Genomic DNA, 71,702 nt, shown 5'->3' with positions numbered 1-71,702 from the left:
CATCCAAATTGTTCGCCACCATTCCGCTGCTCCGCTGATGCCGCCAGTTCTCCCGCTGCATACTCCACGAGGAGGAGGGTGCCCCCTGCCACCTAGGGCAGGTACACATTTTATCTACTTGCATTTTAATGCTTTCGAACTGCTGGGTGGACAGGAGCTGGGACTAGGGCCGGGAGCTCACCCCGGCCGCAGTGGGTCTCGAACAGCCATAGTGGCTGTTCGTTGTTGTTACAGCAGCAAGCGTTTTACTGCTTGCGCCACCGCTCCCAACTTTTGTTCTTGCTACACTTGTCCAAAGTGGGAAGCAGAGAGGAAACTGTCCTATGTTGGGTTCCCCCTCCAGAAAATCCACTAATCAAACTCCTCTTGACCATTGCTCCCTATTGAAAAGGCCTTATTTCAAAATTATATAAAATCTTGAATTCTTTTGATGTCTCTCCATTTTCTTACCAACTGCAATGGCAAAAAGAATGGCCTGCTATTCAAGGGGAAAGTCAATAGAGGTCTATATGGAGCTTTCATAACCTTTCATAACAAAATATCTCCACATTAAACATTTTTCCTTTAAATTAATGTCACATTGGTACTGGACCCCTCTGAAACTTTTTGTTGTTGTTCAGTCGCACAGTTGAGTCAGACTCTTTGTGACCCCATGGACTACATCACACCAGGCCCTCCTGTCTTCCTTCATGCTCCAGAGTTTGCTTAATTTCATGTTAATTGTCTTGATAACACTGTGCAACCATCTCATCCTTTGCCATCCCCTTCTTCTTTGACCTTCAGTCTTTCCCAGCATCAGGGTTTTCTCCAGTGAGTGCTCCCTTCTCCTTTGATGGCCAAAGTATTTGAGCTTCAGCTTCAGTATCTGGCTTTCCAGGGTTGATTTATTTTAGGATTGACTGATTTGATCTCCTTACACAATAATTCAACTCAACCTTTTTGTTGGAAGCAATGCAGGGGGAAAGGTACCTGCTTGCACTGTTGGTGGTATTGAGAGAAAATTAATATCTTTTTTGGGGAAATTCTAACATATATTTTAAGAATAACAGGCTATAGAGTGCTCAAATCAAATCAAATCAAACCTTTAATGGCATACAGAATAAACTAGAGTGGTCCGTCTTCCTGAAGTGGTCATACTAAATTTTTGGGTTGATAAAGATGTTCCAGATATAAGAAAATATTTATTTTTTATTTTTCTAGTTGCTGTGAGATGAAATAGCATAAGGCCCCCCCTGTGATGCCGAATGACAATAGCAGGTGTGATTGGGTTAGGTGTGATATCCAGAGTGGTAGTAGCCGCAATGTTCCCTCTAAGCTATGGAGTCCTGCGAGCAAAAATTCTACTTTGTGAGCTACTGGCGTTAAAGTTAAGAGCAAACGATTTGGATACTGCATAAATTAGCTTGCTCTGGAGGTCATCCTTCCTGAGCTGAGACAAAAATGTGTGATCTGGAGGCTAAAAAACTGTGGGCTAGCCCACACTAACTCAGCTTAGAGGGAACACTGGTAGTAGGCATGGAGAAATCAGCATTGGTAATGAGACAAGAAACCTCGGTCTCTTTAAAGAATAGTTAATAAGAGGGGATTTTTGTAATTTCAAAAAGAATGTTTGTGTGTATTCCTTCATTATAGTGTTTTTCAGATTTAGTATACTAGAAGAAGAGGAGGAGGAGGAAGGAGGAGGAGGAGGAGGAGATGATTGGATTTATACCCCGCCCTTCACTTGGAGTCTCAGAGCGGCTTACAAACTCCTTTCCCTTCCCCTCCCCACAACAGACACCCTGTGTGGTGGGTGGGGCTGAGAGAGCTCTTGACACAAACTGCTCTTTTTCAAGGACAGCTGTGCCAGAGCTTGTGACTGACCCAAGGTCACATCAGCAGGTGCAAGTGGAGGAGTGGGGGAATCAAACCCGGTTCTCCCAGATTAGAGTCCGTGCACTTAACCACTACACCAAACTGGCTACTATACATACTGTATAGCCATTTTTTTTGTTATACACTTTTAGGTCAGCCGCTGAATGTCCCCCACTGGTTTTTGAATGTTGTGGTTTCTAATGTAACACTTATGGTTGCGGTCGCATGCGCCCATTGAAGCGGAAGGAAAGCGAGGCTATTCCCTCCGGAGTAATTTGCCCCACAGTTGCAAGATCACACCTCCCTTCGTAGCTGCAGGCTCAGCCCATCACTCTGTGATCAGACACAACTGCGGGTGAGTTGGGGTTTTTTTTGCCATTTGCTTTCTATGCGCATAAACGAGGAATCACACCTCCGTACCAAGGGGCCCCCCCTATCGGTATGCGATGATGCACATACTGCGAAGGGGGGAAGCTCACCCAGGACTTTCCCCAGAATTTAAAGGGCAAGTGTTAGGGTTTATTTATTTATTTATTTCTCAGACTTATACCCCGCCCTCCCCGCAAGCGGGCTCAGGGCGGCTTCCAATAAAAACATAGAATACATTAACATACATCAGTTCCCAGCAGGGTTTCCCCCACTTTGGGGGGCCTCTGGGATGTCCCAGTGATGTCATCGTGCCAGCAGGTGATGCTCTAGTTTTTAGGCAAACGCTATGGTTTTGAAGGCCAAAAATGATAATGTCACTTCTGCCAGAAGATCCCAGAGAGGAGCCTGGATCTCCCCCGCCAGCAGCCAGGTAGGACCCAGCAACCCTGCCAGAACCCACTGAAATCTCCAGCTGTTGAGCTTCGTCAGGCAAAGGACTGCTTTTTCTCCTACCCAGGAACAGGTAACTGTTGCATATAGGGAAAAGCTGGCCCCTTCACCTATCATGAGAGGTTTCGTAGAGCGGCTTTGTCCAACCACCCATCCCCATTATAGCAGCACTCTGACCACTATGAATCTCTCTCTCAAGCGCAGGGTGCACATTATGCTCCGTGTATAACACTAGGCCCAAAGTTTTGGTGCGTATAGGAAGCATTCCATAGGCAGGCAGCTGAATAAGCAGCCTCCATATCCTGTAATGTGGGGGCACTTCTGCAGGAAGTCACAGCCTGGTGGTTGACCAACGTTCGTGTCAGGAGAAACATACTACATCTTCTAACCCAGAAGTGGTTAGAAACATACTACATCTGCTAACCCAGAAGTCTGTGTCTCCTGGGGTTTCTCCTGAAGGCGATTCAGCTCACACACAAGCTTAGTCCCTGATGGATGGCACAACCAACCCACTTTAGCCATCACCGTAGCTACTGGGAGTCCAAAACCTGAGAGGTGACCACTGGCCTTTGTGAATTCTTCCTTTGAGCTGGAATTGTGGGTCCTGTTTCTCCTTAGAGCCTCATGCAATGAAACTTTATGGAAGTTTTAACTGGGACAACCCTTCTTGTGGACTGATTTCCCCCCCCCTACATGGATGGAGGTGTCAAGTTACACCCCCCTGTACATCTGTAAGTGCCCTCAAGTCGCAACCAACTTCTAGCAACCCCAGCATTCAAGGCAAGCAAGACACCATTTGCCATTGCCTGCCTCTGCTGAGCAACCTGACTTCCTTGGTGGTCTCCTATCCCAGGACTAGCCAGGGCTGAGACTGCTTAGCTTCTGAGATCTGATGAAATCGGGCTAGCCTGGGCCCGCCAAGTCAGGGCGACTCAAGGAGTGCCCTGCCCACCCCCCAATAAATGACAAAGGAAGACAGTTTTCAGCACAGCCTAGAAATAGTCGCTTCATCTGAGCCTGAGCAATGTGTAATTGCAAAGAATTGAATGTCTCCTTTTCTTCCCAACGCAATTAGGGAGAAATGACCTGCATGTTCAGGAATTTCAACCACAACCGAAGCTCCAGCCCTTCAATTGCCGGAGGTGCCCGTTGGGCTTCTCTGGCTGAAGACCGACTCTTGCCAGTTTCTATTCTACGTCCGTGTCTCCTGGGGTTTCTCCTGAAGGTGATTCAGCTCTCACACAAGCTTAGTCCCTGATGGATGGCACAACCAACCCACTTTAGCCATCACCGTAGCTACTGGGAGTCCAAAACCTGAGAGGTGACCACTGGCCTTTGTGAATTCTTCCTTTGAGCTGGAATTGTGGGTCCTGTTTCTCCTTAGAGCCTCATGCAATGAAACTTTATGGAAGTTTTAACTGGGACAACCCTTCTTGTGGACTGATTTCCCCCCCCCTACATGGATGGAGGTGTCAAGTTACACCCCCCTGTACATCTGTAAGTGCCCTCAAGTCGCAACCAACTTCTAGCAACCTCAGCATTCAAGGCAAGCAAGACACCATTTGCCATTGCCTGCCTCTGCTGAGAAACCTGACTGCCTCGGTGGTCTCCTATCCCAGGACTAATAAACAGGGGCGAGACTGCTTCGCTTCTGAGAGCTGATGGAATCGGGCTAGCCTGGGCCCGTAGCCTGGGGCCCGCCAAGTCAGGGCGACTCAAGGAGTGCCCTCCCCCCCCCAATAAAAGACAAAGGAAGGCAGTTTTCAGCACGGCCTAGAAATAGTCGCTTCATCTGAGCCTGAGCAATGTGTAATTGCAAAGAATTGAATGTCTCCTTTTCTTCCCAACGCAATTAGGGAGAAATGACCTGCATGTTCAGGAATTTCAACCACAACCGAAGCTCCAGCCCTTCAATTGCCGGAGGTGCCCGTTGGGCTTCTCTGGCTGAAGACTGACTCTTGCCAGTTTCTATTATGGGAAAGTTTTCTAGCCAATACCCTTCCCCATTCAGTACTCCTAAATGACTTGCCAAAATCAGTCGGGGCACATGGCGTGCAGCACAGTTTTGGAAGAGGGAGCAAAGTTATGCATCTCTCTCTCTCTCTCTCTCTCTCTCTCGCTCTCGCTCTCGCTCTCGCTCTCTCTCGCAAGCAGTCGAAGCCGGCCAAGCTCCTGGGGAGAGATTTTATTAAACAAACCTGCAGCCTCATACTGATTTTCACTGCCGGTGGCTGACACGCCAGCCTTCAAAAGCCCAGGGCACCTCGATACAGAGAGTTCTGCGACAGAACAGTCGTTTCAATTGTTGGCTTCTCCCAAAAGCACACGGACAGGGAGGAAGCCAGCACAATGAGAGGAAGAAAAGGGAGAGGCTTACGATTTTATTTAAAATAAACTTTTTTTGTGGGGGTGCACAGGCACGATTACAGCTCCTTCTCCCAGCCATCAGCAGAAGCAGCAATTTCTTTAGCACTGGTATTGGAAAAGAGGGACATTCCTAAAGGCCGTGGGCTGGGTTGGGAATCACAGTCACTCAGAGAAGTGGCCCAGAAGTGGGTCGGGAAGCCTCTGAATGTGGGGCGTGGGCCAGCCCTTCCTCATGGCCGCCCCTGCCCTTTCCAGTGCTCTCTCTTGCGCTTTGGAAACCAAGATCTGACCCTGGAAACAGTTCCTTCCATGTCACATATCAGTCGGTATTTTTTCTACACTGCAGGTACACGTTGGTCAAGTAAAACGTGTCCTGGATGGTTACTAGAGTCAGTTCCTTAGAATCTTAGGGAGTATTGGAGAGGGAGAGGATGGCCATAGGCTGGAATTTAACTTCCGTATCTAAAGGCCATATATGTCAGAATGCCACTTGCTTGGGGCTCACAGTGGGGGCAGCAGTGTGCGCCCTTTGGGCAGTGTTTGTTGGTTTCTCCAAAACATCTGCTTAGCGACTGTAGAAAATTGAATGCTGAGCTAGCTGGGTGCCCAGGTCAGAGTTTGCTCAGGGTGCCAAAAAACCTCGGCCCAGCCTTGGATAGGTCACCATAGGAAGTAAATTTGGGCTTGTGGGTCACCGTACAGAAAAGTTGGGGAACGCACAACTTAGAGAAAAGCTGAATGGTTAAAATGACCATGCAGGAGGACAGCCAGCTTCATGTTTCGCTGCAATCACCTTGTGCCTCTAAAAAGTCCTTTTTTAAAAAAATAATAAAGTCAAACACTTTTTGACGACATGTGGTTTCCCCTCCACTGGAATTTGCACAAGTTTGACTGTAAAAATGCATGCACACACTCATGCTCCTTTACTTATGCACATAAAGGTAAAGGTTCCCTTGCTCAAAAGCCAGTCGAATCCGACTCTAAGGTTGCGGTGCTCATCTCCGTTTCAAAGCCGAAGAGCCAGCGCTGTCCAAAGACGTTTCCATGGTCATGTGGCCCGCATGACTAAACACCGAGGCGCACAGAACGCTGTTACCTTCCCACCGAAGTGGTACTTAATTATCTACTTGCAGTTTCTTCCTTTTGAACTGCTAGGTTGGCAGGAGCTGGAACTAGAGACGGGAGCTCACTCCGTCATGTGGCACACTCGGGTCTCGAACTGCTGAACTACCGACCTTCCACAGCCTGCAGTTCAGCGTCTTAACCACTTGAGCCACCGCAGCTCCGCTTATGCACGTACACCTGGGACAAAAGCCAGCAAAATGGCCATGGTGATGGGAAACCTTCTCATAAGGCCCTTGTCGAGCCAGATGTGGAGGGAAGGCAGAATGCTGTAGCCTGATCTTCTCAGATCTCTGAAGCTAAGTAGGGTCAGTACTCAGATGGGAGACCACCAAGGAAGACTCAGCAGAGGCAGGCAATGGGAAACCACCTCTGAACGTCTCTTGATTTGAAAACCCTATGGGGTCACCATAAATTGGCTGTTAGTTGGTGTAGTGCTTAAGAGCGGCAGGCTCTAAACTGGAGAATCGGGTTTGATCTCCCACTCCTCCACATGAAGCCTGCTGGGTGATCTTGGGCCAGTCACAGTTCTCTCAGAACTCTCAGTCCCACTTGCCTCACAAGGTGCCTGTTGTGGGGAGAGGAAGGGAAGGCGACTGTAAGCCACTTCAAGACTCCTTTGGGTAGTGAAAAGCAGGGTATAAAAACTAACTCTTCCTCCTCTCTCCTCTCCTCCTCCTCCTCTTCCAACTGCCTTTGCTAGAATCACCATGCGACCAAACTTGACTGGCTGCAGAGCACTGTGACATCATTCCATTCAGTGTATGGTCCTCAGTTGGAGGGGGCTCACCCAACACCTGTGGGCAGGTGGGAGGACACCCAAAAGCCAGCATCCAATCTTTGTTACTCCAGACCAGTAAAGAGAAACAACAACAAATAGGTTGAGAAACAGTGAGTACCTGAGAGAAACTCTCATGCCCGCTGATATCGTTAGTTCTGACTGGAAGCATCAAAAGCACACTCCTAATGGACAGATGACATAACCTGTTTGGGTCATTCCTTAGAACAGTGAGGGGCCCCCCCCCCCAACACTGCAGATTTTGGAATATGCTGGTTCTTCCTCAGGAAGGGGCTGGGAAGTTTTAAGTGGCGCAGGAACAAGCCAAGCTGTGCTCACAGGGGTGAAAGAAAGTAAGCCACAGCGCAGGAACAAGCCAAGCTGTGCTCACAGCAGGGGTGAAAGAAAGTAAGCCACGATGAGCCAGGGAGTCAGTGCTGGCGAGAAAGTGGCCAGCATGACATCTGCCATTTTCTAATTCATGTCCTCTGAGGAGGAGGAGGAGATTGGTGCTGTACCCCACCCTTCGCTACCCGAAGAAGTCTTGGAGTAGTTTACAATCACCTTCCCTTCCTCTCCCCACAACAGGCACCCTGTGAGGTAAGTGGGGCTGAGATAGGGTTGCCAAGTCCCTTCATACTCACCGGTGGGGGAGGCTCTGACAGCTCTGGGTGACGTGCGATGTCACTCACGTTGGGGGCGTGGCCCAGATCGGGGGGGGGACCATATGGTTTTCCTCCCAATGATCTGGGCCACGCCCCCAATGTGAGCGACGGGGCTAGCTTTGGGGGCCGGAGTTCCCCCCGGGGCCCGATTCCACCGCGGCGGAAATCGGGCCTCCAAAGCAGGGGTTTCCCCGCCCCCATTTGGCAGCCCTAGGCTGAGAGAGCTCTTTTGCCATTTGGCTCTTTTGCCATTTTTCAGAGCTGCTCTTGAGACAGCAGCTCTGAAAAAACTTGTGACTGACAAAAAGTCACACCAGCAGCTGCATTTGGGGCTGTGTTTCTTTTAGGGTTGCCAGCTGAGGATATTATGGGGGGGGGGACTTGGGAAGCTTCATCGTGACATCACTTCCAGCTAAGTACTTGAAAGTGGCATCGCAACACTCAAGGAATTCCTCAGTCCCTGTGGTAAAACCATTATGATTTGGGGAATTCCTAAAGCATTGTGCCATCACTTCTAGGTACAATTGGAAGTGACATTGCAACTTTGCAGCCCAAAGATGACTTTCCCATGCTTTTCTCATCGCCCTAAACCCCCTGCATTTCAGCACACCTTTCTTCAAATGCAGCAGCCAGCGAAATGGGTGATAATCAAATATATAAAAGCTTGTGATGTACATAAAGTCGGAACTAGAGAACCTCGGGGAACTGACCTGTTCATGATCAGGGTCTCCCCAGGCCTCTGTGCCCCCTTTGCAGCATGATTTGCTGCAACTCTTTCTAGTGATTCCCCCAATCTCTATGGTAAGATGATGTCACTTACAATGGTGATGTCACTTCCAGTCGCCACAACTGTGGCACTCTAGAAATTTCCCCAAGCTCTATAGTAAGACCGTAGAGATTGGGGAAAGTCCTAGAGTGTCATGGCTGTGGTGACTGGAAGTGACATCGCCAAGTCTGCAATGTCACCCCTCTCCCATGTTCTTCCTTCATTCAATTGCTGGAGAATGGGTGGGGGTAGATGGGGCAGGAAGCAGCAGGTTAAGTGTCATCCTTAAGCGTAGCCCAGTCCCTGATCCGAAAGGACATTACTGTGTAGCAGCAAAACAAAACAGGCGTCCAGGGACTAACAAAAGGCAGCCCACCAAAGTCAGAGATCTTTAGATCCGAAGGCGCCCCCGGACTCCTGTTTTATTTTCCCCAGTAAGAATCCTGCTTCATCTTATGTGCTGTTTGTACAACACGACTTCATAGGCATGGAGCGATTTCCCAAATTAACAGCTGGGAGTCCCAGCCGAGGAAATCTACCTATATTACTTGAAGCCGTAAATTAATATTCATGATGGGAGATTGTATTTTTTTCAGGCTTAATTGGCACTTGTTTCCCTGCAATTGAAGAGAAAGGTTGGGAAATTAGTCTGACTCCAATTATAATTTCAATTTGTTATGTGTTGGGCGGATATGAATCCCTTAGCGGCTGATGCTTTCCAGAGACGAAGACTGGGAAATACAAAGAGAAAGGCCCGAGTGATTGCTGGTGCTTATCTCTCCCCCCCACCCCCCCACTTCTGCAATGCAGATGCAAGGAGGGAAAGATGAGAAGGAGAAAGAAAGTGGCGTAATGATCAGGGGCAACTACTTGGGACTTCCTTCTCAGAGTATACTGAAGGGGTGGGCAGTAACACTTTCACTTAGGGATGACGGCTATGCCTTGAGAAGTGCCAGGAGATTTTGAGGACCCTGCCCAGTGTGGGTGGAGTTCAGTGAGGTTGTGGCAGGAATTTCCCCTAATCTCTATGGTAAAACAAAAAAAATATATTATTTTTGCAGTATATTGCTTAAGTAGGGTTGCCAGGTCTGTCAAAAATGCGAGCGGGGGGAAGGGAGGGATGTTTTAGGAGCAGGAAGTGACATCGCACAACATGCCTATGTCACCTGGAAATGATGCAGGCACGTCGGCGACACTGGGGGCGACGCTTTTGGGCAAAACTCTATGGTAAAATCATCCTCAAGCCATACAGTTCTGCCCAAAAAACAGAGTGTCGCCCCCGGACGTCACCAATGTGCTTACATTGGTCTTTATAAGGACAATAGAGGATGGGCATTTACAGAGGATCCCTGCCGGCTAGAGAGGAGGAGCTACAGGCAGTGGGGGTTTCAGGGAAGCTAGGAGAATACTGCCTTCGTTTTGCAATATGAACCATTCCTTTTACTTTGGTGTCTCCCTCATATGACTGAACCCTAGTGTCACATGGAACTAGAAAAGAGATGCCAACAGACATTTGAAGCAGGAGTAAGGGCTGAGGTTGCTGTTATGTATTGTTACTGTGCCTGAGCTTTGTGCCAAGCTGCGTCGTCTGCAAGGATCCTGAGATCTTCCTTTTGGTTGGCTGTTAGAGTGTAGCAGGCCAATCAGGAGATGACACAGTTTTGGAGGGAAGTACTGTTATTGGTTGGTTCCCAATATGAAGAGGTATTTGTATTGAATGCAGCTAATGCCTGAGCCTTGTGTTAGATACCATTGCTTGCTAGGATTATGTAGCACCTGCTCTGATCGGCCACCTAAGTTGGCGGACCAATCAGGGAAGACTAGATTGAATGCAGGGAATGCAAATAAGGTATTCTGTAGTGTTCATTATGACTGGTTATTACTGTTTTAGGAGGGGTGGTTTTGACTGCTCTTGACTGTATATAAGTGGGGTGTGCTGGGAGGCTGGTGGTCTAAGCTGAATAGAAGAAATCACTGTTTTGAGAAAGGCCTGCCTCAATCCCAGTTTATATTAGTTGCCAACAGGGGTCATTTCCTGCAAGAGCGCACAGGAGCAGAGCTCCGGCAGTAAAGAGCCCAGGGGGCGGGCACGTGCAACAAGCCCCGCCCCCTGCTCCCAGCAGCCCTCAGTCGGGCCACGAGGAGCAAGAAGCAGCCAGGTAAGTTGCAGAACCCCCCCCCCAGCTCCCCGGCCCAAAACAGTCCAGTGGCACCTTTAAGACCAAGTTTTATTCAGGTACAAGATCTCCCTCCTCTGCGAGGACAGATCTGCACGTCCCCCCCCAAAAGAAGCTAGCAATCCAAAACAGTCCAGTGGAGCCTGAGCAGTGGGTGTTGCCTTCTGACACACTTCCGGTGATGTCAGGGGGTGTGGCATATGCAAATGAGTTATGCTAATGAGTTATACTAATGAGCTCCGACACCTCTTTTTCTATGAAATGACCCCTGGTTGCCAACACTGTTTTGGGAAATTTCTGGAGATTTTGGGGCAATGTCTGTGGGAGGTGGCGTCTGGGGAGGGGAAGGACCTCATCAGGAATATGATGCCGTGAAGTCCACCCTGCAAAGCAGACACTCCCTCCAGGGGAACTGATCCCTGTAGCCTGAAGATTGGTTGCAACTGAGGGAGAAATCCAGGCCCCACCCGAAGGTTGGCAACCGTAGCAGGGGCAAGCAGAGCTCCACCAAAGGATTCAAGGCCTGGCTGCAAAGGAGCGACAGAAAGGTAATGGGAAACCTTTACCTCTACCTTTTAGTGTTCTAAAGCACTGTGTACAAACCACAGCTTCTACCTGCGTGGAGCAGGGTGGGACCGAGGGTGGCCAGGGTTAGGAAATACCTGGAGACTTTGGGAGTGGAGCCTGCGGAGGGTGGGGTTAGGGGAGAGGAGGGATATCAGTGGGGTATAATGCCATTGGGTGCTTTCACACACACTAAATAACACACTTTTTATTTTATTTTTTGGTATTTTTCATATGTGCGTGTGTGTGTGTGTACACGCATGTGCGCTCCTGGAAGTCATGCTGACCTCTGGTGACTGAACCCTCCTGGGGGCCTGGAGGATATTCAGAGAGGCGGCTGAGTAAAGCCTGCCCCCACCTCCCAACTTTGGTATTCCAAGGAGGTCTCCCTTCCAAGTACTTGCCAGAGTTGACCCTGCTTAGCTTCAGAGATCTGACGAGATCGGGCTCGCCTGGGCGATCCAGGTCAGGGCTTGTTTTTTCAGGTTTAGATGCCGGGTTCCTCCACAATCAGCACAGAAGTGTCTGTCAGGAAAAAGAATAATCCCCCACTTTGGTACCCTGTGCAAAGAAAACTGAAGGCGCCAATCTCACATTAAATCCAGGTTTTATTCACTCTTCCTTCCTCCAAGAGCCTTGTGATTACCCCTCTTCCTGTTAGCCTGGACAACATTCAAAGTAGACCAGTTTCAAGAGAGAGAAACTGGCTCAAGGTTACTGAGTGAGTTTCATGATAGAGCAGGGATATGAACCCTGGTCTTCCTGGGCTGACAGTGCCCTCCATGGCAGAACGACACCCTTCTAAGTCTCTCACCTTTAAAGCCCTAAATGGTCCAGGACCTTCATAACTATAGGAATACGGAAACTGATACACACAAGCCATCACCCGCTTTGTGGGCAGTATTGGTGGGAAATCCATCCTCATACCTGCTTTGGCCCTCAAATTCACTTTAGAAGAACAATTGTCTTTAAGGGGGGGGGGGAAGGCTGTCATTTGTCAATTTTCCATAACGACTCCTCTTAATGCTACTTGCCTGTACTTGATGTAAACGCTTCAGTATCCAAATAGTAACTGCCTGGCAAAGGTATTGGAGAGATTTATTAGTACCGGGCTCTGCATAGCTCCATTTGACCTCCATGACCCCACCCCATTACTCTGACACCTTCTAGCTCAAGGGTTTCCTTCACCCACTACTCTCAGAAGTAATCCCACCAAATCCTTTACACTATGACGCCCCCCTGTGGCCATTATATTTTCTTAATCATTTTGTTTGGGAACCCTTGATGGGTTGATTTTGCCATGTCGCATGACCCGTAGGGTTTCAAAAGCAAGAGACGTTCAGAGGCGCTTTGCCATTGCCCACCTCTGCTGAGCAACCCTGGACTTCCTTGGTGGTCTCCCACCCAAGTTCTAACCAGGGCTGACGCTGTTGGCTTCTGAGATCTGATCCCTCTAAGCTGTAGAGTCTTGTGAGCAAAAATCCTACTTTGTGAGCTACCGGCATTAAAGTTGTGAGCGAGCAGTTTGGCTACCGCATGAATTAGTTTGCTCTGGAGCCCTCCTTCCTGAGCTAAGACAAAACTGTGTGAGCCGGAGGCTAAAAAACTGTGAGCTAGCTCACACTAACTCAGCTTAGAGGGAACACTGGTCCTGGGCAGGGCAGGGGCAGGAACCCTTTATAGATCGATAAAGAGAACTTCAAAGATAGAGAGAAATTCCCTGGAGCCCCCTTTTCATGCACTGAGTTTCTGACGCGGCTTTCATGCATACCGGGAAAGGGTGCTCTGTGCAGTCCTCCCCCCGTACACATGGCAGCCATTTTGTCTGAAAAGGGCAACATGTGACTTTTGCAGCTTCAGTATGGATCAGCTGAAAATCGCTTTTCCCCGTAGTATGCATTCTCACGTACTGAAGATGCAAAGTATTCACATTGCCCTTCAGACAAAGCAGTGATTACGCCTGCTGAGGTGGCTACCCGTTAACACACTGCCTCGTTGTGTGCCATAGGAGTGCCAAAGCATAACACCCTACGGGCTTTTGACTGCAATCGTTTTTCAGATTTAGAGAAATATACTTCATATCACTGTACAGTACAGGCAAACCTGATAATCTAACACAGATTAACTATCAGACAGGGATTGAAATGTGGCATTCACTGCCAGAGGATATAGTGATGGCCACAGGAATAAACAGTTTTAAAAGAGGATTAGATAGATTCATGGAGGATAAGACTATCAGTGGCCACTAGCCATGGCGACTGAGTGGACCCTCCGCATTCAGAGGCACTAAGCCTCTGAATCCCAGAGCCAGGAGGCTACATCAAGGGAAGGCCTCGGCCTCTTATGTCCTGTTGTTGGCTCTCCAGAGGAACTGGTTGTCCACTGTGTGAGACAGGATGCTGGACTAGATGGACCACTGGTCTGATCCAGCAGGGCTCTTACCCCTCAGTGACTTAAAAGTGACTTAAAATTCTTACCAATACTTCCTTTCTCCCATGGAGAGGCTCAGAGCAGTAGAAATCGGTGGCACTTTATTACTCATCATCCGTACCAGTTTATATCCACTCCTGTTTTTACTGTCCCTTCTCCCATGTGCAGTAAACATCTTCTGTGCCAGGAATGCTTTTACAGGCTACAGTTTAAGTGGCCAGCTGTTCAAAGACACAGACAAACCAGTGTTTTTGTTTTGTTCTTTTAAAAAGTGTCGACAGTACTATTTGCATAGAAAATGGTTGAATAGGAAATAGTTTGAGCTTTCCCCTTTCAGTGAGTGACAACAGTTAGAGACATTAAAACCATCCTGCGAGCCATTTTAGACTAGGGTGACAGCTATTCTGAGCTAATGCAGAGCAAGAGAGGGTGGATATTTAGCAAGCTGAATCCAGTAAAAAACAGATAACACTGAATAATGGTCTAAGGTTGATAGGGTGTCTAATGCACAATACTCCGCTCAGCCATGGATGGGTGGTTTTATTTACATTCCGCTGCTGTTGAAGGCTGGAATTTTGAAAAAAAAAATCACATAATAGTTTCAAGGGCTCTCCCTAGAAGCTAAAATGACTAAACCGAGGTTGTTGTACTTTGGTCACATTATGAAAAGACAAGAGTCACTGGAAAAGACAGCCGTGCCAGGGAAAGTTAAAGGCAGCAGGAAAAGAGGAAGACCGAACATAAGATGGATTGACCCCCATCAAGGAAACCACAGCCCGCAGTTTGCGAGACCTGCGCAAGGCTATTAACGATAGGATATCTTGAAGGACATTCATTCATAGGGTTGCTATTCATAATTCGTACAGAGCCAGTTTGGTGTGGTGATGAGCGACAGACTGTAATCGGGAGAACCAAGTTTGATTCCGCGGTCTTCCACATGAAGCCAGCTGGGTGACCTTGGGTCAGTCACAGCTTTTTCAGAGGGCTCTCAGCCCCCCAAAAAAATAAGTCTAGCTCACCACCTAGTGGTGCATGACGTTAATGAGCTAGAACTTAAGCCTGCCAGACAATCATCGGATCTCCTGGCTATACTGCAGACAATGCCATACAAGAATTATTACTTATTATTATAGGGTTGCTATAGTTCAGACAGGAGGGCCTGGCGGGAGCTGGTCCATGGGGTCGCAAAGAGTCGGACTCGATTGTGCGACTGGACAACAACAACATAGTTCAGAAGTGAAATGATGGCATTTTAACACACACACACACACAGAGTTTCAAGGATGGAATGGAGGGGACATCCATCCTACCCAATTCTTTCAAAGGGTGAGCCCGCCCTACCGAGTTATCCTAGGGGCTTTTTTCATTTTTTTACTCGTGGTAGGTTAACAGAAAACAGATATCTAAAAAGATTAGCCCCTTTTTACATTTTGATTTTAAACTGAAAAATGCTATGCCTGTGGCACATTATAAAAAAAACGTAAGAACCCTGCTGGATCAGACCAGTGGTCCATCTAGTCCCACAACCTCTTTCACACAGCAGCCAAGCAGTTGCCCTAGAAAGTCAATAGGTCGTTGAGGTCAAGTACAAGCTCCCTGAGGCTGCCTCTTTGCCCTGGCACTCCGAGAGTGGTTGCCTATATGGATAGGGATTATTTCCGAGGGTAGCCATATTGGTCTAAAGTAGAACAGTTAGATTTTGAATCCAGCAGCACCTTAAGAGACCAACAAGGGTTTCGGGGTATCAGCTTTCGAGAGTAAAAGTTCCCTTCATCAGAGATTCCCTTTAACCACCATGGGTGGTGGCCCCTGATGGACCTCTCCTCCATGAACCTACTTCCCTCTGTGCTTACGGCCGTCACTACACCCACTGGCAGTAAGGTAAAGGTAAAGGTTCCCTTGCTCGAAAGCCAGCGGAATCCGACTCTAGGGTTGCGGTGCTCATCTCTGTTTCCAAGCCGAAGAGCCAGCGCTGTCCGAAGACGTTTCCATGGTCATGTGGCCGGCATGACTAAACACCAAGGCGCACGGAACGCTGTTACCTTCCCCCCTAAGTGGTGCCTATTGATCTACTTGCAATTTCTTGCTTTCGAACTGCTAGGTTGGCAGGAGCTGGAACTAGAGACGGGAGCTCACTCCGTCATGCGGCAACCTGGGTCTCGAACTGCTGAACTATCGACCTTCCACAGCCTGCAGTTCAGCGTCTTAACCACTTGAGCCACCACAGCTTCTACTGGCAGTAAACTGCACCATTAAACTGCTCACTGAGTAAACCAGTGTCTCCTTTTGTCTGTCCTGAATCCCATCAACCTCATTGGATGCCCCCAAAGTTCTAGTATCACGGAAGAGGGAGAAAAAGGTTCTCTCTGCCCGCTTTTCAAAAGCCCATGCACAGTTCTGTGAACCTCCACCATCCCTCCCCCAGTCATCTGTTTTCTAACCTGGAAAGTCCCAGACTCTTCCGCCTTTCCTCATAGGAAAGGTGGTCCAATCCCTTCTGTTACCTTGGTTGCCCTCTTCTTCACTTTCTCCAGCTCTGCAGTATCCTTTTTGAGTGACATGGACAGCAGAGCCCTCATCCTCTATGCGGGCCTACCTTCCTGAGGAGACAGGCACGCCACCCCGAAGGAATTCTTAGAATAACCTTTTGGGGGAGGGCGCATCCAGGATAAATGCACAATGAAGGAAAGCGTACAGACAGCCAAGGAGAGCAACGATGGGTCATTACTGCCCCCAAGTGGTTCAAGCGTGAACAAATGCCTGGGAGATCACAAAGGAGTAGCCGTGCTACGTCTGCTAGCCTGGAGCAAAACAAAAACCCAGCAGCAAAGACTAACGTTTAGTTCAGTACGAGTTTTCATGAGTCACCGTTCGCTTCAACAGCAGTGTATAAAGATACTTCTAGACCTAAAATCCACATATGGCTGGAAGCTGTGGCTGTATTCGCCGTTTTGCATTGAATGGGATTGCAGATGTAAAGGCACACTCCCCGGCAAAAGAGTTTCCACAAAGGGTGTCTTCTGTGCACTTTCTTCTGCCGGCTGCCAGTTTGCCTTGCATTCTTTCACCCATCACATCATGGGATGGTGTTTTAGATCAGTACAGGATTGCTATGTAGCCAAAGCAGTCTGTTAATTACTGGTTTGCTTACAGTGCCCTCTGGTGGTGCAACAGAGAAAAACAGCAACCCCCAAGGATCTGCCAGGAGGAAAAGGGTGCTGATTTGGGCAGGACCGTTGAGAATGCGCACCCCATCCAGATGGCACAAATGACACAATGCTGATGCCCTTCGACTGCACTCTTCCCAACAAAATTTCAGCAAAGATTTCAGGTAGCATCATGCGGATGCTCTTCACCGAAAGTTGCTCCAGTTTGGATGTCACGGTGTGGCATTTCCCCGGGGATTTCAGGACAGTGCCTGGGGAAGGTAACGTTCGCAAAGGGATGGCGTCCAGCAGGAGTGTGATGGCCACAGAGTCCTCCCTCCAAAGCCGCCATTCCCTCCAAGGGAGCTGATCTCTGTAGGGTGGAGATCACTGCAGCAGCACAGTGTCACTAAAAGAGTTATTGTGTTAGCCACAGGCCGTAACAAAGTTACAGAGCATTCGAATACGACAATAAAATAATACAGTAAAATACATAAGGAATAAAGCCTAAAGTCACATATGTAAGATGTTAGGTTATACAGGGCTGTTTTGGGGCAGGAACGCACAGGAACAGAGTTCCGGCTGGCTATGATACCATAGAGTTTTTGGGGCGACTGCTAGAGTGTCGCCCGGTGACGCCCCCGGTGTGATGGCGTCACTTCCGGGTGGTGTCATCACACTGGGGACGTGGGCCTGATCCAGCCGTTTCAGGGGTGGGGTTCCCCCGGCGGCCTGATCCCCGCCGGCGGATTGGGGGCCATTTTGGCAAGCCTTGGCAAGCCTAGAGGTGGCCTATCAGAGTCTGTTCCTGCTTCAGATCATGATGCAAGCTGCTGGGAGAGTAAGTCAATTTTATCTTCAATTTTCTTTATTCTGTTAAAAATAAAGTTGACGGTTTTGGCCGTTAGTTGCATGGAGTCACTTAGCATGCTGTTGGCATTTCTAATACTAAGAAATTCCAAGTCGTTCTCCGACTTCTTGCTGCCGAGATGATAAATCCCCCCTCTCCTCCACACAATTAGTGTTCTCTTCGAGGTTCTCAAGGGGAGTGAAGTGGTTAGAGGTTTTGAGGTCCAAGGACGACTCAGGTAAGCTTGGTGCAAAAAAGTTATCTACTTTGATCTGTTTGCAGGCCCGTGGAGAAAATAATTCGCCTGCGCCATGGGCTCTTTTGCCCACGCCCATTGCCGAGGACCAGAATACCAGACTCCTAAAGTCAAATTGACTTAAAACCTGCAAGAGCTCCAAACCAGACACAAAATTTATAATTCCTGAAAAGCAGTGGCCTTCAAGGTTCCCAGCCCTGCCTGCCCAGGCTGGCCTCCTCGGGCAGCCGGCAAGGCAAAGTAAACATGCCAGAGAAATAAAGTGATAAAAAGAGTCCACTGCGAACTCCTCCAGGAGCAGAAAAGTTCAACTTGGCTACAGCTTGTCAGATTCAGAGCTTGTAAATAGAATACTTATCTTAAAACCAAGGTCTAGGCAGGAGCGGCACGGTTGGTGAGTCTGCTCCAGACGCCATCTTGCCCCAGAGACTGCAGCACAGTGAGAAAGATGTTCTCGGGTGGAGATCAGATGTGAGTCTAGGACTCCAGGTCTTTCCCAGAAAGCAGGTTGCAAAGGTAGAAGACATGGGAGAAAAAGCCTGTAGAAAAAAGACTGGAAATGAGGAGCACATTAGACGTCATAACCGATGTCCATGGAGTGAAGCCTTCAGTGATCTGTTTTCCCCCCAAACTGGAAGCAGAGTTTGGAACTGAGGTGCTTTCTTTTTTCCCTTCCCTACTCAAGACAACCCTGCCAAAGAGAGCATTGGGAACAGTTCAAACAGCCCTGGAACAAGCCGAGCTGAGTGGCAAACCAGCACTGTCACTGATGTTACAAGCACCCAGGGGTCATTTTGTAGAAAAAGAGGTGCAGGAGCTCATTAGCATAGCTCATTAGCATAACTCATTTGCATATGCCACACCCCCTGACATCACCGGAAGCGTGTCAGAAGGCAACACCCACCGCTCAGACTCCACTGGACTGTTTTGGATTGCTAGCTATTGGGGGGGGGGAACGTGCAGATCTGTCCTCGCAGAGGAGGGAGAGCTTGTACCTGAATAAAACTTGGTCTTAAAGATGCCACTGGACTGTTTTCGACCAGGGGGGGGGCGCGTGGAGCTCTGCAACTTACCTGGCTGCTTCTTGCGCTGACTGAGGGCTGCTGGGAGCAGGGGGCAGGGCTTGTTGCATGTGCCCGCCCCCTGGGCTCTTTACTGCCGGAGCTCCGCTCCTGTGCGCTCATGCAGGAAATGACCCCTGCAAGCACCAGCCAGGTGTATTATCTTGCCCATTGCTTCCTCCCACAACCTGCTGGCAGTGCAAAAGGAAGCAACTGTTAGGGTGACGCTGCTTATCATTGTTGAGGGATCTGGAGCAAGTGGCCCTTGAAACACTGGCAGAGTGCCTGGGGCTTGCCTCGGCTTGCTCCTGGCCACTAATGGCCCCCTAGAGCACTGGCCACCTGGGGAATTTCCCTGTAAGTTCCATGACCAGTCCACTCCTAATTCCACTGTCATTTCTGCCCGTCTTGGGGCTCCAGAAGTGTCTTTATTATTGTGCTATGTACCTGGGTACTGGGGGCTGGAATCGCAAAAGGTAGTTTTGAGCAGAACAGAGTTATCAGGGCAGCTTTTTCGAACCGCTTCTCATTTAAAAAGCAGTGCCATTGAGGTTTCTTTATTCACATATTGGGCTTTTGCTGTGTGGTTCCTCACTTGATCAGAAATGGTCTCAGGGTTACCCAGCCAACCTCTCCAAGCACCTGAAGTCTCCCAAGTCAAGAGTGGCGCAAGCACACTTTTGCAATATACGCTCTGCGTGGCAGATGGAAAGACATGCCACCCCAAACCGGATTGTGGCAGATGGAAAGACATGCCACCCCAAACTGGACTGCACCTGGATAGCCCCGGCAAGCCCCATCTCGTCAGACCTCGGGAGCCAAGCAGGGCCGACCCTGGCAGGTACTTGGAAGGGAGACCTCCAAGGAATACCAGGGCCAGGACGCAGAGGCAGGCAATATCAAGCCACCTCTCTGAAACGTCCGAGCCCCACTAGGGGTTGCCAGAAGACAACCATGACTTCCAAGCACACACACAAAACCAAAAAAAATAGATTGCACCAGCTAGAATGGCTGTTGGATTGTGGTAAGATTGTAGATGGAAACATGAGGATTGTTACGTGGCAAGAGGATTGGTTGGATTTCAGGCATGAAGCTTCGTTTCTTTACTTGCCTAGAATGTTGCATTCCTGGGGTGGATTTCTATTATCAACTGGATGTGACAGATGTGAGGATACCCAAGTCTACTCTCTCCTAAAACACTGGGGGAGGAAGTCTTGGTCGCTGGTCTGGTGGAAACTGTGCCATGACCACATCACACCGTAAGTGAGGGAGAGGGAAACATCCTTCAGCCTGCTGTCACTTGCAGTTCCAGCCGAAATTCAGAGCACGGGACAGGAAACTGACACAGCCCTGTCCTGAGACAGCCTTCCTTTTAATTCTTTTTTGATATGCTGAAATTACTGACGTTTTCCAGCAACGCATTATACCAATGAGCCACCATTAGCCAGTCAGTTCGAAATCGTGAGAGCCTGGGCAAAATACTGGAATTCCAGGGGAGGGGAAACAGGGGGAAATTATATATAGTCATCTGTGTTGCTGAGCATCTTGTGTAGCAAACTCTTCAACAAATGGCATCTAGGACCACGCATCAGGCTTTGTGCTTGGAACAGCGGCACCAGGTTAGAACTGAACACTGAAACCAGTAGTTGAGGCTTCCTCTTTGGGTTCCACCGCAAACTCTGCAGGGGAGAAGGGTCCCACAACAACCCGTGTGAGGGGCGCCTATTGCAGCGCATATTCCACAAATCCTTCAGAGCTTCCTGAATCTCAGCCATCTTCTCCTGGCTCTGGATCAACTACTGGGAAGGTCTCGGGAAGGACCTTGCATTGGAGAATGCACCCTGGAGCTCCTCCATCTCGCTGGGAGCTCGCTCCGCTCTTTCCTGGAGAGCAACACGGACAGCCCCGGAACACTGGCCAGGAGGTTTTGGCAGATGCCTTGCAGCTTCTGGGATGCCATCTGCTAGAGGGACTAGATGAGTTAGGGCCTAGCCTGCCAGCCAGTGGAGCCTGCATATGGAGCCTGGGAGAGGACTTGTTCAGGCCTGCTCCATTTCCCTCCCCAGAACTCCACTGTACGCATGCTTTAATACAGACAAGTGGAAGCTTCTTTATCTGATCAGCCAGCTCTTGAATTACGGTGGGGGGCTTTTCTTCTGTCTGCTCCAAGAGCTGACTGTGACGCTCGCCTGCTGCTGAGATTTTTTTAGTAAGGTATTCAGCAGCACTGGCACTGTCTTGGACTTTGCTCACTTGCCCCAGCACAGGTTTCTCGATTGATTCTTCACGGAAACGCTCAGAAAAACCACGTTTCTGCTTCAGAACATAAGATAAGTGGGGAATCCTGGGGCTCTGCGAGCTGACCCTGTCTGCTGTGCAACAGTTGAAGGAGCCATTGAGTTAGCGCACGAGAGGAGCAGCCCGTCATTGGCTGTGTATTAAAAGGGGGGGAGGGAAGGGGGAACGAGGTGCAAGGGAGAGTAATTCATTTGACCTTTTAGATCCCAATGCATTTTGCAATGAGCTTCAGCAGAAACTTTTCTAACTCTCAAATTGGACAAGTATCTCTGGCAAAGTTTCTGAAGCTCATCATGAAACATGTCGGGGTCTGAAAGGTCAAATAAACTACTCTCCCTTGTATCTTGTATCTTCCTCCCTTTTTTCCTCCTACTTACCGCTGTAGCCTTCTTTTCTTCCCCATTGTGCATTAAAAGGCACATCGTCCTTACATGGCCCTCGCATACACAGTCTTCCTAATGCAGAATAGAACCTACAACAGCCTTGCCACAGTTCTCGACTCACTCCGAACTGGAGCCGACTCTCGGAACAGAGCTGGTTCAAAACATTTTATCTTTACTTGCTTTAACCTTACATACGGAATACTTAACTGCAGTCTCCTTTCCATACACTTACTTGAAGAGCAGGTTGCTTCTAGGTGAAAACTCGGATTTCAAAGCAGAGAGGAGGTGACCCCACAACTAATTTCCTCTAAGAAGAAAACTTCTACTTCGGACTTACCCTGCTCTCCCTCTTTCGGCCAACCTCCAGACGCTTTAAGGATTAAAAAAAACATACCAAGCATACAAAACCCATTTTAAATGTTGGTTTTGATGCTTGATCAAGTTTCTAAAAGCTCTTTCCTGCCCCTGAATTTCCCAGCCCTAGAAACTCCATCTGCAGCAGCCGCCAGACGACTTGCCCATTCATAATGGGCTGGAATTGGAAGGCGTCTATAGAGATGTATTTAATCTGCATTCAAGAGTGAAGCTTCTTGGAAGAAATCAGAGAGTTCAATTAAGAGCTATCCTAGATTCTCTGCATGTCTCTGTACAGCGGCAATCAGTGACAAGGCAGAGAGAGAGAGACAGACAGACCATTTGGGAAAAGGAGTACTTCTGAAACTCTTTAATTCCGTTTGAGTACGGGGAAGGGAGAGCATAATGGATGTTTGGAGGACAGCCATAAAGAAGTCCTCCAACTGGCTAGGTGGCCAGCTTCCATTAGGAGAGAGGAATGAAACAACAGCAATGGAACAGAGGGCCCAGCCTGAAGCAAACCCAGTTTTCATGGTACCCAAGCAGTCACTTGTACAGAGAACCAGCCCCAGCTAACATTCTTCCAGCATCATGTCCCAAGGTTCCTCTCTCCCTTCCTAGGTGTGCCATCTCTGGCCTGGGAAACATCTGGAGACTTGGGGTGTGTGCCTGGGGAGAGGAGGGAACTCAGCTAGAATGTGATGCCGTAGAGTTCTGCCCTCCGAAGGTGCCATTTTCTTGGGGGGACAGGACTGATCTCTGTAGTCCCAACTGCAGACTTAACAGGCTTTATAAACAGGCAAGGGGTTTGTTGTAGTGGTTAAGTTTGGTGTAGTGTAGTTAAGTCTTATGTGTGTTCTCTGAGAAGATACAATTTTCCTGGGACTGCAACCCTACTTGTTAGCAAAACGCCTCCTGGGAATTCAAGGATTTCAGCCTGAATTCCTTGCTCCCTTGAAATGAAGCTTGCAATCCTACACGTGCGATCATTACGAGGGCCGTTACAATCACTGGCGTTTTAAAGAAAGATCGACATCATTCCAGGCTGCGCGTGCTTCACTGGGAGGACCGGCTATTGAACTGAAAGCAAGGCGATGAAGAGTTATGTTCGCACCAGTGCCAATCTCTAATTTGAGAAATTCATATTGCCAGTTGTTTAAACATTTTTGAGGGGGGAAGACCTTCTTGTGACAAGAGGACAGCTGACCTATTGTGAAGCACTGAAACACTTCACTCCCAGGGGACAAACGAGCAGAAAGGTCAAGAGAATGACGACTGGAATCCATTAGCTGCTTTTGAATGACGGTAGGAATTCATTGAGGTGTCTGAATGGCCATTAATAGTAATCAACTGCCGTCAAGTCGCAACCGACTTACAGCAAACCCTCATGGGGTTTTCAAGCCAAGAGAGAAGAAGAAGAAGAAGAAGAGATTGGATTTATACCCCGCCCTTCACTTGGAGTCTCAGAGCAGCTTACAAACTCCTTCCCCTCCCCACAACAGACACCCTGTGAGGTGGGTGGGGCTGAGAGAACTCTGACACAAACTGCTCTTTTTCAAGGACAGCTGTGCCAGAGCTTGTGACTGACCCAAGGTCACATCAGCAGGTGCAAGTGGAGGAGTGGGGGAATCAAACCCGGTTCTCCCAGATTAGAGTCCGCACACTTAACCACTGCACCAGACAGAGGTGGTTTGCCGTTGCCTTCCTTTGCATAACAACTCTTCTTCCTTGGTGGTCTCCCTCCCAAGTATTAACCATGGCCGACCCTGCTTAGCTTCCAACTTCTAACTAACTAACTTGAGCTAGTCTGGACTATCCAGGCTGCCAGGACAGCTGATTGGTTGCTTATATGGTGACCCTTAAGGATTGCACCAGTAGCAGACCATAATGCCATGGTGTTCCACCCAACCCCCATCAAGACAGATATACACACAACATAATCACTGCAGTGCGACATAACTGAAACATCATAGTGAAGACTATGACACACAAAAAAGTGTTTCCTGTTAACAACATCCTGAATATTTGAGATATGTTCGGCGAATGACAAAAAAAAAAAATCAACGCGTAACCTAAAATGAAAACGTGTCATTAAATAAAGGTGAATACATGAATAACTGATTGGAGAATAATGATGAATAGTAATTAAGATGCAAATGATTAGGACGCTAATTAAATGCAAGGCCCATGGGGGAGGAGAGCGACGGCACTGCTTCCTCCTCTTCCCGCTGCCTGTGTCTCCTGCACAGATATTATCGGCGGTGTTCTGCTCTTCAGACTTGGAAAAGGGAATGCTACAGGCCCTTTCCTCTTTCAGCTGCCAGTGGACAGATGGAGTCCTGGCTGCAGCTTCTCTCGGCAGCAGGAATTCACAAACAAGACAGTAGAAAATCCAGAGATCGAGAGTCAGAAAATGTGTTTCCTCACCCCAGTGGATTTCTTCCCTCTGTCTAACAGAAACAAGTTATTAGCCCTGCCATAAACAGATATCCACGTCTGTCACAACTTATTCTTTTGGATCAGAATCACTCCATTATACGTATGGGCTTTGTTCTTTGGTCCGTATCCCAGGGCAACGTGCCAGTGTTCTTCAGTGGTGTGATACACAAACGAATAATAGTTCTTTCCTGCCTTCTTTTCGTCCTGTTTAAACCACCAACATCGGTATGCACAAAGGTATTTTTGTAACAGCCGGTCACCTTTCCATAAACTGCATTTGAATTGCAAAGGGTTCTCACAAGCCAGTCAGAAGGCCTTTATTTCAGATGCATTCCAAATATACGTACCCTCGGCTTTTGGAAGTGGGGCACTTTTGATATATAGCGGCAGTAATGGCGACACCACCGCCATGTGTGGTCACGGCACATTGCTTCTGATAACAGAGTCTTGACGCAGTTTTGGATGGGAAGGACAAAGCTTTCAAAAGATGCCTGCGGTTAGATTAAGGCCCTTTCCGCACTCTCCTTTTAATCCATGTTCACCGTGGTGTCCTCCAAGCAATTCTGCACTAAAATGGAATTCAACCTTCTTCTTAATCCAGGTTTCCACCCCCCCCCTTCTGCACTAAAATGGAATTCAATGTTCCTTTTATTCCAGCCCCACCCCCCATTCTGCACTAAAATTGAATTCAATGTTCTTTTTATTGCAGTCTCTCCTCCCCCCCCATTCTGCATTACATTCCCTCCCTTCAGTGGTCAGCCCGGTTTCAGCGTGCCCTTGCCCCAGGTTATTTGGATACTGTTTTGCTGAGGACTTAAATTGCCTCAACTGAACTCAGCTGAACTTCTTCCCACCAACACTACTTACTCTTCTTGGCTTTTCTTCTAGCTCTCTACTGTACACACTGTACAAAAATCTTCTAATCTAGTCTTCACACTTGCCTTACTGATAGAGGTAGCATAATTACCAGCACTCCTTACCTTTTCTTATTGGCTGACAAATGTTCAAATAGTTACAATAGTTTTTACTGTTACATAACAGGCTTTTGATCTGACTTGATCCTTATCTGTTGTTGCTTGTTTAATGCTTTTGATGTACATTGTTGTTAATGATGATTTTAAAACATATTAAAAAAACATTGCGGACACTGAGAAGATCCGGAGTGGCAGGCAAATGCGGAAAGGACGGAAGTTGAGCCTCCCCCACCTTGTGAGGCTTCACAGGAGTCCTACATACAAAACAGCAGCAAGGTACAGAGCCCTGTGGAGGGAAGGCAGCATTGTATAGCCCGATCCCAGAAACTAAACAGGGTCAGTACTTGGGTGGGAGACCACCACCAAGGAAGGCAAGAGGAACCCACCTTTGCTTCTCATTCGGCTCGAAAGCCCCTTGCTGGGGTTGCCATAAGCGGGCTGCGACTTGACGGCACGTACGTACATACGGACCAAAGACTACAGGAGGAACATCACTGCAAGCAATCCGTAGCAGGTATTACTTGGTGATCTTCATCACACGCTCCTCTAGTAACAGCCACTCTGGAGACCAGAGGGCATGTGAGTCGTAGTACATTCACTTTGCATGCAAAGGGGCCCGGGTTCAGTCCCAGATATCTGGAGAGGAAGGCTGCCGAGGACCCCTTTCCAAGATCTTGAGAAGCTGCCGCTCATCAGTTCTAAGACTTCACAGAAGAACAATCCCACTGAGTGTATGGTAGTTCCGTGTGATTCCTGAGGGCGTGTGGTGATGTGGTCTCGAGGAATCTGGTTTCGATTCCCCCACGCCAAAATAACATCCATATAATATGCCCATCATTTTGGTTTCCTGAATGCTGAGAGGCTGGGATTGTTCAGGAGGGTGTAGAGGAGCTGCCATCTTATCTTGGCTTTCTTCGACACCCTAAAATCTGAAACGAAATAAGGACATCAGCATTTAATGCCAACATAGTGGAAATCCCTTTCCTTTCATGCTTATAGAAAGCAAGTGGTACGTCTTATTGAGGGGGTACTGTTTCCAAAGAGGTTGCCATTTAAGGACACCCCATCTACTGGCTCCTAGATGAATCAAGCATAATCACCACTATTTATTTAGGGGGGAAATGCCATTTCTAGTGACCGGCTCGAGGCAGCATACAAGGAAGACAATAAGCCCCTGGTTAAAAGCCTGGAGGGACAATTTTTTTTTAAAGCTTATTGCTAAAAGCAAAGTAGATGCAAGGTAGGCCTCAAGGGGGAATGCTTTCCAAAGGGGAGGTACCATCACTGAAAAGGTCCTTTCTCTGGTCACCATCTGCCTTACCTTTGCACGTGAGGTCACAGAGAGCCGGTCTACAAATAGGGTTCCCATTCCCCCGAAGGAGCAGGGGGTTTACCCACTTTTGCAGCCTCCAATCCGCTGCCCCTGATCGGGCCAGTGGGGGAACCCCGCCCCCCAAGAGCCTCGTGTGTGCCAACATATGCCCAGCATGATGATTCACTCCAAACAACTCCTCCCACTCCCAGTCATCCTCCAATCACAACACACTTGTCTCTCTCAATCACTCTACTAACACTGCACTCCAACCAAACATTTAAAGGAACACACACACTAACACAGAGTTTTTCCTTAAATGATAGAGCGTCCCCTGCAACGTGCCCTTCGCGATGACGTCACTTCCAGGTGATGTCATCACAGCACACGTGCAAAGCGTGCATGCCAAAGATCTCCAGGACTGGGACCGTCCCCCAGCCCCCCACTGCAAGCCAGGTAAGATCTGGCAACCCTATCTACAGAAGAGGATCTTAACTGGCAGGCTGGACAGTATAAGAGGAGGTGGTCTTTCGAGTACCCTGGCCCCAAGCTATTTAGGACTCTACAGGCAAGAACCAGCCCTTTGAATTGTGCCCAGAAACTAATGGACCTCTTTCAGCACAATGGTGATACAATCCCTGTATCTGGCTCCTGACAATAACCTGGCTGCCACATTGTGGACCAACTGAAACTGCTGAACAGTTTTCAAAGGCGGCCCCACAGAAAGCACATTACAGTAGTCTAAACTGGATGTGATCAGAGTAGGTATCAGTGTGGCCAAATCACTGCCATTACCTCATATCTGCATAGCTTTGGATATGCGATATATATCTAGCCCATCCATTTGATAGACGGAAGGTGCCTTGGTTAACGCTGATAGCGCAGATGACATTTGATAATATCCCAGAGGCATTTAGCTAGCCTTGAGATTTACCAGTAAGCATCAGGATTTTCTGGCATTTCCTACTGCCATGCTAAAACATAAACCATTATTGATAAAATGTCAATCTGAAATTTTGTGTGTCTGACATTTACCGATAGATAGACAGACAGACAGCGTCTACCTGTGTCATTACTGAAGCAGTGGTAACTTGTGGTTCTCTGCTGATGTCTCACTCTGCTTTGGGCCACAAGGATATGGCAAAAACAGACAAGGGTGGGATTTGTGTGGTAGTGATCCATCAGGAGCATTCCAATCCAGGTCCTGAATCCTGCAATGAAACAATAGTAATTCTTCTTGACAGGCAAAGGACAACTAGACATGACAAACACTCTCTATTTCTGCTTTGAGGAGGTACCAATGTTTCCTACGGACAGCCAGCAAGATTAGACATACTCTGTACTGGAGTTGTATTTCTGAGCTCTGAAAGAGGCAAGTAGGGAAATGCAGTGGCCTCGAATAAAAGCTTTAGAGGCTTCCCAGATTGTATGTGCCGAAACTCATGGTGCTCACTGGCTCTGGGTCATTCCGTTAGTCTCGGCTGTAACGCCTTGGAGAAAGCACAACATAAAAAGGGTTGGCCTCCGATGCCATGGCCAAGGAAAGGGTGGGAGGTCAGGGCTTCTCCTCTTCCTGCCGCCCTGGCTGGAGCCTTTGGAGACCCAGCCAGCCGTTCCCTTCTCCAAGTCAGTCAAAGCCCAGTAAGCAGAAAACATCTGGAGCAGAGGAGAAGCAGCTGGATCCCCAAATAGTCTGGTTGGAAATTTATGGGCCAGAGATGATGAATCCACCCTGTTTCTCGGTAGCTCTACAGAACAAAGCGTACAGACTCATAGCAGAGGTGCCCCCCCCCCCGCAGCCCCAGATAATGTTGATGGTTGGTCAAGAACTAAAAAATGCCTCTTCCTGTCTCCCAGGATTGACCCTGATCACTTGGTGGTCACCCGGTGGGATGGACATGGACTGTCAACCAATGCAGGATTTTTTAGATGATTAATCGATGGCCTTTCAAGCAGTGCATTGATTGATTCATTCATTCATTTAGTTCTCTTTTCCATGGTGCTCACTGGCTCTGGGTCATTCCATTAGTCTCGGCTGTAACTCCTCTTTTCCCCCATTAATTTGTTGACTCCCATAAAAGTTTCTTCCAGATGCTAGAACCAAAGCTGCCTCCAAACACAGACAAGTCTATCATCAACTCGTAGCTCCAGTCATTGAAATTCACTCCTACCATTTTGTCAACCGAGGTTTTAGTTGATTTTAAGACCTATTAAACCAATCCGAGCTTACAGCATCGAGAGAGAGGGGTTGTTAGTTTGTTAATCTGGAGTATTTGCAAAGCTTCCAGACCAGGGCCGCTAGAGCAGACCAGGGCCGGGGTCTTACCCATATCGGCTGCTTCATACCCTCTGGGCATGATCGTCCTGTCAATGCGAGCAATCAGCCAGGCTCCCACGACCACACTGCACAACAGCCTGAACAGGCAGGCGCTCAGGCCCAGTAAGACGTTGTAGAAGAAAAAGAAGTAGTTGAAATTGTGGAATGCTTTCCTAAAAATACAACACGGGAGAAATTCACATGGCTATAAGGGCTTCTTCAACATGCACAGCTTCACTGCTAAAGGCCCCTTTCTGTCGGAGAACTTACACTGAATAACACGGAAGAACATCTCTCTCAGGTACAAATGCCAATTATTTTTCTAGCCGGGCTCCTCTGACTTTCACATCTGCACAACAGGGAAAGACTGAACTTTTTTTTTAATGACCTCGGAGTGCTTCATCTGCCTGTTAGGCAGAGATTAAAGATGCACAAATCCTGCCAGAGAAATGTCACCCAGCTTTCTGACAGTTACTAAGAATGAGAGAATGTTCCGTGTTCCGTTCCTTTCTGTTCTATAATGTCACTCTGCCCCATAATCCTGGTTTTCCTGGATTCTGATTTAACGAGGAGAATTTCTAACATTAGTTCTGGCATCGAAGCAGGCACAGTTTGCGATAGATTTCAGTTCTTTCAGCTCATTTGCATCTCCCACCCAATGCTCCCTCTGAGCTGCGGAGTCTTGTGAGCAAAAATTCTACTCTGTGAGCTACTGGCATCAAAGTTGTGAGCAAGCAATTTGGTTACTGCATAAATTAGTTTGCTCTGGAGCCATCCTTCCTGAGCTAAAATGAAAATGTGCGAGCCAGAGGCTAACGAACTGTGAGCTAGCTCACACTAACTCAGCTTAGAGGGAACACTGCTCCCATCCCCTTTGCTTTACCGATGGGCATTTTGATATTGATGTAAAACACTGCAAAAAAGTAATCCTAACACGGTCATATTACGATAGTGTCAAGATTTGTTTTGTACAGTCGTTTTTTTCAGACACACAGAAGCATACTTGTGCCTTAATAATAAAACACTGCACAAAAAAAGACAAATATTGGTGGCTTTATGTTGCTACTCCCAGATGAATAGGATCATAGAATCACTGAGGTGGAAGGGGCCATACAGGCCATCCAGTCCAACCCCCTGCTCAATGCAAGAGCAGCCTAGAGCATCCCTGACGAGTGTTCGTCCAGCCGCTGCTTAAAGACTGCCGGTGAGGGGGAGCTCACCACCTCCCTAGGCAGCTGATTCCACTGTTGCACAACTCTTCCTGTAAAAAGGTTTTCCCTAAGATCCAGCTGGTACCTTCCTGCCCTTAATTTAAACCAGGGCTCTTTTCGTAGAAAAAGCCCAGCAGGAACTCATTAGCATAATAGGCCACACCCCTGACAGCACAGCTCATTAGCACATTAGGCCGCACCCCCATGTTACCAGAAGTGTGGTTATCCAGCCTCACCCACCTTTTGCTTCTTATTCTGTTTACCTTGTTTGTTGTCAAAACCCAGGGCCTTTTTTTGTAGCAGGAACTCCTTTGCATGTTAGGCCACACACCCCTAATGTAGCCAATCCGAATGAGTTTCTGCTGTTGGGTGTGGCCTATTATGCTAATGAGTTCCTGCTGGGCGTGGCCAACTCAGGAGCCAGCCGGAACTCCGTCCCTGTGCGTTCCTGCCCAAAAATAGCCCTGATTTAAACCCATTCTTGCGAGTCCTCTCCTCTGCTGCCAACAGGAACAGCTCCCTGCCCTCCTCTAAGTGACAGCCCTCCGAATACTTCAAGAGAGCAATCATGTCCCCCCTCAACTCCCTCTTCTCCAGACTGAACATTCCCAGGTCCCTCAAGCCTTTCCTCACGGGGCTTGCTTTCCAGGACCCCCCAACCATCCTTGTCCCTCACCTCCAATCACATCCTTTTGTGGGGTGTTTCATCAGTGCACATGTGTGCAGGAAACATCAATGAATTGAGGGGAACTGCAAATATCTGTAAGCCGCCCTGAGCCTGCCTTGGCGGGGAGGGAAGGGTATAATTTAAACAAATAAATGTGGGATCGGGTACCCAACTCCCAACTCTGGACAATGTCCCTTTAACAACAGCACCAGCAGTGAAGAGTTTGGGTGTGATTCTGGATGCCCCCCTTTCAGTGGAGGCCCAGATCACAAATGTGGCCAGGCTGGCATTCTCCTATCGACGCCAAGTCCGGCAATTGGCACCCTTCCTCTCTCGCCCCGACCGAACCACAGTGATCCATGCAATGTTCACCTCTAGGCTAGATTACTATAACTCGCTCTGGGTTGGGCTACCCTTGAGATTGACCCGAAAACTACAACTGGTCCAGAATGCGGTGGTGTGGGTCCTTACAGGAACCCCCTGCAACAGCACATATTCAAGCAGTGCTCCACCAGTTGCACTGGCTCCAGATTGAATACCGGATCAAGTTCAAGGTGTTGGTTTTAACCTTTAAAGCCCTTCATGGTCTGGGACCAACGTATCTTCTGGACCGCCTTTCCTGGCATACTCACAAAGAGTATTACGTTCCTTGAACAACAACAACACACTGACAACCCTGGGACCAAGGAATATTCGCCTGGCTTCAACTGGAGCCAGAGCCTTTTTGGCGGTGGCTCCAGCTTGGTGGAATGTGCTTCCAAAAGCAATCTGGACCCTGTGGGACCCTTGATACAGTTCTACAGGGCCTGTAAAATGGAAATGTACCACCAAGCATATGGGTAAGGTCGGGAGAATTTCCACCGCACAGATTCTCCTACTTCTTCCTTCGCCTTCTCTTCCCCTGGGCATGTTATAGTATTTATTAGGTATCGTCTGATAAATTGTAAATATCTGGAAATTATTGTAAACTGGTATGATTTTAAGTTTATTATAATTTGCTCGTTGTGAGCCCCACGATAGTGGGGGGCAGCGGCATATGGGTAAGGTCGGGAGAATTTCCACCGCACAGATTCTCCTACTTCTTCCTTCGCCTTCTCTTCCCCTGGGCATGTTATAGTATTTATTAGGTATCGTCTGATAAATTGTAAATATCTGGAAAATTGTTGTAAACTGGTATGATTTTAAGTTTATTGTAATTTGCTCGTTGTATGTTGTGACCCAGTCTGAGCCCCACGATAGTGGGGGGCAGTAGGCTATAAATCGAAGAAATAAAATAAATAAATGTGATGCGCACTGGGAACAATAATGGGATAATGCACAAGACCTGAATACGTCGAGATTAGATTACTGCAATGCACTCTGCATAGGGCTGCCCTTGAGAAACATTCAGAAACTTCAACTTATGCAAAACGCTGCCGTGAGGATGTTGACTGGAGTTAGTCACAAGGACCGTATCACTCCTGAGCTGGCCCACCTACACTGGCTCCCTCCCAATTCGTTTCCAGGCACAATTCTTAGGGTGCCAACTCTGGATTGGGAAATTCCTGGGGGTGGACCTTGTGGAAGGTGGGGTTTGGGAAGGGGAGGGATCTTAGGTGGGTATGATGCCATAGAGTCCACCCTCCAACACAGCCATTCTCTCCAGGGAAACTGATCTTGGTAGTTGGGAGATTAGTTGACATTCTGGGAGATTTCCAAGCCCCACCTGCAGGCTGGCAACCCTAGAATTCAAGGTGTTGATGTTGACCTTTACAGCCTTATACGGTTTGGGACCAATGTACTTGCAGAACTGCCTGCTCCCTTAGGGACCCACCTGGGCATTATGGTCATCTTTGGAGGCCCCGCTTAGGGTGCCCCCACCTTCTGAGATTAGGCAGGTGGCAACTTGGGAAAGGGCCTTCTTGGTCATGGCACCAAAGCTCTGGAACTTTCTCCCTAGGAAAGCCAGTGTGGCGTAATGGTTAAGAGTGGCAGCCTCTGATCTGGAGAACTGGGTTTGCTTCCCCACTCCTCCACATGAAGCCTGCTGGGTGACCTTTGGGCAGCCACAGTTCTCTCAGAACTCTCTCAGCCCCATCTGCCTCACAAGGTGCCTGCTGTGGGGAGATGAAGGGAAGACGATTGCTAGCTGTTTTGAGACTCCTTAAAGGTAGGCAAAGGTAGGGTATAAAAACCTCTTAACTGTTGTTCTTACATCTTTGCATTTTAGCTCTGTTTTTAATTATCTGTGTTGGGGGGGGGTTAATGGTTTTAAAAATGTGATCTTATTATGTACGTTTTAATTTGTTACCTGCCATGGTGGTCCTTCTGCATAGAATGATGGGATATGAATTAAAATAACATAAATTAAATACATAAATGAAGGAGAATTCTGAATGCAATCTGGAAATGAGATCATTTGGCACGGTGGAAAATGTTGGAAGCATCTGTAAGAGTTACCTGTTGTCAAGAGCCAACGGCTTTTCCTTGTCATCCAGTAAAATCTTTGGCTGAAGAAAGAACCTTGTGGCCATCGCAACCTGCAGCACCATGAGGCCTACCATAATGCCAACTGTGAGGCTGAAGCAAAAAAAGAGAGAGAGAGTTTTGGTTTGAAAAGATGATCATCAAATGAAAAGGAGTTGGAGTCAAAGAGAGCCCTGGGTCAAAAGGACCTCATAGGCATAAAAGCCAGTTCCTGAGTCCTGGCTTCCTCTGTAGCAGAATCAGCAGCAGCAACAGCAGAAGAGTGGGTTTGTATGTCCCGCTTTTCTCTACCTAAAGGAGTCTCAGAGCATCTTACAAATCGCCTTCTGTTCCTCTCCCATGACAGGCACCTTGTGAGGTAGCCCACTTAACTGAGTTCCGAGAGAACTGTGACTGGCCCAAGGTCTCCCAGCAGGCTTCATGTGGAGGAGTGGGGAATCAAACCCAGTTCTCCAGATTAGAGTCTGCGGCTCTTGACCAGGCTGGCTCTCGGGTGGGGCCTGGAAATTCCCAGAATTACAGCTGATCTCCAGACTATGGAGCTCCCCCTGGAGGAAACCGGCTGCTTTGAACAACGGACTTAAATGTGGCATTATATCCCTTCCTCAGGCTCCACCCCTAAAAATCACCAGGGACTTCCTAACCCAGAGTTGGCACCCTAAGGTGGAACTCAGGTGGGAGAATGCTGAGGTAATGGGAGGGACTGCACCAATTCAAATCACAGGGGGGAAGTCTATGTTAAACTCCCACCAAGTAGAAAACCAGTACAGTACGGAAAAAGAGGTGATTAGAGGAGGAGAAGAGAAGGAGGAAATTGGATTTATACCCTGTCCTTCACCACCCAAAAGAGTCTCAGAGTGATTTACAATCTCCTTCCCCTTCCCCTCCCCACAACAGGCACCCTGTGAGGTAGGTGGGGCTGAGAGAGCTCTTTCGAGGACTGCCCCTAAGAGAACAGCTCTGAAAGAACTTATGACTGACCCAAGGTCACACCAGCAGCTGCATGTGGAGGAGTGGGGAATCAAACCTGGTTCTCCCAGATCAGAGTCCGCGCTCCTAACCACTACACCAAACTGGCTCTCAGGCATACCGCAGAGGGGGAAGCCTACATTAAACTCCCACCAAGTGGAAAAACAATACAGTCAGGAAAGAGAGGGGATTAGGGTTGCCAACTCTGGCAGCCCCTACAACAACTCTGTGAGGTGGGTCATCATCATTACTTTCATATTGTTAACGGAGGAAGGAGCTGAGTGATAAAGGTGGGCCAAAGGCAACCAGGTGAATTTATAGCAGGTGCAATATTTGAACCAGGGACTCCCCAGTTCCCCCTTCTGCCTTTTAGTCACTTGCCCGTACTAGCCAAATGCACTTACATCCCAGTTCCCAAGCCTTTCACAATTTCTAACACTTGGCCGTGTTTTATGAGCAAAACAAAACTGTACACAAGGATCACTCCAAAGACGGTGGACACAATGTGGATGATCAGGTACCCTGAAAAAGAGAAGCCAAGTTGTTTATTAAAAAGAGAGAGAAAACGGTAGCCCCAAGAATTCGCCCCAAACGCTTGCCCCGGCACAGACCTTCACGTACCCCATAAAAGGTATGCGATTTGCCAGCCCGAGTATCTTGCTATTGCTGCCTGCAGGTGTTAAAACGGAGAAAGAAAACAGATTCATCAGCCCTATTCACCCCATCTTGTTCAGCAGACTGTAGTTTATAGCTGAGAAGCCTATTAACATACAGATGCCTCTTTTGGGAGGGTTGGGGATGGGATATAATTTTTTTAATGAAAAGTTAATAAAACATCAAAGTGGAGTGATTATTTAATACTGCCACATTTGGGGGGGTGGATAGACAGACAGATAGATATGCCAGTTGTCGACATTCTGTCACACCCTGGTGTGACCAACAATGAGATCCCCCTGAATGGGGCAATGCACAGAAGCACATTGGTTTCATAATATCAAAAGGCTGAGGGTGGGGATTTAACCCTGACCTGGATAGCCAAGAACTTGGGAGCCAGCTGGAACTCCGTTCCTGTGCGTTCCTGCCCAAAAATAGCCCTGGCCCTGGTTAGTATTTGGATGGGAGACCCTCAAAGGAAGTCCAGGGTCATGACGCAGAGGCAGGCAGAGGCACAACCACCTCTGAATGTCTCCTGCCCTGAAAACCCCACAGGGTCACCATGAGTCAGCTGTGACTTGACAGCAAAAACCCCAACCTTATGTTCTCTCCATTTGTACCTTTTTACTGTCTCCTCTGTAAATGAACGTTTGCAGTTCACTCCGATAAGGGAAGTGCTAGTGACTCATAGTCTTCAGCATATCAAATCTCAAGGTACCTTCCAAACTTACTTAGCATCAGGGTTTGACTAGGGATGTTGCTCCGTTGAAGAATTTGGGGGGGGGGGTTTTGTGCAAAAAAAACCCATACATTTTGGTCAAAACCTGGAGTGTTCCCCCCAATGTTGGAAACACAATGACATCACTTCTGGTGACATCATCGTGGCACACACGCCAGAAGATCTTCAAGGACGAACCAGGAGCCCCCCCCCCACTGGCAGCCAGGTAGGACCTTGGCAACCCTGTTCATTGAGCCCATGTGGTGTACCACCAACACCTCAGCCTGACTGCCTTCTCACTAGAAGATAGAACAAACACCGCCGTTTGGTCCTTTAAAAACAACAAGCAAGTTCTCTTTTGCTCTCAGCCCCATCAATTAACAACATCCTAATTAGCTTTTATGAAGCTGCAGTGGCTCAAGTGGTTAAGACGCTGAACCCCCCCCCACTGGCAGCCAGGTAGGACCTTGGCAACCCTGTTCATTGAGCCCATGTGGCGTATCACCAACACCTCAGCCTGACTGCCTTCTCACTAGAAGATAGAACAAACACCGCCGTTTGGTCCTTTAAAAACAACAAGCAAGTTCTCTTTTGCTCTCAGCCCCATCAATTAACAACATCCTAATTAGCTTTTACCTTGTCTAGAGTGCTTTGATATTAAGCATGAAAGTGAGGTCCAAGAACTGACAGTGAGAGGTCTGGGGTGGGGGTGGGGGGAGGATGAGGTGGTGTCAGAATAGGCAGGATGACGTAAGTGTGAGTTTAAGGTAGGGTTCGCCATAGACATGGGTCTTGAGTAGGAGCTAGAGTTGCCAACCCCTAGGTGGGGCCTGGAGATCTCCTGGAATGACAACTGATTTGCAGACACCCCTGTTCCCCTGGAGAAAACGGCTGCTTTGGAGGGTGGAGTCTATTATGCCCTCCCTAGGCTCCGCCCGCAAATTTTCAGGAATTTACCAACCCAGAGTGGCCACCCCTAGAAGGGACTCAAAGGGATGGAGAGTGAAGCAGCCGGAAAATAAGACCAGAAACTTACCACACTGTGAGAAAGTTTGTAAGAACTCAACGGAAGGAATTGCTTCTCCCCTGCCCACAGTCGCTTCATGTGTTTTCTAGAGAAATTCATTTATTTATTTTTAAATATCAGTTTCAACATTCTTAAAAAAAAAAAAAGCTGGGAACATGCAAGGACTTGCTGGGGTCTATTCAATTCCCCCTCCCCTACTTTTTCCTTTCCCTTTCCTGAAAGCCCCCATAGCCTCTCCTCTTTTCCTGCTTCCTTCTCTCTTTCTAGGTTTGCCGACCTGGAGATCTCCCTCCAAAGCAGCCATTTTCTCCAGGGGAACTGATCTGTCATTCAGAGTTCAGTTGTAATTCTGCATGGTCGCCAGCCCCCACCTGGAGGTTGGCAACCTTAGTTCCCCTGTAGAATATGGCTACTTTGGAGGGTGTGATCTGAGATTCCTCCCCTCCTCAAACCTCACCCTCTCCAATCATGACCCCTCAAAATCTCTAGGAATTTCCTAACCTCGAGCTGACAACCCTATATCCTTCCTACCCAACAGCCAACCTAACTTTCTCTGCCCCTCTGCCTCAAACTCTACCTAGGAAAACTGTGGCCCAGTTGCATGGTGCCGGCCACTGGGCCAGGCCCACTTGCATGGAAGGAACCCTCAAGGCCTCGTGGGGTGGCACCTCACTTTCTCTGTATCCCCCTCCCCACACTTTTTCCTCTTTCTCTTTTCACTGTTTCCCTCCCCCAGTAACCCTCGCGCCCTCTCCTGTTCCCCTACCTCATCCTCTTTCTCAGCCTTTCAGTAGCCTACCTTTTATCTACCTCCCATCTTCAGCTATATTTATTATTAATTTACTTCATTTTTATCCCATTTTTTTCTCCACAGTGGGGACCAAAACAGCTTACATTATCCTCCTCCCCTCCTTTTTATCTAACAACCCTGTGAGGTAGGTTAGGCTGAAAGTATGTGACTGGTCCAAAATCACCCAGTGAGCTTCCACTACAGCCTCCAGGTCCAGACAGGGGTTCCCCTGATTCTGGGGGCTTCAATCCGCCCCCAGCCAGCTGGCCAGCAGGGGAAGCCCTGCCCCCAAGCCCCGCCCCCAAGAGCAACGACTGATCAGGCCACCCCTCCTGCCTGATTTAAACGGCTTCAGCTGATCCACGGGGACCACGTGGCCTGCCGACCAGCTGGAGGGCCCTTTAAGTCTAGCAGGAGGGAGGTAGAGGGGCGGTCGCAGGCGGGGTGGGGGCCACAGCATACGGGACTGATTTTCCCCAGTGAGATATATAGATGATAAGTAAAGAGCTAGGCCTCAAGACTGTAAAGCAAAGCCTGTTCAGCCATGTCAGGTGAGCTAAGGAAAACCAGCGTATGTGAGTACGAAGATGCCCAGACTGTCTCTCCATCCTTCCTTGTGCTTCTGGCAAACTGTCAGGGATAAAGTACAGCCGTACCTGTAGCAAGCCAAGATGTGGAACACGTAGCTGACGCTGGTGAGGCAGGTGGTGAAGGTAGTGACAATCCAGACCTCTGGGGGACAAGCAAGCACCATCTTTGTTTTACTTATTTACTTAGGGAGCTCCTATCACAACTTTGCCATTCAAGAATACCCAAAATAGTTTTCAAGTAATGAAAAGACACCAGCCCTCCCAAAAAAGAATAACGCCTAAAGCTAATCACATAAATGAGAGGAAAAAAATCACTCCTGAGAACATCGATCAAAACAACAATGGAATCAGGAGCATTCTACCAAAAGGACAGAGAAAATCACAGGGGAGATCCATCAGCGAATTACATTTAAAGGCCTTTTTGAACAAATGTATCCTCATATTATGATGGGCAGCAAAAGGGTTGGGGTTAGAGTTGCCAGCTCTGGGTTGGGAAATACCAGGAGATTTGGGGGATGGAGCCTGAGGACAGTGTGGTTTGGGGGAGAAGAGGGACCTCAGTGGGGCATCGTGCCATAAAGTCCATCTTCCAAAGCAGCCATTTTTTTCCAGATGAACTCATCTCTGTCGCCGAGAGATCATTTGTAATCCCCAGGATATCTCCAGCCCCTACCTGGAGGTTGGCAAAACTAGGTAGGATGCCGCTATGCTTTCAAAGTTGTGGAAACTAGAGAATAATGTAGTTCCTGGATCTGTCCCTGGGTCCATTTGGGTCCTGTCAAGCAGACACATACTGAGAGTTCCTGATTCTTAGATTCAGAGGCTTCTGAGGGCCTAATTCAGACTGGAGGCGTGGCACACAGGAAAAGGGGACTTAATTCTTGGCCCCCATCTGGGGTTGCCAGACCTTCCAGTTGAGGCGGGGGTCCCTTGCCACCAGGCCCCACCACCCTACCACCGATCAGCTGGCCTGTGGTGGGGGACTTACCCTGAAAAAGAGCAAGGCCCAGTCGACGTTGCAACAATGTGTCTATGTCACTTCCGACGTGACCTGGAAGTGATGTCATCATGTCGTTGATGTTGGGTCGATGTTCTAGTATATGGGCAAAAACTCTATGGTAGAATATTTGCCCAAATACCAGAGTGTTGCCTGCAGTCACTGCATGATGACATCACTTCTGGGTCACGTCAGAAGTGACAAAGACACGTCACTGCAGTGTCAGCTTGGCCTTCCCTTCTGCTCCCAATAAGTCCCCCACCAGTTGCCAGGAGGGACCTGGCAACAAATGTTCCCTCTAAGCTGAGTTACTGTGAGCTACCTCACCGTTTTTTAGCCTCCAGCTCACACATTTTGTGTCTTAGCTCAGGAAGGATGGCTCCAGAGCAAACTAATTGATGCAGCAGCCAAATGGCTTGCTCACAACTTTAATGCCAGTAGCTCACAAAGTAGAATTTTTGCTCACAAGACTCCACAGCTTAGAGGGAGCATTGCTGGCAACCCTACCCCCATCTTTTCCCAGCCCAAAGAAGCTCCAGGAAACTGCGGTTTTCCCTGGTGGAGAAATTTATTTGTAGCCCAGGAGCACCTGTGTAGCTCACCAGGAACCCCGCCTCACCACTACGGTCATCTTCAAAGGCTCTCTGGTGGGCTCATCAGCCTCATACCTGACAGCGTACATTTTCTTAACAGGGCCTTAACTGCCAATCGTGGACAGGCTCACAGAATGGGGATAATCCTTCCTTGTTCTTTGCCTTTCAATTTTATGTTGCCAACCTCTAGGTGGGGCCTGGAGATCTCCCAGAATTACAATTGACTACAAAGACAAGTTCCCCTGGGTAACATGGCTGCTTAGAAGGGCAGATTCTGTGGCATTATATTCTGCTGAGGTCCCTCAACTCCTCAAGCCCCACCCCTTCTCAGGCTCCACCCTCCGCCAGGAATTTCCCCACCTGTAGCTGGCATCCCTACTGCCCACACCACAGTCCCAAAGTAAGCTAACTTCAAAGGTGTAGAAGCAATAACTCCACTAGTAACTGTCATTTTGAAGATGTGCTATTCCACCTAGAGACACAACTGAAGACATGCAAGAGGAAATGTAAGCAAGTCCCCACAAAGAGCTTAATTTACACTCTTCCCAGGGGTCATAATTCCTGTTGCCTCCTAAGCATCAGGATCTGCAAAAGCTTTTGTTTCTTGGCAAATAGGAAAGGAGGAGGAGGAGGAGGAGGAGGAGGAGGAGAAAGATTGGATTTATATCCCGCCCTTCAGTCGGAGTCTCAGAGTGGCTTACAATCAGGGCTCCCAAGTACTTACCTTGATCCAGCGGGGGATATATAGTTCTTCGCGGGACCATTCCCGTGGGGAAAACACAGGCGCTGCACTATTCTGTCACCCAGACATGACGTAGACACGTAAATAGCATCTTTTCATTTTATTAAAAAAAACATTGCCCTTTATTGAACATTCTAAACATAGCTGTTTTGAACATACGTATTCTCACACTGCTTCATGGAAAAGGTGATTCAGGTGTAGAAGAAGGCCTAAGAAAAAACCCATCATACATTAGTAACAGAATCCAAAATAGCAAACATCACTGAATGTGCAATCAACTTGGGCCCATTGCAGTTTAAAGCCTTTCTTTTCCAGTCACTTGGTCAGAAGGCTGTTGCTTCTTTGTAGCTTGCATATTTTGGTTTTGGAAAATAGAACCCCCAGATAGTATTTTCAGACTTTGGTATTAGAAGAAAAGTAGTTTTTAATACCCCGCTTTTCTGTACCCTAAGCAATCTCAAAGTGGCTTACAATCACATTCCTTTCCTCTCCCCACAACAGATGCCTTGTGAGGTAGGTGGGGCTGAGAGAGCTCTGAGAGAACTGTACCTGGCCCAAGGTCACCCAGCAGCTGCATGTGAAGCTGTAGGGAATCAAACCCTTCTAAGGTATAGGAGGAGAGCACTGGGGTTTGCCTTGGTGCAGCAGGAGTCCTTGGAAGAAACCTGAGCCCAGAAGGAAGAGAGATGAGGGCACGTCTGAGGAGACTCCCAACTTAAGCCTAGCAGCAGCAATAGAGGTTTGCCTGTCCTTCTCCAAGACAATCCCCCAGCAACAATCAATCTGAAGAAGAATTTGGAACTGGGGAGAAGGCGGCAAGGGCTACAGGCCATTCTTCCCACCCCCCATTCCATCCCTCTGAAATGCCACACAACACTGGCATCTGAGCACTATGTTTTCACACATCACACTTAATGTTCCAACAAGCCTCTTGAATTTTCTTGAGGGCACAGGTGAACCAACACCTGGTGGATTGAGAATAAATGTTTAAGTGAATGAACATTTCAGTCACTGTCAGTTTTGTGTTTGAATTACAGATGGGGAAAGGCAAAAACCAACATCATGTCAGTTGTACCTTAGGTCTACGCCAAATGTTTAGAAAGCAACATGAAACACAGATGGGAAAATGCCCTTACTTGGAGAGCCAGTTTGGTGTCGTGGTTAAGAGCGCGGACTCTAATTTGAAGAACCAGATTTGATTCCCCACTCCTCCACATGCAGCTGCTGGTGTGACCTTGGGTCAGTCACAAGTTCTCTCAGAGCTATTCTCTCAAGAGCAGTTCTCAGTCAGAGCTCTCTCAGCCCCACCTACCTCACAGGGCATCTGTTGTGGGAAGGGGAAGGAGATTGTAAGCTGCTCTGAGACTCCTTTGGGTAGTGAAGGGTGGTGTATAAATCTAATTTCTTCTTCTTCAAAAATGTGCTCAAATGCAGCCACCAGTATTGCTTTTATGGCCAGCACACACACGCACACACGGTAAACCACAGAGGTATCAATTAAGGTTGTCAACCAACAGGTGGGGCCTGGAGATCTCCGGCTATTACAGCTGATCTCCAGACAATGGAGATTAATTCCCCTGGAGAAAATGGCTGCTTTGGAGGGTGGACTCTTTGGCATTGCACCTTGCTGACGTCCCTCCGCTCCCCAAACCCCGCCCTCCCCCTGCTCCATCCCCCAAATCTCCAGGGGTTTCCAAACCCAGAGCTGGCAACCTAACCAACAGATAGATTTCTTGAAGTGTGATACAACGCTTGTACCTTCTGTGACATCAATAAACTCTTTCAAATGTTCGACAGCTGACGCAAGTACTTCTGATGCATTCCTGGCAGCTACCAGCATCTCAAAATGCTCCTCCAGAGTGTTCAATGTATGTAACACACGTTTCTTAACGTAAAACTCCATTACGACGAACTGAAGGGTAAACAGATAGGAACAGCTGTTTAGTTACTTTGACAACTCTTATTCCTCTACATTATTTCATGCTCTGTTGAAAGCTGAAGATAACTAAAATACAGAGAAAAGATCTTACAGTGATATTTGACAACTGAATAAAAAGGGGAAACCACAGATTTGAAAGGGATCCCACCCCCCAAAGGAACTGGCAGACATGAAAGAAAGAAAATGGGAGAGAACTACGCACGCAGGAACTTTAGGAATAAAAGGAATAAGAGGGATGACTTGTGAGATAAGGACAACATAAAATGGTAGATGAGGATAATGAAAACATGTTGCGAATCCATAACTTTCAGATCTGTAAATAATACATAAGAACATGAGAAGAACTTTGCTGGATCAGACCAGTGGTCTGGCTGGACAGTCAGGCTTAAAGTACTCCAGATAAATAAAATGTACGCGCTCCATTGCCTAGATTTCCAACAGGTATGCGATGCTGTGCTGTTGCAAAGAATTTCCTGGAATTAAGCATGGTAGGCTTCCTATTCTGTCTTTTCTCTGATCTGTTGGCTCGATAGCTATGGGCTTGGTATTTTTTCCATTGCAATGATTACATTACTGCTGTTTGTCAGAGCTCTTAATGGAAGCTCTTAAAATATTATACTACACTCTTAGCCACTTCAGACATGGGTCTTTTCTATATGGGGTTTTTAAATCGGTTCTGGCCTCATACTGCTTGGGTTTATCCCATTATTTCAGCACACATTTTTGTGCCTTTAGATTTCACTTTTTTTGTTTCCCCCCCCCAGGTTTTTTTCCGGCTCTGTTAAGACCATTTTTACCCCCAATGTTTTTCTGGAAGCCAATCTTGTGTCAGCTTTTTCCTAGTGCGTAATGTTCCTATCAGTTTTCATTGTCCCATCCATTCCCACTCACTTCCATCCCATTTTTCAATGATTGGATGGTTGTCATCATTAAACCACTCCCTCCCCCCCTCCCCCAGACAGTGATTTCAATTTTTTTTAAAGGCCCTAAAATTGTTAGGATTCGTGCATCCTTAAATTTAGCAGAATGCACAAAGCTTCTACACAACGGAAGCTTATCTGGTCTGTGTATGTGCTGAAAAGAACAAAGCTTACATGGAGCCTCTTTTATCTTTTCAAACTAATATTAGTCCTTCATTATAAGGAACAACATTACTAGACAGGAAAGGGTATAGAGATAGACTCCTAATCTAGTCTAACTAGCTAGATGGAGAGAGATGCAGGAAAGCCCGTCCTGCATCCATGATGCCAAGCAGGCCCGTAGCTACAGTGGGGCTTTTGGGGGCTCTGCCCCTTTCTTAAAGGCATAGCCTCACAAGAATTTTTCCTGTAAATGCTTTTTTCAATCTTTTAAAAACATTTTAAAGGCATGTGCACCTTTAAGCAGAGTGGGGTGCTGTAGTTGACTAATTCCCACACTGAGCAAGGGTTTTTTGGAGTAGGTGACTTCTAGGATCCCTTCTAACTCTGTGTCCATAAACTGGTCTCCTTTAAGAGAGTTTTTCTGCCTAAGTGTTAGCTTTCCTGACTATAGAAATCATCACACCCATCTGGTGGCTTGTTCTCAGAATTGCTGCTTAGGCTGGCAGAAGTGATTAACTTGCAGCAGCTGAGAACTGTCATCTAAAGTGGCTGACAGCTTGCAATTTAGAGATCTATCCTGGTAACAGCTTTCTATTGGCTAAATGGCTTTTCTTTCTGCACTGAGAACTTCAGCCCCACACACACAAAAATTGCTCCACAAGCCACAAAACCCTGGCTATGTCCGGATTCCAAAATGGAGAGTCTGGCGATATGTGTGTGAGAGGGTTCCAAGACAGAAGAAAGGAAGGAAACTTTCCCTGAGAATAGCATTCTACACATCAAAGAGGATAGCAGGGAAAACTCTGTGTTCTGACCTCTCTATCTCTCTCTAAGTTTATCGTAACCACCACCACCACCACCCGGAAGTCTCAGGCAGGAGACAGCATACAGTCCTTCACTTCCAACAAAATTATCAGTATAATGCTGTAGTGTTGTAACAATAGTTTAAGCAGGTTCTCTAAATTCCCAGCTTTCATTTTTTAAAACGTAAGTCTTTAGCCCCTTTCCTCACAGAGGGGAGCGCTCTGATGCTACCGATAACCCTCCCTTGAAAATCCTCGTTTTTTAAGCCATGCGTGGAAGAAAATAAACTGACTCCACAATTGTAAAAATGCACAGGGAGGATATATGTGGGGAAGAACCCTGCCCAAACCAATTCCAGTACTTGTGGACTGACCCCCAAGAAAATCAGGAGTAACTTCAGCATGCAGAAAAGGTCGTAATCATAAATGTGGGGTTCAAAAATAATAATAATCAGGAGCTTGGCTCTTTTTAAAAAAACAAACGGGGTGTCTGGAGCTCCCAGGGTCTTTTTTGTTTTCAAAAAAACCCGGTGGTCAGGGCCCTAATTTGCATGATGCAAGGAGAGGGTAAATGAAATCTGCACTTTACACTGTTTTCCTGACCTGAATTGGCCCATGGAAAACTCCCAATACACAGGCAATCCAAAGAACTCACGGCAACCACAAGGATTTTGCAAAGTGAGGATCAGCCCAAACAGAGGCTGCAAAGTGGGAAATCGTATCTTTTAAATGGACTGGCAGGTGGTTTTGTGAAACAGCACATTAATGTGAAGCACATGAAGCATGGCTGCTCAGCTGCAAGAGCTGAGCTCTCTCCCATAGGTTTTTTGGCAGGCAAATGTCACCCACAGAGAACATAGCACTGTGGAATGTCGCTTCTCCACTTGGAACTTCCGAGTCCCAAATGAGAACTCCCGGATACTTACCATGTAGAGGCAGATTATGGCCAGCCCAGCCATGCAGGTCATTCTGCTGGGGAATCGAAAGTAAGGGTCCCATTTGTACACCTTCCGCTGAATCCAGGATTTTGGAGGCTGCCTGTTGGTAGGTATGAACAACATGGCGGGTGCTGGGTGATCACAGAAGGAATGTTGGTTTGTGAGGAAGAAATGTCTCCTAGATCACCCTCAGGATCTCCCTTCTGTCTGATCCCCCCCATCTCACAGAGTATGGACCCAGCTAAGGAGGCGTTCTCAGTAGGTATCTGCTCTCTGCTACAATCCATCCTTTTAGGATTTGATTATCACTGCTTCTTAATTGTCCTCTTCATTATGTTAGCTGTCAGTCAACAAATATATCTTTGCCCCCTACTGAGGGAGGTTAGCTGTTAATCAGGAAACACAGCTCTTAGTCACAGGATTAGATGGGGAGCAATGGAGGGGGGAGTATCTATTGTCCCTATTTACATTCTAGCAATCTACTTCTACACTTCATCTCAAGAACAAGCAGAACAGAGTAGTTACGGGTAAGCAGTGACCCTACCTTCACCCACATCCTTTCCCCACAGATTCATCTCCCCTCCCAGGCTAAATCAGTTTGGGGACATGTGACAAAGTCCACGACCTTCCAAATTTCATAGAACTGTGAGTATCTATTGTCCCTATTTACATTTTAGCAACCTACTTCTACCCTTCATCTCAAGAAGAAGCCGGGCAAAGTAGTTATGGGTAAGCAGTGACCCTACCTTCGCCCAGATCCTTTCCCCACAGATTCATCTCCCCTCCCAGGCTAAATCAGTTTGGGGACATGTGACAAAGTCCATGACCTTCCAAATGTCATAGAACTGTGAGATGTAGGGGGAGATTGCTCATAACATTTCCCAATTCTTGATTTGAGAACGTTTGACAAAACATCTAATCTCAAAATGGATCTTGGTTACAGAATGGCTGCAGGTCCGATCCCTTAAACAATATTCACTGCCTGGAGAGGCAAACTATGGAGGATGGAAGAAAACAACACACTGGCCACTTGCCTCTATGCACTAGCATTGATATGCGTGTATGCTAGACTCAGGACTGATTCAAGAAAGGAAGCCACGACCTTCAGTTTGCAAGACCTGAGCAAAGTTGTCAGTCATAGGTCATTAATTCATAGGGTCTCCATAAGTTGGAAGTGAGTTGACAGCACTTAACTAGTTCTTGTCGCTGTTAACTTAGCGTCCCTAGGGCCAGGGGGGACTAAACGATTCTGCAACTCAGATCTCAGTGCTCTTGGAGGAACATTTACTGCCTGGAGAGGCAACTATGGAGGATGGAAGAAAAGCAACACAGTGGCCTTTTGCCTCTATGCCTCTATGCACTAGCATTGATATGCGTGTATGCTAGACTCAGGACTGATTCAAGAAAGGAAGCCACGACCTTCAGTTTGCAAGACCTGAGCAAAGTTGTCAGTCATAGGTCATTAATTCATAGGGTCTCCATAAGTTGGAAGTGAGTTGACAGCACTTAACATATAACACAAAGATTCAAGATGTATCTGTCTCTTGTCCAAATATTTAACAACCCAGGAGAAGGGGCAAAAAACTTAGGAACTCTAGCACATGTCTCTGTTCACCAACAGTTTAGAAAGCAACTTCCCAAAGGCAGAAAACAGAATACAGACAGTGTTATATCAGGGACATGCACTAGAAAATAGAGATGGTGGCTGGTAATTAAGGACAGTGGGAATGTATGAAATGCTAGGAAGAAGACTGAACATTGGTTGTTCCGGATTGAAAAGGCAAGTGCCTTTGGAACTGAATGATACTCACTGCTTTGGAGGCTTCCTCAACAGTTGCTGGACATAATGAATCTGATGAATCCCAGGGAATGACGTCTCCTCCTGAAAATGGGAGGGGAATAGTTGCTTATTATTCAACAAGCCTGTGATTCGGCGGTCAGACCATAAAAAATAAGGACAGAACTGATCCTCTGAATAACAGAGGGGGAAAGCACTCCCCGAAAATACAGAACCTGATAAGAGTGTCAGGGAGCCCAGCAGCTGTACACCACATATGCTTTATACAAAACTGCTGTGCCTTCTCTGTTTGAGCTAACACCAGACTCATCAAAGCCATATATCTAACATTAGCAAACTTGTTTCCCCTTCAAGAGAATGGGTTTCAAGGAGTTGTGCCCAGCATTTTAGGATAAGGATTTTTTAAAAACCAGATGTAACACTGCAAGTGTTATAGAGGTAATTGGAAAGCAAAGCATCTTCTGTACCCAGAAGACATGGGCTGCGATCGCACACACTAAATAATCCACTTTCAACACACTTTTGAATTGTATTTTGCCAGTTCACACAGTAGAAATCCAGTTGGAAAGTGGATTGAAGGTGGATTGAAAGTGGATTATTTAGTGTACGTGATCGCAGCCATGGATGTATTTTAAGGTCCTGGGGCAACTTCTGTAAGTTTCCAGTTTATGGAGAAAATGGGCAGTGGGAGGTGCCTATTGGCTAGTGTTTGGGTCATCAACATACTTCAGCCATACCTCTGGCACAGTTTTATAACTGTTTTGAAAATGTTGCATACTTTTTGGTGAGGGGCGTGTAAGATGTAGGATGGATATGTATGTGCATTAAATCATACATTTCATTTGAAGATGGATGGATGATAGAAGATAGACAGACAGACAGACAGAAGTGGGATCATCAACCCATCTGAAAGATAAATGGGAGACTGAAGACTGAAAGCTGATTTCATGTTCAACTTGCACACATGTACATGGGTAAGACAAGTAATAAATCTGAGTTCAAACAAGGGTACATAACCCATTCTGGCTGCTATTCAGAAAGTTATCACATGAATGAATGTTATGTGTGAATACTCACAGTTGGAAGACCCAGCCGGAGACAGACCCATAACGCTTTCACCAATATGTGGATAAATCTGCCCAGCAGGAAAACCAGGCAGAGCAAGGAAGGCCAGTAAAAAATGATTGTTTCATATTCCCCCACTACCTGTGCAAAAGAAGGCTTAATTAAAAAGGGCACCTGCCAGTGCTGTAACTGGTCATCGCTATGCTCAAGGCAGATGTACAGCTATTATTCCTCCACACCAAAGTGCCACACTGCATTCTAATTGGCAGAACTTGATCCAAAGCCACCTTTCCAGTTCTGTCTTCGTCTTCACCCAACAATATTTAATAGCCTATACATTGCAAGGCTGCTACTACACCTGCCTGTTTCTCTCACTAAATCTCCCAGGAAGCTGATAACCGTGTTGGACTGTGCCTCCCCGAAAACATGCCTAGATATGCCGAACTTGGGGGGGGGGGGAATTTGGCAAAATTAGTTGCAATCAGCGTTCCCTCTAAGCTGAGTTAGTGTGAGCTAGCTCACAGTTTTTTAGCCTCCAGCTCACACATTTTCGTCTTAGCTCAGGAAGAAGGGCTCCAGGGCAAACTGATTCATGCAGCAGGCCAATCCCTCACTCACAACTTTAATGCCAGAAGCTCACCAGGTAGGATTTTTGCTCACAAGACTCCACAGCTTAGAGGGAGCATTGGTTGCAATACATGTGAATTTATCAAGTGCACTGTGATGTCCTTTTACATCCCTGCCCGAGTTGTACCAAGGGTAGATGCCACTATATTGTCTGACCCAAGTTATGCTATTGGCACCTGCAGGTAACATTCCTCCATTGCCCACAGGGGATAACCGTGACAATTTTGTCAACTGGAAGGCAGGACGAGCCAGCGAGAGAAGGAATTGCATTTAGACAGCAACAAAATACAGCCATTTGTACTGAAGTAATCCCAGGAATAGAAATGGGAGGATAACTATATGTTTTTTAAAAAACTGTAAATGGAACATTTTAATTTTCCTTAAATCTTCTCTTGTTATTAGAACCTGGTTGCACAGTTGCCACTTACAGTGTGAAAAGCACTGCCGAGAATCCAAGACAGTTGACAGTCTAAGAAAGGTGGGTGTTTGCTTTGTGACACCGAGGGGGAAGGAAATGATATTGACCACTAGGTATCTTGTTCACCTAGTCGCTCCTTGCAGTTGACTAAGGAAGATTAACTGTGCAAGATACGTACACAACCAATGTATTATGTCACCCCAGCAAGGGGCTTTCAAAGCTAGTGAGACAGAGAGATGGTTAGCTTTTCCCTTCCTCTGCCGACCCATCCTCAGTGGTCTCCCATCCAATTACCCACCCTACTTAGCTTTCAAGATCTGATGGGATCAGGCTATACCATGCCGTCTTCTCTCCTCTGTGCATGACAGATAGAAATAAAAGACGAGCTGCCTACAACATTCTCTTTTTTTTTTAAGACCCCCGGAGGAGATTTTTAATTTTTTTATAATACTATATAAACTGCAAAGAAAAGAAGGGAAGGGGAACTACAACTAAGGAGAAAGAAAAGTAACCCACACTAAACTAAAAACCCAAGAGTAGGAGATCATTACCCTGTTAGACTGCAGTTAGTAATGAAAAAAACTGTTAATAAACAATATACTTTGTGAGATCCTGTCTTTCTAAGCTTATGTGTTAGTTTATTACTTGTTATGAGAAGATTTCCAGAGCATCTCCTCCAGCTCTCTTCGTAAGGGCAACATTCTTAACCACTGCACACTATACCAGGTCATGTTTGTTTCTGTTTCCCATTCTGGCACTGTGACCTGGACATATGGGCTCAGATCCCATGGTAAACCTCCGCTGACAGAGAGGATTTCCCTCAGTGGGGTGGTGCTTCCTTCCCCCTTCCTGCTGCAGCCAAAAATGGTCTCCAAAATGTTGTTCTAAGGGGATCCCCTAGGAACAGAATGAGGAGGGATTCAAAGGCCTGTGGCAGGAGGGGGGAGTTTGCAAAAAAAAAATTGTCCTTCCCTTGATGTTAGTGGAAATTTTCCACAGGAACCAACACCTTGTGTGAGAATTTTGATCTCCTTTTCTGAATAACAGCCATCGCTGAAACCAAGTTCGGGTCACAACGATGGCTCAGAGAATGAACTGCATCACCCAGTTCGGAATTCATTTCTACCGTAGACTAGGTGGCCTTCAGGCAATTTGTTCTGTCTCAGCCTCAGCCCCTCCTATGGAACATGGTGGCAACAATTCTGGTCTGCTTTCTAAGGTTGTTATAAAGAGTACAAAGATAAAGTCTGTGAAGTACTTTGAGTTCAGAGGAGGAGAGAGAGAAGCAGGAGAAGACACCCAAGGTATTTGGATTTCATTTCCTCAAGCACTAATCAATGTAAGTCCAAGTTCTTCAGTTTAAACAATGAGGTTGTTGGACTGCCTGTCTCAGTAATCCATACTTTCCTTCCCTCTTAACCCTACTGGGCTGTTATAAAAAATAAAAGAAATCAAACATTTCAGGGTCATTACATAAGCAATACTTACTTGTCCATGTGGGCACTGCACAGTGTTCAACACTATGACTGCAAACCTGAAAAACAAACAAAAGATGGATTTCTTTTGTTAGTTTCTTTTGGATTTCTTTTGTTTAAAGTTGTTAATTTAAGTCACAAAGTTCTTAGGCAAGGAGGAAAAAAACAATGTCCACATCTTCTGATCCAGAAGTCACCATTCTCCAACAACAGAATTGCAAAGGGAGAATGCGTCAGGAAGTCTGATGCCATCTCCCAGAAGTTTAAAAAGGATTTGGGGTTCTTACAGGTGTTAAAAGGCTCAGCAAAACCTGGGTTTCCTCGGCTGTTAAAAGTGTGGTGAGATGGGCCTCAAAAGTGCCCATTCCTGCACCTCAGGCATGAGGAAGTTACTCAGCCAACCCAGGTATCCAGCTTCTAGACACCCCCCCCCCCCCGGGCTCGGCTCCTCTTCTTCCAATCCCACACTTCTCTTTCAGGGTATCTCCACCACTAGTAAACCAATTCAATGAGGCTTTAGCTCAGCAGAAGTTTGGGCTGAGTCTGTCCTCTCTTTTGGTCACTGCTTTCATCTCTCTCTCTCTCTCTCTTTGTCTCTCTCTCTCTCTCTCTCTCTCTCCCCTTTTCTGCACCTGGTAAGCATGAGGCAAATGGGGCTTAAAACATTTCACAGAACCCTGACCTGGATAGCCCAGGCAAACCCGATCTTGTCAGATCTTGGAAGCTAAGCAGGGTCGACTCTGGCAAGTACTTCGAAGGGGAGACCTCCTTGAAATACCAGAGGTAGGAGGACAGATGTAGGCTTTATTCAGCCACCTCTCTGAATATCCTCCAGGCCCCCAGTAGAGGTCACCATGACTTCCAGGTGCACACACACTCACATGCGCGCGCACACGCAAATATAAAAAATACGAAAAAAATATTTTACAGAGATTAGACTGACAGCTTTTAAAATGAAAAGAAGACTAATAAGAAAACTAAAAGAACATACTACATAGGTAAACACAGCGGACTGAGCAAGGAATACTAAAAAGAAGGTTTAAGCACATTCTACTGCCCCAGGTCAACAACCTTATCTCTTAGATGTTAATAAGGTACACATAGTGTTGCCAACCTCCAGGTGGTAGCTGGAGATATCTTGGAATTACAACCCCTCTCCAGACAAGAGAGATCAATTCTCCTGGAAAATGGCTGGCCCCCCGGTCCAAAACAGTCCAGTGGCACCTTTAAGACCAAGTTTTATTCAGGTACAAGCTCTCCCTCCTCTGCGAGGACAGATCTGCATGTCCCCCCCAAAAAAAAAAATAGCTAGCAATCCAAAACAGTCCAGGGGAGCTAAAAAAAAAATAGCTAGCAATCCAAAACAGTCCAGTGGAGCCTGAGTGGTGGGGGTTGCCTTTTGACACACTTCCGGTGATGTCAGAGGGTGTGGCATATGCAAACAAGTTATGCAAATGAGTTATACTAATGAGCTCCTGCATCTCTGTCTGCGAAATGACCCGTGCTTTGGGGGGACTTTTTTTTTAAAAAAAAGTGGAGCTCCTTTATGGAATAGTAACAGGTCAGACAGAAATGCAACAGGCAAGTCTTCCCCCAGCATGAAGACGCTGTGATGGAGAATGCTGCATGCTCAGGATTTATGGCTCACGTGCACATATTAAATGTACAAGAGCCCTGCTGGAAAAGTAGTTGGAAACCTCCGTAGCAGAGACTGCACGTAACCCTTTGAGACTCAGCTGGGAGAACTATATTTAGAGTTGCCAACATCCAGGTGGGGTCTGGAACAATGTTCCCTCTAAGCTGTGAAGTCTTATGAGCAAAAATTCTACTTTGTGAGCTACTGGCATTAAAGTTGTGAGCAAGCAATTTGGCTACTGCATAAATTAGTTTGCTCTAGAACCATCCTTCCTGAGCTGAAACAAAAATGTGTGAGCTGGAGGCTAAAAAACTGTGAGCTAGCTCACACTAACTCAGCTTAGAGGGAACACTGGTCTGGAGGGCTCCTGGAATTACAACTGATCTTCAGGCTATAGAGGACAGTTCCCTTAGAGAAAATGGCTGCTTTGGAGGACGTACTTTAGGGCATTATGCCCCACTGTGGACTGGTCCTTCCCTTCCCCAAACTCTTCTTTCTCCGGGCTCCCCCCTCAAATATCTAGGAATTTCCCAACCCAGAGCTGACAACTCTAGCCTTGGTGGTAATGGCAACCATTTCGATTTATTATCCCTCTGAAGACCATTACAGCCGACAAACACAGATTCTGTTAGGCTCTCTCTGCACCCCTCCCCCATTTCCTTAAAGCCCACCATCTCTCGGAGTGGCATTCAGACCAATATATCTTACCAAGACCCCGTATAAAGGAATCCAAGCACGGCTCCTGTGATCTGGAAATGTGTTGAAAGGCAGGTGAAGAATGGATAGGAAGAAAGGCCGACTTCCATGGCACAGACTAGAATCACAAAAGCTGCAAGAAGATAGAAATTGGGCCCAGAAACCCTCATTTTAGGACAGCATGGTGGATATTAATGCATAGAGTGCTGGAATTCAGAGAGGTACAACTCAGTGGCAGAGTACATGCTTGGTGACAGAAAACCCCAGGTTTAGTTCTGGGCGTCTCCACTTAAAGGACCTGAGGAGCAGGTGAAGCAGCCCTGCCCAAGAGATGGAAAATGTGGTAAAAGAGCTGCCCTAAGGACCAATGGTCTGACTCATGCCTGACTTAGACATGAGAGTGGTCACAGATAAGCCCATCTATCCATCTGTTACATTTTTATCCTTCCCTTCTGTCAAGGAGCTCAGAGTGGCATACATGGTTTTTCGTAAAAAAAATAAAATTAAATTATTGTATGGCATTGTGTGTATAAGAGCCAGGTGATCCTTAGATTGTCTGGCAGTGCAAGTTCTAGCTCTTAGCATTGTGCAGTGGCAAGCTAGATTTCTTCTTTTTAGGGGCTGAGAGAGTGACTGGTCACCCAGCTGGTTTCATGTGGAGGAGTGGGGGAACGAAACCCATCTCTCCAGATTAGAATCCAGTGCTCTTAACCACTACACCAAACTGGATCTCTTATGGTTTTCCATTCCTCCATTTTATCCTCACCACAACCCCATGAGGCAGAGGTTAGGATGAGAGCGAGTGACTGGCTCAGAGCAACCAGCAGGCCCTGTAGGGTTTTCTCCACCCTCTGTTTCCTCAAATACTCACCATTCATTCAAGTGGCTTCATGGCTTAGTGGGGATTTGAAACCAGGCCTTCCAAGTCCTATTCCAACACTTTAACCACTCAACAACACCGACTCTTACTCAGGAATCTTTTCCTAGAAAAAGAGCTGCAGGAGCTCATTAGCATATGGTATGCTAATAAGCTACTAGGCTATTAGCATAATAGCTCATTAGCATATGCAACGCACCCTGACATCACCAGAAGTGATGTCAGAAGGGGAAGCAAAAGGGGGGAGGCACCTTAAAAGCCTCCCCTTCCCTTAGAATGAAAGGAGGGAAAGAAAGGAAAGAAAGAGTGAGAAGGGAAGAAGGAGAGAAAGAGAGAGAAGGAAAGAAGAAGGAAAAGAGAGGAAGGAAGGAAGAGAAGGGAAAAAGAGAAAGAAAAGGAGGGAAAGGAAAGGAAAGGAAGGAAAGGAAAGGAAAGGGGAAGGAAAGAAGGGAAAGAAAGAGGGCAAAGAGATGGGGGGAGGTTCTCCCACCCCCACTCCCCCAATCAAGCCTCCGCCACCCCCCGCGGATCTCTCACTTACCCCGGGAGGTGGCAGGGGGCCCCTCTTCTGCCCTCCCATGGACCACAGCGCTCCGGCTCTGGCCCTGGGAGGCGGTGGGGGGCCTCTTCTGCCCTCCCACGGGCTGCAGCGCTCCGGTGCTGGCCCAGGGAGGTGGTGGGAGGCCGCAGCGCAGGGAGCTGGGGGCAGGGCTTGCTGCCACCGCCATTTTTTTATGGTGTCTGGGTGCACTCCGGCCCCAAAAGTCCCCTGCTCTTACTTATATATGCAAGCATTCCATATGGCTCCTGTCTCATTTGAACACATATTAACACTACTCAGCGTGTGTATTGGCCAGTGTCTGTGGCAAACACTTTTAAATAAGACGGAAAACTTACATGGTCAGTCATATTTAATTGGGGTTTCAGTGTAAGACAGCCAGCCCTAACCTGGATGCTCCAGTCTAGCCCGATCTCATTAGATCTCAAAAGCTAAGCATGGTCAGTCCTGGGTAGTACTTGGATGTATTTCCCTCTCTAGGAGTATGTGGTTGTGCCATTTCTGACAGGAATTCTGTGGTAATTCCTCACAAATTTATAAAATACTTTCTTATAGTAGTTTGTATTTATGGTGGGACAAACAATTTGTGAGTTCATGTCATGAACTTAATGACATTGAAACACCATATGCCTGATCAGGTTTGGTTATATGATGTCATTAATGAGTCCCTCCCATTGCCTTCACCTTAAATGAGGGGGGACACGTTGCCTAGACAATCAGCTTCTTCCTGCATTATACAGGTGGGTTTGCTATGTGGCCAGATTTTCACCCCATTACATCATCCATTTAAACTGCATTATATTGTATCTGAAGAAGTGAGCAGTGACTCACAAAAGCTCATACCCTACCCTACCACAAATTTTGTTAGTCTTCAAGGTGCTCCTGGACTCTTGCTCTTTTCTGTTGCTACAGACAGACTAACAGGGCTGCCCATCTTGTTCTGTCTTGCCTTAAATGGATCATTTATTCAGTTGCTCATCCAGATGTACAACTCTATCCACGTTCTGTCCCAACTAGTCAATTAAATTTGACTGGGAGGGGGAATGGGGGAGGAGGGAGAATCGGCCTGGTTGCCTTGGCACATTTCATGCATGCATTTGTATTTGTTTGTTTATAGTCCACTTTCCCCCCACTACCGGGATCTCAAAGTGGCTTAGAACATTGTTCTCCCCCCCCCAATTCATTTCCCCACAACAATCTTGTGAGGTAGGTTAGGCTGAGAGAATGTGACTGGCCCAAGGTCACCCAGCGAGCTTACATGGTTAAAGCAGGGATTCCCCTGATACCTATTCCCCCTTGCAAATATTTTCATACCCTAACACGAAGAGGCACAAGTAAAATCACTGAAAAGGAAGGGGAGGTGTTTCACAAACATTCCTTGATTTCTGCTCAGCCTTCTAAAGTGGTGACTCACCCTGGACCACTAGCATTCAACGACTGCTAAGGGGAACACTTTCTCTCAGCATTGCACCCATTGCAAAACAAAAGCTGGGGGGAAACCGAGTCACTGCAGAGAGTGGTGCCTTCCAAAGAGGGAAGAAAAACATTGTGAACTGTGACCTTCATTTCAACCTATTTCTCTAATTTTCAAACTCTTTACACTAATAACTTCAGGAACCTAGGGCTCAGTCATGGCAGAACTGATTCATGCACCAGGGTGAAATTTCTGGAAGGGTGCTGTTTACCTCGAGCCCACTGGGGCACTTGCACAGGGAGGGATCCTTTTGAGAACAGGATCATGACCTTGTTGGCTGTAGCACCAAAGGCAAAGGCCAGTGACCACCGATTGTGGAATGCCCCTACGAAATCCAAGGGTCTGTGAACAAGAAGGTTTTGGAACTCGATTAAGAAGTATCAAGATCTGGTGTGCAGTATATGTCGTCTGGTTTGGGATGGCTGCTATGTTTTAACTTAACAGAGGTGAATACAGAAAAAACACAGAAGACTACAGAAGGAATATAGAAGAATACAGAAGAAATGCTCTAGCTGCCAACCATAGAACAGGGTGAGGGCCAGGTGTTCTATCTAGGTACAAAGGCAAACTGGGAACTTAAAATCTATGCTTTGATTCACACTTTCATTGTTCAGTTTGTCTGTATTTTCAGAGAAAGTACCTAGGATTTACAGGACAGTATTTATTCTATATTAGTGTGGTCATAGTAGCACTTAGTCTATTTACTGGAATTAAACATGAAAATCAGAACTAATAATCCAGTCAGTTCTTGAACATTTAGTGTGCTATTCTTACAAGAATGGGGTTAGGGTTAGGGCAGCAAAACTATCATTTGCCTGGGCAATGAAAAAACTTGAGCTCAACCCAGTTGTAGGTTCTTCTGCGACAAGTAAACGTATGCAGCCCAAGTGAGCCAGTATTCCTAAACATGTTTCCATGGAGAAAATCTGGCCTACACATTGAGAATAATAATAATGGTTTTCATCCAATGAGATCCACTAGTAATGCTCCCCTCCAACAGCAGCTTACTGAACGGCCTGAAATTTTATTTCCAGGGTCTGCAGGCCTTTATGAATAGCAAATAGGAAATGGGGGGGGGGAGGATTGGCACTGGGAGAGCAAAATAACAGAAATGCACCCCCTCTTGAAGCAACACTAGTAACCTTCCAGAGATGCTAGCCTCCACGTAGGACCTGGGGTTCTCCTGGAATTACAGCTCCAAACGACAGAGATCAGTTCCCCTGGAGAAAATAGATGCTTTGGAGGGTGGACTCTATGGCACTGTACCCCACTGAGGTCCCTGTCCTCCCCAGGCTCCATCCCCAAATCTCTAGGAACTTCCCAAACTGAATCTGGCCACCCAACCCCCCTTCCCCTGCTGGTGGCCCTGGCAACCCTTCCTTAGAAACTAGGGTACAAGCCTATGATTAGCAGGTATACATGATGAAAAATGACATGTGAAGGCTATGGGCGAAAGTTAGGTCTGATGTCTGAGAAAGCTCAAGTAGGGTTGCCAATTCTGGGTTGGGAAAGTCTAGAGAATTGGCGGGTGGAGCCTGGAGAGGGCAGGGTTTGAGAAGGGGAGGGACCGCAGTGGGGTATAATGCCATAGTCAACCTTCCAAAGCAGCCATTTTCTCCCGGGGAACTGATCTCTGTTATCGGGAGATCAGTTGTAGTAATTCCAGGAGATTTCCAGGCACTAAAGTCAAGACAGCTCTAGAGCCGTTCTTTATTCAAACACATTTGATGAAACAAATGAAGTGGAATTTTGAGTCTGGGTGGAAAGGAGACTGGATATTTTTTAGAAGCTCTCTCATCTCCTTAGCCTTCCCAGAAGCATCTACTTGACTATGGTTGGAAAACTTTGGCTTTCTCTTAAGTTCCAATCATGTTCATTCTGCGGATCACAAAAGCCACCATCTCTCTTCATGTTATGTGGCTCCTATTTTGAGGGGTTACCTGTACATACAAAGTCTGTGGTAGCAGCGGACAAGAGCCACTCAAGACTCACATCAGAGTCCCACACTGGGTCTTGAGAAGGGGGCATTGTTCATCAATAGGCCTTCTAGGTCTTTTCTCAAGGCACGATAGCACTATAACGATGGCAACCTGCAAGAGGGGAACAAAAGCCACTGATGTGAACATGTCAAGCCCTACTCCTGTTGAGGCAACAGGAAATCGGTCCACTTACTGATGGAACAAGCGAATAGTGTAGAAAGTCTTGCAGGTCGATTGAACTTTTGCAGGTTTCGTTTTTCGGCGCCCTGCTCAGGAAACACAAAAGTAGATAAACAGACGTTACTTGAAAGCTACAGAAAGGTTCCAACTCCCCTAAATCTGTTCCAGCTGGTTCTTTATATAAAGCTTAGTTTCTGCTGGGAACATCAGGAGCACAACACGGGAAAAACAGGGGCCCTGAATAAAACAGAATGCTCTGTATATTCAAACGACCTTGCATCAACTTCTCCAAACCCTTTCTAAATTAGCATTTTTGAGAGCATCATAAACTTGAGTCTACACTTCAGCACTCATCTCCATTTTGGTGCCCACAGGGGTGCTGGGACCTATCAGTGTTCTCAGAGGATCATGTGTTTTCCTGAAAGCAAAGAGCCGCTACTACTTTTCTTCTACCTCACTGGGGCAGGAAGAGCGTCGTCAGAAGAGCACAGGAAGCATTACCTTTGTTTCTGCAAGTAGGGCCCATTCATCATAAGAGAATGCTAAGCTTGGAACTTTTTAGTATTTTGTGATTGGCCCCAGGCCCCATAACGGCCATTTGGTGACTTGCTGCACGCATATCATAGCATTCATTTTGGAGTGCCAGTCCTTCCGTGTTTACAAAATTCCACAGGTACCCACAGCTTCAACAAAGTTGGGGACCCCCAGGCTACGGAGGAAACATGCCATTCCATTGGGCATCTATAAGGGACCCAAATGTGATGTCCTGACTGGGGGGGGGCACGAACCTCATCATGAACCTTATTTCATCACGAAAATCGTGTGGTTTGTGAGCCACGGTTCATGCAATCACATCTCCCACAAACCTCCCACAAGCCACCATGGTTTTCATGGAAGTCCACGTGGTTCATGTCAGCGGTTAGTGAGGTAGACACACTGGTGCTGATCAATTCATTGTCAAAGCAATGGAGGGGTGGACTTCTGCAGCCCTGGAAACACCAATAGTGGCCCTCCAAAGCTCAATAGGTAGACCACTGTTCATTTGTAAATCCTGCTTGCCTCCTCGCCTGCCTCTGAGCACAACTCCTGGCTACCCCAGGATTCTTTGTGTGGCCCAACGGCTGGCAACACCTAGTTACATTAGCAGCTCACTTGCTCTCAGTCAGAGCCAAACTACATGTTACAGCAGCCCCAGGTCCAACCTGTGGTTGCCGATGCCATTTCAGAGGGGAAATTATCTGTTTAAAGATTGCCATTGTGGCAGCAGCACCAACTGCTATTTTCAACCTCTTTGCCTCAACTAAAGAAGGCAGCAAATTCCTAATTGACTTTATCTAATCTACCATGACTTCATATACCTCTGCCAGGGTAAATGACAACAGACGATATGAGCACAGTTAACTATCTGCAAAGTGCAATTGAAAGGCAGCCAAAGGTCATGCTAGCAGAAAACCGATCTTATTGACAGCGCTTGCGGAGACTGGTATGTCGGTCAGAACTGGATTGAATGCTTTGCACAACAGAGTCACCGTCTCGAGATTTTACTTCCTGGGTAGGTTGGAAAACCAGTTGGGGGTGGGAATAATGTTGTTGATCAGTACTATTGGTCCCAAATAGAGACATGAATGCCCAGGAAAATAACTGGGACATACTTGGAGGAGCAGGTTCATTTTTATGAAAATTTACTTTTAGTTTCTTCCGTTGAAAAACTGAAACTTTAGAGATCACTGAAATACTTTTTAAGGCAAGGTTTTACTCACTCGGGGTGAGGCTCTCTAACTGACATTAGAGAATGATAATTTAATTTTAAGGCAAGGTTTTACTCACTCGGGGTCTGCTGTATGTTTATACAAAGCTCTCTAACTGACATTAAAGAATGATAATTTAAACGGCTTTACACAGTGAGTGATTAAAATGTGAAATTCACTGCCAGAGGATATAGTGATGGCCACTAGAATAAACGGCTTTAAAACTATAACCATCCCCTCCCCCTTTTTTCTATGGCATGCTGCCGATTCAACATAACACACGAGCTGTTGGGAATCTAGAACGGCAAGATGTGGATGGCCCACCCAAAGTGAGCCTCACGATTGCGACGTCACTGCCCAAACTTACCATGTCTCTGCGGAGATCGTTGTGGCCATTGCTGAGGTCTGTACCAGAAAGACGTGTGCAATTCTAGATTCATAAGTAAGCAATTATACATCTGCCGGAGATGTTGGTATCCTGTTGCCCATCCAGAGTCTTGTAGAATGCAGTTCTTGCTTCTAACTTTGACCATTCAGGTCTATAAAGACAGCGTGCAGCAATTCTCAGTATTCCACAACCCTCACCGTAGGCACGAAGCAAACATTTAGTTAAACATTGACCTCGTATTAGCATAAAGAGGGGATTCTGCAGCTCCTTTGTGAAATACTTTGAGAGGTTTCCTTGTCAGAGACAGACGCTGTTACACTTCAGAGCTATCAGCACCAAACTCCTGCAAATAGTGACAATACCAATAACTTAACCAAAGATAAGATGGAAAAGTGTGAAGGCTCACAAGATACAATATTGCTTAAACACTGATGACTAGTCCATACATACACATTTAACAGTGCCAGGCATCGGCCAGAGGTAGCATTGCTAACTTCCAGGTGGCGCCTGGAGATCTACTGCTATTACAGTTTCTCTCCAGGCAACAGATATCAGTTCCCTTGGAGAAAATGGCCACTTTGGAGGGTGGATTCTATGGCATTATATCCTGCTGAGGTCCAAACCCCACCCTCCCCCAGGCTCCACCCGTCAAATCTCCAGGCATTTCCCGACTTCCGGTTTGTGGCCCGCCATCTTCGGAGGGCTCCCGAGCAACTCCCGGAGAACTCCTGGGCTTAGTGGGAGGACTGGAATGATCCGGTCTCCCAAAGAGCTTTCCCGGAGGGAAGCTCTTGCGGGGGATCTGTCCGATTCCCCAAGCATTCGAATAAATCCACGTTTGAATCAAAGTAGAACTTTATTGCAAAGCAATGGTGAAAACAGGAACACAAGGATTGTTAGGAATAACCTCTCGCATTGAGGTACAACATAATAAAGGAATTTGAACCAAGTCTTGACCAATGGTTCTACTTCCCGCGTGCGGGAAAGCCAGGGAAAATAGGCGCCCAATACCTTGGGAACGAAACGGTCTATAACATAAACAGCAATGCAGTTCTCAGGCTCTAAATACATAATAAGCAAAATAACTCCAAACGCCTTTCCACCTCCAGCTGTTGACCTTGGGCATTATCTAAGTTGCAGAGCAGACCTAGCCGACACAGACAAGAATGCACCTAATGAGCAAAGGGGAGGGGTGAGCAGATGAGCACATATCCAAGCGTACAATGTTACCAAGTTACACAGCACACTCAATGGCAGCTTGCTGACAGGATCTTGATTTGGGGGCTCTCGGACATGGCGGTGACCGAGCAGACCTCGAATCGCTCCATTGCGAAGCCCAGGAAGGGAGCGCTCATGGGGAGTCGTGGGCGCGGAGGCACAATCAGCCGATTCTCGTAGCTTTACTCCTACTAAAGAATCTTCTCTTCAAACTGTTTACTTTGCCGTGAGTACTGAACTGCTGACTGAAACTTTAAGGCTTGAATTTGAACCAAGCTGCTTTCAAAGAAGGCTATTCAAATTAAAGACCTGGGAAAGCGAGAGGGGTGGTGGATTCCCCCCCACATCTCGGCTGGGAAGTGCAGCCCAGGCCTTTACTTGACTGTGTAAAAAAGGAAAAAGGAGCTGGTTTAAATCAGGAATGGAAAGTAGCTGAAAGAATCTCTTCTTTTTTCTCTTTTTTGCTTATAAAATTCAACTTTTTCTGTACTGTATTGTACTGGCAGACTACTGACTGAGTCTTATGGTCATTGATTCTGAGTTGGTGAAGTATTCTTTTATGGCTCAGAGGGAGATGCTTGGACAGTGCTTAACCTGATCTGGTGGATTATTTTGGCTTTTTTCCCTTGGTTTGACCTGTCACCTATGGCTTACTATAATATTTTCTGGAGTTGATGGAATTGATGGAGTGAATGGTATGCTTTTGGATTTGGTGGATTATTCTTGCTGGATTACTCCTCTTTTTGATTTTTTGTTTAACTTTGGAACTTATCTATTTTTGATTTTAGGAACTGACTGAGACATTTGGATTATACCTGGTTTGGTGGGATGGATTAATTTTACTTTTTTGTTTGTTCTGCTGGTCTGGATTTGTGGGTTATCTATTTACTTTGATTTTTGGAGCTGTCTGAGATACTCGGATTATACCTGGTCTGGCTGAATTGATTAATTTTTTTCCTTATAGCGTGGTTTTTATTTCATGTTGGTCTGGTTTTGTGGATTACCTATGGATTTCATCAGTTTTTTAACTACTTATTAAGAAACTTAGGCACAAGAACTCTAAAATAAGATTTTGTCTACTTGAACCCCTGAAGGTGGGCTTTTCAAAGATTGTGTGGATTTATAAACTATAAGAAAATTACCTGCTTTTATAAATACTATTCCAGGAACTAACTATATTAGATACTACTTATTAGGAGTTTTAAAAAAATTTGTACTGTGGAACTGGAAGCATTTTTCACTGCCTATAATAAAGGTGCTGGTCACTGAAGAGAGTTAAAAAAATAAGAACAAGGCTTTCAGGTGATACATATACTGTGTGTGTATTGTGGAATGTAGATGACGGAAATTATTTTTGTTAAAATATAGTCTTTGAATGCTAGATTGTTTAGACTGTTGAACAAGATAAGGAGAACACTGTGGTTAAATTATATTTGGAGTGAATATTATTGAAATATTATTAAAACAACAGGATTTATATTGACTTTGCCAAGGGGAGAAAAGGGAGGTGGAGGGTTTTGAAAAAAGTGTGATTTGTGAATGGAAAATGGCCTTTGGTTCAACTAGACCCTCCCCAGGTGTATTAAAATTAGCAGCCTCAAATTCAGCTAAGATGCAAAATCAGGAATTGCAAAATATTATTAAGGAGGCTGTAAATAAAGCAATAGAGAGTACAATCCCACAGACCATATGCAATGCATTACCAATGGTGGTGGAACCCCTACAAGCAAAATTTAATGCTTTGGCCTTGCAAGTAACATCTCAAACCCAAGAATATAAGCAGCAAATTGTTGAAAATACCTAACAGATTACTACACTGAAACAGTCCACTACTCAACTACAGGAGAAGTCAGAAGAGTTAGACCAAAGATGTCAACTTATGGAGGCCAAGCAAGACCTTCTAGAAGATTCTCTAATTAGGCTGGAGTTAGACAAAGCATCATATATGCTGAGATTCCAGAATATCCCAGAAAAAGTGGATGAAGATGTTATAGAGGAAATGATCAAAATATTGACAACGTATTTGGAAGGAGATATTTCAGACAAGATAGACGTGGCTTCTAGAATGAACTCAGCATATGCAAGAAGAAACAAGGTGCCCAGAGAGATTCATGTGAGATTTCATAAAAACGTAATGAGAGCTACCATTCTGAAAACTGCAAATAAAAAGACACTACAAGTACAGGAGACAGAAATCCCAATTCTTAAAGAGATTCCATGGAGAGTAAGAGAAAAGAGGAAAAATTACACCCAATTTACAAACCTGCTGAGAGAGAATGGAATAACATATAGATGGCTACTCCCTGAAGGTATCTTTTTTACTGTAGAAGGAAAAAGATTTAGAATAAATTCAATATTCAAAATGGAAGATTTTCTAAAAAACCATGGAGAAGTGTTAGAAGGTAAAGTAGAGGAGGAGGAGGAGGAGGAGGAAGAAGAAGCAGATGACCAACAGGATAAAGGTGCAACAGGACCCAAACCACAGAGACAAAAGAAAAAAGACAAGATGACACAGATTATAGTAACAAGACTGCAAGAGAAGAATACAATCGGGAAACTAAATAACTAAATAAAAAACCATATAAAGATGGACAGGAACAAGACAAAGATAATTTCCATTAAGGTCAATGGCCTGAATGCTCCGCAGAAAAAGAAACAAGTATTTCAACAAATCAAGAAGATGCAAGCAGCTGTAGTTTGCCACAATAAATCCAGAGATTTGGGTATCAGTGTTAAGAGGCAGTTTAAATTTTTCAGTAAACCTTTCTGATTAGAAAACTTAATAAAATTGGCAAAAATTTACCGAGGGGCTAATGGGGATTGTTGGGTATGTGGAGCTACCAATGCCAATTTTATACATATTTGGTAGGAAAGTACATGAATTCCTTGTCGCCTGTGGAATGTGTGTAATTTAAATGATATATGTTGTCCTCCCTTACCCCCCTCATTGTTAGTCCCGCGTCAAGAGTAACTGTAAATCGCTCAGAGCCGGCAGCTGCAAGGATTGAGCGATCAATAAATTGAAAGATTATTATTATTATTATTATTTTACATATTTGGTAGGAAAGTAGTAGAGCAGTAGAATTCTGGAATATGATTGCTCCAGTTACTTCTAAAGGTACAAGGAAAGAGTTACCATTATCCCCTAAGGATGTTTTTTTGTTGACTTATGTGAATTTTTTAAGGATGTTCACAAATTTGTTCTAGATGCTGTTAACATCTGCAAGGTTAACATTCACTCAAAATTGGCAGAATATAACTCCAAAGAAGGAGAATTGGTTAGAAATATTAGCAGAGTGAATTCGTTTCCATAAACCAGCCTTTGTATTACATGGTCAAGTGTCTGATAAATTTGGAAAATGGAATTTTTTAAAATCTAGAATGAGAAGATAATATGATTCTGTATAACTGATATTTATAACAGCTCTGTAATATATAGCCTGTATATTAGTTCTTCACTTATATTGGATTTATTCCTGGTTTTCCCCCCTTTTTTATTGAATAAAGTTTACAAAAAACAAAATAATTCTTTCACGAGTATACTGACATCCTGCTAGATTTATTTATTCATAGTCTCTCACCAAGACTCCAGGCAGTGTGAATCAATTCAATCAACGGGTTGAAACATCTAATTCACAATGTAACAGGACTAGGATTACAGAAATCTGTATCAAATCATAAAGTATCACACATGTTCTGTTAAACAGCACAGAAAATGGTACTACATAAGTAGAAAACAATGCAGTGAGACTTGGGTAATACATACAGCAACCCGATAATGCCTACTTTACACAGTAGTATAGTCTACAGTAGGGATGGGTACGAACCAGGAAAATGGAGGTTTGTTTCGGTTCCAGTTTACTGAACTGGTCCATTTCGTGAGGTTCGTGATGCGGTAGAACTGTGGGCTAAAGACACCAAACTCACAGCAAGTCTCCAACTGACTCTCCTCCAAAAATCACCGGCACAGGTCCAGGAATATGTCAAATGGACCCCCTGCAAACTAGAGGCATCAAACTCACAGAGGTCCTCCCTGGAATGCCCCTCTACCTGCCCTCCAAGTTTGGTGAGGATTGGCTGGGGGGGCAGTAGTGCCCCCCCAAAAGCAGATGCCCCCAGGAAAGTGTTCTCTGGAGAAATCACAGCTCAGGAGGAGTGTGTCAGCCAGCCAGAGATAGTCACAAAGCTGAGGGGGTGTCCTAAACCGAGGAACCAATGAAGCTAAGCCTCTCTGCTTAGCATGAGCAGAAGGACAGGTGCCTCAGAGGCCTGAGTAAGCACCAAACACAACCCCAGCCTGGGAGAGGTGTTCCAAAATAAGTATGAGGGAGCGGGGTGTTCTTATTGGGGGGGGGGCAAATGAGCACAGCGGTGGTCAGCCCATCATTATTTACTTACTTGATTATTTGTACTTTATTAGTTATTTACCAGTTTTCTACTTGAGACTCAAAGTGGATTACATGGTACAGAACACTGTAATCAAGAAGCATGAGAGAGCTAATTTAAAAAAAAAGCAATAGGACTAGGTGTACAAAAATGCAAAAAAAGTATCAAACATGCTGTCTAGCAATGCAGAAAATGGAATTACAAAAAATGAAAACAATGCTGTAAGAGCACGATAGAACATACAACAAATCAATAATATATAGTGCACACTTTGGCACAGACTACAGTCCTCTGTATAAGCTTTATAAGAATGCCATCCCAAGCAACTCTTTTACATCATTTGCAAAATTAAAGATGTGTGAGACCCTTCTTCCAGTTACTGAATCTTGAAACTGTAAATACAACCTTCTGTTCTCTGAAAATCACTAACTCAAGGCTTCTAAGGGTGCCACTCAACACCCCTGCAGCCTTTTAAAATCAGAACTCTTCATCCCTGCTAATTCAGTTCTAGCCAATTGCATCGAGAATTCACCCTTGGAAGATTTATGACAGGATTCACACTTTTTACCTGAACTCCTTCCTTTTTTACAAAGAAAATTTACACCTGAAAGAGGTATGACAGGATTCACACCAACCTGTAAAGCTGATTGGAGGGGCATGACAAATGATTGATGGGGCACCACCCCCTTTTTCACCGCTGTGGCTATGGGCCTGATCAGGACATCTGTACAGAGCTGGGTGTCATCAACATATGGATGACACCCAGTTCCAAAACTATGAATGATTTCTCCTAATTGTTTTACATAGATATTGAATAGTATGGAGGATAAGATTGCACCCTGTGGAACTGCATAGGACAAATCGCATACTGATGATAACTGGTCTCCAATGGTGACCCTTTCAGTCTAACCCTTAAGAAACGATTTAAACCAATCCAAAGCACAACCCCCAATACCTCCATATGGCTCTAAACATCTCAAGAGTATGACATAATCCACTGTATCAAAAATTGCACATAAATCCCATAGGAAGAACAAAGACAGAGATCATGAATTAAAGCTACCAGTGCCATCTCTTGTCCTGTAATTTGGCACCAGACTGAAAATGGCCCAGAGCAGGAGCATTACACAAGGCAACCTGCAGTTGGTCAGCCACGGCTCTCTCGATCACCTTGCCCAAATCACCTTGCCTTGTTACAGGTTATCAGGAGGCTACAAATGTCTCCCTTGCCTGAATTCCAGTTTTTATGACCCTGTCTAATATTTGGACTGCCAGTCCAGATGGTACAAAGAGGCCAGAATGAAACACTGATGCTGGGGGAGAAAAGACTGGACACAAGTGTTGATTTTTGGCAAAGATATCTTTCAAATCTCTCTTTCCTGAGATATTGCAACAGCTAACAGAACACGTGCTTCGCTTTGCATGCCGACCATCCCAGGTTCAGTCCTTGGCACCTCTAGTTTTCAATGATCAGGTAGTAGATTATAAGAAAGATCTCTATCTGAAACCCTAGAGAGCTGGTGCCAGTCTGCATAGACAACACTGACTTTGATCGACCAACAGCCTGACTCAGTTTAAAGGAGTGCCATGTATTTGAACATGTCAGAGTTGCTGGCAAACTGCTGACACGTTCAATGTCCCTGCTTTGTTTAATGCTTTCCACTTTCATTTCACACACTCCTTTAAAGACGTCAGTTTCGAAAACAATATAAGCAAGAGGTCAGCAAGTAGCCCTGAACTCAGTGATCACCAGCATGGTGTCCATTGGTCACCATGACATCCATCAATATGTTTCTTGGCACCCGTTGCATTCTTCCCCCAAACCATCTATTCCCTAAAGCAAAAAGCTACTTCCTGGCTTTCCTCCACCTCATGGAGCAGAATGTGCTTCAGAAGGTCCAGGAGACATCTCCTTCGTGTCTGCAGGGTGCACCCATTCAGGAAACATGTGCTTCCATCATAGGAAAATGCTTTCTCCCAACATTCTGTCATTGGACGTAGCTTCCATGGTAGCCATTTTGTGGTTCACTGTACCATCGAATGGCAGCCATTTTGTCACGATGCTCGACTCCTATTCTCAAACTTCCAAAAATCAGTCATGGGCTCAACAAGGTTGGGAACTTCTGCTGGTATCACTTGGACATCCCAATCTTCCCACTCTTAGTGGCATAGAGGTCAGGTTCCCTGCAGGCCTTGTTTCAATCACAATTCAGTTTGCCAGTCAGAGTGTCTGTTTTGTGGTCTTCTACAGCACCATTTCAGCAGCAGAGCTCATCAGACAGAAAATTTTGCAGGGAAATGCACAGACTGAGGCCATGATTTTGGCTTCCTGAGTTTCGTGAGACTGGGATTGTTCAGCAGCGTGTACAGCAGCAGCCATCTTGTCCTGGCTCTGGCTGACACCCTAAAAGCTAAAAAGAAGATAACAGGACATAATTTCAAAACACGTTTGGCACACACATTCCATACATCCTCTCTATGTCATGACGGGCAGCTCCTGAAGAGAGACAGTTAGTGATGTAGTGGTTAAGAGTGCAGACTCTAATCTGGGAGAACTAGGTTTGATTCCCCACTCCTCCACATGCAACTGCTGGTGTGACCTTGGGTCAGTCATAAGTTCTTTCAGAGCTGTTCTCCCAAGGGCAGTTCTCGAGAGCTCTCTCAGCCCCACCTACCTCACAGGGTGTCCGTTTTGGGGAGGGGAAAGGAAAGGGATTGTAAGCCACTCTGAGACTCCAGGTAGTAGAGGGCGGGGTATAAATCCAACCTCTTCCTCTTCTTCTTCTCAAGTCGTATCTCCACAGAATGCATATCAAATCAGTATCATGTATGCTTCAAATTAGCATAATGTGGTTATGCCACTCAGCCACATGGGCACCCTCATGCAAGAACCAACACATTTTAAAGTCAGAACAGACAACTATACAGCTAGGACAAAGGATATGTAATTTTGTTTTTTACCAGAATGGAATTTGACCTTGTGCTGGGAACAAGTAGGGTAGCAACTAAAAAATTGTGGTTTTCAAGGCAAGCTCTCCATAGGGGAGAACAGCGGGATAACAAAAATACCCTTAAATAAATAGGCAGAATTGCCAACTGACTAGGGAAAAGACAGCACGATCTGCTCTTGTGCCATGACTAACAGCTTGATGTGCGGAAAGCAGCAGAGTATGGGCATGCACTGTCCCGACCTGGAGATCCCTGGCTTACCTGATCCCTTCAGATCTTGGGAGCGAAGGAGAGTCGGCCCCAACAAATATCTGGATGGGAGACCACCAAGGAGGGACAGGGCCACTACCCAGAGGCAGGCAACGGCAGACCACCTCTGAAACGTCTCTTGCCTTGGAAACCCTACAGGATCGCCATACGTTGGCTGCGACTTGATGGCACGTTCCACCACCACCTTGTCATGCACTAGGAAGCCATCACATGCCTGTGCATTTTATATGAAATCTGTGTTTTGCTGCACCAGAATTCACATCAATTCATATTCTAAACTCCCTATTTGTGGGAGTGTAAGCTCTGGTTTTTAATTTATTTATTTTTTTAATGTGGAGTAAATAGATTGAGTGGGTGGGAATGAGAGGCTGACATGAAACTGAATGGCTTGTGGCCTGGTTCGCCGATGTAAGGCAAGGAGGAGGCTGAGGCTTTGGGTGGTAAAATGGGCTGCACGGCTTCAAAACAGCAGGCAGAAGATCAAGGAGGATCACATTTTGGAATGCTCCCCTGAAATTACAAATTTTCTGCAGACAGGTAACCCACACGGCAGTCAAAGCCAGGAGGTGGAACATCTCTCATTCCTCTGCTATTCCCCCCCCCCATGTTACACTTTGATGGAATCTTCCGGAATATGAAAGAATGTCCTCATCTGTTCACCACCTGCAGTCCCAAGTGTTATAAACCATTCTACGGCTCAGGGCTTTGTCACGTCATTACCACCTCACTCTCTGGCATGTGCCAACCAGGTGAGGGCGCTGAAAGGAGATGACCAATCAGCAAGGGAGCCCCTCTAAGGCCCAGCCAGTGTGCCCTGACTAAGGAAAATCCTGGGAGGACATTCTGAAGGAGGCCAGTTGGTCTCTCAGTTATCTGAAAGAAACCTATTAGACCTAGGTGGAGAGCCAGGGCCTATCTTTGCTTGGTGAGAGAAGGGCAGAAAGCCAGATAGGGGTGCTTACGATCCACAATACAGGCTCCCCCTGGGAGTAATACCATTTGTTCATTTTTTTCCCTGAGACTTCCCATGGCTTCCCCCCCAAGCTGCTGTATTCCCCCCCCCCAGTCCTCCAGTTATAGAGAAGGAGGAGGAGAGAACAGCTCTGAAAGAACTTGTAACCGACCCAAAGTCACACCAGTAGCTGCACATGGAAGCGTGGGAAATCAAACCCGGTTCTCCCAGATTTGAGTCTGTGCTCGTAACCACTACACCAAACTGGTGCTCCCAACCGCTGTATTTGAAACTTCCACACAACTACTCACTATCCTCTGGGATCTGCTCACACAGCACTCTTGTTTCACTTGGTTTGTTGGAGGTGTATCCATTCTGTGACAGGATGGTTGATGGTTTGGAGTTCTATCTCCTTCCACAGGCTACCTGCTCTGCCATTACCTATCTCCCCCTTCATTGTTATCTTGTTATCTCCATATTTTTAAAAAATTAAAATTTACTCATTTTATGTACACATGCCTTCCCCACAATTTCTTTGTATACAGTACGTGAACATGAGGCTCCTTCGTACCAAGAAGCTTCCCATCCCCCATTACCAAGGCTACCTTTCCCTGCCCCAGTCCTACTCCTTCCCGTTTATTTAAAACATTTCTATGGCTCTTTCCTACTCAACTCAGGGTCCCCAAGGCGGCGAACACTAAAACATTACAAACTGTAAAACGGCATTTTAAATACAAAAATATATCCAAAATATTTTCAACAATCAAATAAAGCATATAAATGCATGCACATATACACACACAAACAGGGAGGAGGGCTAGTAAGTGTCAGTGAGAGAATGTCAAACCAGATGAAAAAAGGTCTTTACCCTCTTGCAGAAGACGACAGAGGGAGACAAGACCAACCTTCCTGGGAAGGGAGTTCCAAAGTTTCAGCACTTTTACATTGGCCCTGGTAAGGCAATTTTACTTGTACTCTTATGACCTAAACTGGAAGGTACATATTGGTACTATTACTATCTCCAATATATGCAACTGCTTATGACACAAGACCAGATACATTTGTGGCCCCACTTTTTTGCGTGTGTGTGTCATTCAATTCCAAATTGGAACACTCCATTTTTGGTCAAATATCAATTGTTTGTTGCATGTTATATTCTGTACTATTTGACCTCTGAAGAAGGCTCTTGTGGGCTGAAACATTTCAGGTCATATACTGTTCTTTTTGTGCGTTTGTCACTTGTATTGTTTTATGATGTTTCACTTGGGCCCCGATAAGGTTTTTATGTGTTTTTGAAATAAACACGTGTACTTTTGTCTATACCTATAGATGTTTTAAACTTTTGGCCCTTTACTAGTTTTATGAACTTCCTTTGGAAGTTTTTGCTTGGCTGGTTTAGTTTTTCTTCCCCTCTCTTTCTGGGTGCCAGCTAATCATAGCCTCTGAGGATGACCTCAGAGGAGGTTCATATGGAAGCAGGTATTATACATTATGTGGAGACAGGAAAAAAAATTCCAAAAAAAATGTGGAGACGGAATACCATGGCACATTAGCACTAAAGGTAAGAACTTGATATCCCCCCCCCATCTCAAAGCAACTTGAGACACTTCAGGGATGGTGACTTCTTGAAAGTATACACCTTCTCCACACTGAAGGGTGAAGAATCAGTCCCCACTTCACACACAGACCCATTCCCTTTCCTGACTCAACCCAGTCCCAACTCAAACTGTTATGTACATCAAACTGTATAGATAACACAAAAATATCTTAATCACGTCATGTTCCTCGTTTTGATGGAGAGACATAAATATCTCATTGCTTTTTATTTTTTCCAGTAATGTGGAAAAATCTGATTGTATTTTTAATCTATGGTTCCCTCCCACCCAAGA

At 46.3% G+C, this 71,702-nt stretch overlaps 2 protein-coding genes across 3 annotated transcripts in view; both read right to left on the bottom strand.

Annotated features, from left to right (window-relative positions):
* Positions 1–26,137: 26,137 nt before the first annotated feature.
* On the bottom strand, positions 26,138–61,366 carry LOC107124723. Its single transcript, XM_015428221.1, has 18 exons — positions 61,305–61,366; positions 57,916–57,988; positions 57,736–57,833; positions 55,955–56,085; positions 52,846–52,966; positions 50,511–50,560; positions 47,994–48,118; positions 46,930–47,000; positions 45,107–45,218; positions 42,115–42,268; positions 38,091–38,166; positions 36,654–36,729; positions 34,867–34,915; positions 34,650–34,767; positions 33,250–33,369; positions 28,942–29,105; positions 27,680–27,826; positions 26,138–26,232 (listed from the first exon to the last, which is right to left on the bottom strand). Exons 1-18 carry the CDS (start codon positions 61,364–61,366, stop codon positions 26,138–26,140), a joined length of 1,842 nt encoding a protein of 613 aa, XP_015283707.1.
* Positions 61,367–66,265: 4,899 nt separating this feature from the next.
* The window catches only part of STRA6 (stimulated by retinoic acid 6), a 73,457-nt gene continuing 68,020 nt past the window's right edge, over positions 66,266–71,702 (bottom strand). For both annotated transcript variants that reach the window (XM_015428227.1, XM_015428228.1), the window contains one exon: positions 66,266–68,053. In XM_015428227.1, the coding sequence (XP_015283713.1) occupies positions 67,917–68,053 (137 nt within the window). In that variant the 3' untranslated portion in view covers positions 66,266–67,916. The remainder of the gene's footprint in view (positions 68,054–71,702) is intronic.

This window comes from Gekko japonicus, unplaced genomic scaffold (genome assembly GCF_001447785.1).
Source record: "Gekko japonicus isolate JY-2015 unplaced genomic scaffold, Gekko_japonicus_V1.1 scaffold1907, whole genome shotgun sequence".
Taxonomy (NCBI): Eukaryota; Metazoa; Chordata; class Lepidosauria; order Squamata; family Gekkonidae; genus Gekko; species Gekko japonicus.
Note: the sequence above shows the minus strand (reverse complement) of the source record. Positions and strands in the feature narration are given on the sequence as shown.

Coding starts and splice junctions, on each gene's coding strand:
- LOC107124723 (XM_015428221.1), bottom strand. CDS start 61,366: ATGGAGCGATTCGAGGTCTGCTCGGTCACCGCCATGTCCGAGAGCCCC. Junction 56,086..57,735: donor ACCCAGTGTGGGACTCTGAT/GTGAGTCTTGAG, acceptor TCTTGTTCACAG/ACCCTTGGATTTCGTAGGGG. Junction 52,967..55,954: donor AGTGCCCCAGTGGGCTCGAG/GTAAACAGCACC, acceptor ATCTTCTTGCAG/CTTTTGTGATTCTAGTCTGT.